Below are 72089 nucleotides of genomic sequence, written 5' to 3'. Positions count from 1 at the left end.
GTGTCTTAACTTGTTATCCCCTCACCTGCAGCAGAGCCTGTATAGCTGTAGTGCAGATCACTCTGATGACTTTGCACACTGTAGCTTGCATATCTGTCACCTGGGACCCTGCAGTCTCCTTGGAGTAGTTGTCCTCACCGACAAGCTGTATCTTAAGTCCGTGGGCCCTTGGAGAGGAAGCAGATGGACGTGCTCCATCACTCCAGGCCTGCTCAGTTAACTCTCTCCTAGAACTTTCTCCTAGAACTTTCATTCTAGAGCTCCCCTCCTTGTCAAGTAGGACCAGGCCAGTCCCACTAAAACATGAGGAATGGAATGGAAAATTCCATTCCTAATGCCAACCATACCTTATCATTTTCAAGAATATGGTCCCAAAAAACATAATATGACATTACATTACATTATATAATACAGAATTGCAAATACCCTATCTGGGGTAATGCACCCCTAATTGGCCTGGCCTAATCTTTACGTCCAGGTAGGCACTATACTCACCCTAAAAAGAGCAACCCCTCTGGACCGTGCCTACAGTCTAACTAAAATGCTCTAATCATTACCCTACGCAATTGGTACCAATCCCCCTATGTAAGTAAAAGAGAAGTACTAGAAGAAAATTGTAATGAATGTCTCTAGCATTTCAACTGAACTTTAACACCCAGTCTGTCTCCTCAGGGGACTACAATTACAGAATATGTAGGCAAAAAAGGTGTTGTCATGTCCATCAGGCAATGTATCTGGCAATGTAATACTACCACCATTTGCCTAATGAACAAGCAAACGCTCGATCGTCGAGCAATCCAAATCTTTTGACATGTTAAAACATTATTGTTTGCAGGCAGCAGGTCGTGGGGTCTAATAACAATCTGCCGCCGGCAAACCACTATGCAGAATGGGGACAAGAGATAGCATAACAATTGCTCTTCCCTATGATGCGGAGGAGATCACTGCATGTAATAGCAGCGGTCTCCTCCGCTAGTGAGCAGAGATTGTCCCTCCTGACAATCGTCTGCCACATCGGCCTGTGTAATACAGGCCTTAAATGGTAGATCAGTTGGATGCACATGCGGCAATTACAAACAAGGCGTCCCATGCGGATCTTTAAATAGCGGGATGACGCAAGTAACTCCGCCCACCAACATCAAGTTTCCAGAGCATTACACCATAATGCAAAAGTGGCGGTAACTGCTCCCACCAGGGCACGTCATCAGCACCATAATACCCTCTGTATTATGGTGCTGATGACGGGTAGTCAATAATGTGGGAAAACAAAGCCCCGCTATGGGCCTATAGTTATAGCAATATTGTGACATGGCCCAAATGATAATGTGCACCATAAATAGCAAACATCAGGCATTCTGGGCAAGGATGTATATGAATAATAAAAAATATTAAAATACTAGTCAGTTAATTAAAGAGGGAGAAAAATAATGATGATGCTGAGGATAGGTTTTAAGGAACCAATGTGAGAAAATGAAAAAAGAATGTCTCACATCAGCAAATGGCATTTATCATGTATTGTGATTTTCCACATTGCTTCCTTTGCTGGCTAATTTTTCCATCACATTATACACTGCTCATATTCTGGGGTTACAACAATCCTGCAATCCAGCAGCGGTGGACATGCTTACACACTGTAGGAAAAGGCACTGGCCTCTTTGGTGGCCAGGACCATGTGTGCGCACATAGGCCACTGGTGGCTGTGACCCCTGTAACTAAGTCTACATCAGGGTTTTTCAACTCCGGTCTTCGGGACCCACCTACCAGTCATGTTTTCAGGATTTCCTTAGTATTGAGCAGGTGATATAATTATTGTCCATGCATCAGGACTTACCACAGGTATTAATTCTATGGGATATTTTCAAATCCTGACTGGTAGGTGGGTCCCGAGGACCGGAGTTGAGAAACCCTGGTCTACATGATAAAAGCCATTTGCGGAAGTGAGACAACCCCTTTAAGGATGGGACGATAGAACAGGAGAAAAACAACCTAACATCTAAAATGGAAGGTTGTTCCGAAGAACAAAAATAATGTCCACCTCGAACAAAGGCAAAAAGAAGGGTAGGAAAGGAAATTGGGGTGAGGGGGGATTGAAATAGCTTATGAAGAGATAATACAAAGGTCTGGATGGAACATATTGCGGTATGCCAGACCAAACAGGGGAATTATACGTGAGGTCACGGTGTGAGCAATAGGTGGGCCGAGGTAAATACAGTTCTGGTTACTCACGGTTATGTCGTCCCTGGGCAGGCTCGCATAAGTGAAGAGGAGAACAGCACAAGGATTCTCTGGGGCACACTCTGGTGTAAAGGACACAGGCCATATGGTGGTTCAAGGTGCCCTTGATGATCTGTATTAATGTGCCTATGGCAAGGTCCCTTGTAGTCGTGACGCCAGTACCTTTTGTATGGAGGTACAACAATTTACTGTAGTGTTAATTGAGGAACTTGAAACTCAGACAAGCAGGATGAAATCCAGGGTGGAACTTTACTGAAGATAACTCCTGATAACAGTACATCCAAAGTATTAAACAGTCTCTTGGTACAGCCAGGCATTAAGCACAATCTCCCATGCATATGGGGAAAAAGGGAAATGCAAGTCCTCAGTGAAAAACAGTCTCTTTGTAATGAATAAGAAAGCTACTGCTTCAGACTCGGCTTATAAAATATGAAAGTCTTACACTGGTAAAAACTCCGGCCTTATTCTAACTTTGTGTCATGTCCTGCTCAGACTATGTACGGAGGTCTGCCAGATTAGCAGCACGTGTCTAGTCATTTGTTTTGGAGTCGTGCTAGATCCGCCTCCCTTCAGGTGCACTGGGTGGGGTCGTTGGTTTAAATTACTCCCCTCGCAGTGTTCCGTGCAGGTTATAGCTTCTGTCAGGCTGTGGAAGCAAGGAGTGAAGGATTGGCTTTTCCTGCTCAGATAAGATAAGTTGGTTTCTGATTTCTTTGGTTTGCTGTCTAGGCTGTTTGTGTGTCGTCTGTCCCCTCCTGGTTCTGAGGGAGCAGGCTGCACCTTTTCCCCTTTCACCATCTCAGGGATTCTAGGGTATTCTCAGCCCAGGCAAGAGGACACATTATTCCCACCTTTAGGGTCTGAATGTGGGCAAAGCAGAAAAAGGAGAGCAGTAGGGATTTGCTAGGAGGTGACCTTATCCCCAGCTTCTCGACTAGAAAACTTGTTTGTTTTGTTATCTGTGTATCTTATATCCTGTCCGCCGTGACATTATAACCCGCCATACTTTGACTGCCATTACTCAGCGGTTTTGTGATGGCATCAATTGATGCGCTAGTTGACCGCATGCAGGGATTATTTCTAGAGGTTGCGGATCTGCGTAGTTCAGTCACACGGTGTCAGAATGCTCTGGCATCAGGTGCAGGTCAAATTTGTGGGGAGGTTCGTGGTAGTTTACTTGGATGACATTTTAATTTACTCTCCTGATCTGAAGACCCATCAGGATCATGTGAGACAGGTTTTGACGATCCTTCGGGAGAATAAATTATATGCCAAATTGGAGAAATGTGTGTTTTCTGTGCAGGAGCTTCCGTTTTTGGGATATCTGCTTTCTGACTCTGGTTTTCGTATGGACCCCGAAAAGGTCCGAGCGGTTCTGGAATGGGACCGACCAGAGAATCAGAAAGCTTTGATGCGGTTTTTGGGGCTTACTAATTATTATAGAAAATGTATTTTGAAGTATTCTACCATTGTAAGACCTCTGACTGATATGACTAAGAAGGGCGCCGACGTCTCTGTCTGGTCGGATGAGGCATTGCAGGCCTTTTCGACTATTAAGGAGTGTTTTGCGTCTGCTCCCATTCTGGTGCAGCCCAATGTGTCTCAGCCATTCGTGGTGGAGGTTGATGCATCAGAAGTGGGGGTTGGAGCGGTGCTGTCGCAGGGTTCATCTCCTGGCAAGTGGGTCCCGTGTGCTTTTTTTCCCAAGAAGCTCTCGGTCGCCGAGAAGAATTATGATGTGGGAGATAGAGAGTTGCTGGCCATCAAGTTGGCCTTTGAGGAATGGGGTCACTGGTTGGAGGGGGCGTCTCACCCCGTTACAGTATATACGGATCATAAAAATTTGGCTTACCTGCAATCTGCCAAGCGTCTGAACCCTAGACAGGCCAGATGGTCACTGTTTTTTACCAGGTTCAATTTTGTGGTTACTTTTAGCCCGGGGGTTATAAACGTCAAGGCAGATGCGTTGTCTCGCAGTTTTCCTGGGGGATGTGATTTAGAGGATCCTGCTCCGATTTTGGCTGATGGGGTGGTGGTCTCCGCTCTGTACCCCGAATTGGAGATGGAGGTGTTGGGAGCCCAGGAGTGGGCTCCTGGTTCTTGTCCCCCAGGTAGGTTCTTTGTTCCTGAAGAACTGCGATACAAGGTATTCAAGGAACATCACGATACTGTCCTTGCTGGACATCCTGGTGGTAAGTCCACCTGTGACCTTGTGTCCCGGAGAACTGGGGGCCCGGGTTACGTAAGAGCATTGAGGATTACGTGGCAGCTTGTGAAACCTGTGCACGGTCAAAGGTTGCTCATACTCGACCGGCTGGTTCACCTCTTCCTTTGTCGATTCCGTCTCGTCCTTGGAAGCACTTGTCGATGGACTTTATTACGGATCTGCCGAGTTCCTCCGGGAAAACAGTAATTTTGGTGGTAGTTGATCGTTTTAGTAAAATGGCTCACTTTATATCGTTAACTAGTCTGCCTAATGCCAAGACTCTTGCGCAGATTTTTGTTGATAATATCGTGAAATTGCATGGTATTCCTTCGGATGTGGTTTCGGATAGGGGCACGCAGTTTGTCTCCAAGTTTTGGAGGGAGTTCTGCTCTCGGCTTGGCATTCAACTTTCGTTCTCTTCAGCTTTTCATCCACAGTCGAATGGACAGACAGAGCGTACTAATCAAAACCTGGAGACCTACTTGAGGTGCTTTGTGGCTGAGAATCAGGAGGACTGGTCCTCATTCTTGTCCCTAGCAGAGTTTGCTTTGAATAACCATAGGCAGGAGTCCACGGGTAAGTCGCCATTTTTTGGCGCATACGGTTTTCATCCTCAGTTTGGTACCTTTTCTGGGACTAGTTCCTCTGGGATGCCAGAGGAGGAGAGATTTTCTTCTGCCTTGTCTTCTATCTGGCGGAGGATCCAAGTGAATTTGGAGAAGATGGGTGAGAGGTATAAGCGAATGGCTGACAAGAGACGTGTGACTGGTCCGGACCTGTGTGTGGGTGATCTGGTGTTGTTGTCCACTAAAAATATTAAACTGAGAGTGCCATCTTGGAAACTGGGTCCAAGATTTATTGGTCCGTACAAAATATCTGCGGTGATCAATCCAGTAGCGTTTCGGCTGGATCTTCCGCAGACTTGGAGGATCCATGATGTGTTCCACAAGTCTTTACTGAAAAAATATGTGAAACCGGTGGAACCATCGACATTGCCTGCTCCCCCTGTTCTGGTTGATGGAAATTTAGAGTTCGAGATCTCCAGGGTTCTTGACTCTAGAGTTCTTCGGGGTTCCCTTCAGTACCTGGTACACTGGAGGGGATACGGCCCTGAGGAGAGGATGTGGGTTCCGGCGCTGGATGTCAGTGCCAGCCGACTGGTGAGGGCTTTTCACAGATCTCACCCGGATAAGGTTGGTCCAGGGTGTCCGGAGGTCACCCGTAGAAGGGGGGGTACTGTCATGTCCTGCTCATACTATGTACGGAGGTCTGCCAGATTAGCAGCACGTGTCTAGTCATTTGTTTTGTTTTGGAGTCGTGCTAGATCCGCCTCCCTTCAGGTGCACTGGGTGGGGTCGTTGGTTTAAATTACTCCCCTCCCAGTGTTCCGTGCGGGTTATAGCTTCTGTCAGGCTGTGGAAGCAAGGAGTGAAGGATTGGCTTTTCCTGCTCAGATAAGTTGGTTTCTGATTTCTTTGGTTTGCTGTCTAGGCTGTTTGTGTGTTGTCTGTCCCTTCCTGATTCTGAGGGAGCAGGCTGCCCCTTTTCCCCTTTCACCATCTCAAGGATTCTAGGCTATTCTCAGCCCAGGCACGAGGACACATTATTCCCACCTTTAGGGTCTGAATGTGGGCAAAGCAGAATAGGGAGAGCAGTTAGGGATTTGCTTCGAGGTGACCTTATCCCCAGCTTCTCGCCTAGAAAACTTGTTTGTTTTGTTATCTGTGTATCTTATATCCTGTCCGCCATGACACCTTAGTTGAAGGTGCTTTTCTAAATCCTGGAACTTCGATTCCAATGTTGTTCTGACAGTTCGCCTAACTGTCCTCAGAGTTTGAACTGGTCGTATGGATGCCTTACACTGTCTCCTACACCTGGTACAAAGGTGCCTAGTAAGCCCTTAAGTAATGACTGTCTTGCTAATCCTTTGTCTTGAATAAACTGTAGTATTCCCTTAGATACTCAGCTGAATGCAGCTTGGACATTGGTCACCCCGGAGGAGCGATCTATAGGAGTGGATTGCTCACCTCTAGGTAGAATAGTTTCAGGCTTTAACCCTGGACTGTGGAGCCGACAGGGACAGAGCAGAGAGGCTGTGAATATGCCTCCCTCCAGCTATACAGCTACATTGCTGCTGCTTTCTGATTAAGCTCATGAGAGAACTGGACTGAACTGAACTCTCAACTGGGTTGATCTGAACTGCCTAACTTAGGTTTGAGCTAAGCTATATATATACACTAACCCATCTTGTGGAGAAACAAGTGTAGTGCACCCTAACTAGGCCTGTGTAAAGGATCTTGCATGTAGAATCACATTGTGACATGGGAGAATATGACAGGAGATGAAGTACAAAATTCAGGCATATTACATGACATTAAAACATAATTAAAGCAAGTTTGTGGTGCCCACGGTCACGTAGTGGGACACTGCATACCCCCATTGTATAACATGTGTCGCCCCCCCCACATCCAGTAATATGAAGACAGTCACCTGAAAGACACCAAAACATACGCCATATACAATCACCTCCAAAAAGAGCAAATATAAATGTGGACTTTGCAATGTACAATATAAATACATTCTAGACAAATACGTCACATATAATATATATATCAGTAGTCTGGGTGAATGATGGGCGTTGACACTTTCGGTGCTTGACGGGGAAATATGGGCGACGATCATGAGTAAGGGCAATAAAGTCCATGGCAAGTAATGAGTCCCAATAATTATTGGCATATATCAAAGTGCAAATATATTATTTTAGCATATAAAACATTTAAGAAATAGTTTAGTGCAATGATCACAGAAGATGTCCTTCTGGGCATATGGCTTAAAACATTATGAAACATGGTCCATAGCAAAAATCCCAAATAAACCTGAAAAGGGGGTTAAAAGGGAAAAATGTGCAAAAACAGTCATAACGGTGATGAACAAAATACTGTTGTTCAGTAGGGAATCCTGAAACAGGCACAATGTGACATTGGATCAAAAGTGACTCTAGGAAACTGTCACTGGCCGTGGGGAACTGGCAGCAGCTAAACATTGTAGCAACAAAGGAAATTCCACACTGGAACAGTCATGGTAAATTGTATTAGCAGGCCTACTTACAAATAGTTGTCCATTTCACCCTGGTCATCATGGATGGTGAATCCAGGCTCTGCTTTCAACTGAGGCCGGTAGTTTGGGTCAAATAGAGGGTTAACCTTTGCAACCGTGCTTGCTGGCAGGTAAATGAGAAAAGGACCTACAGGTTGTGATGCAGGTACTCTCTGTGGACGGACCCGGCTGGTGGCATAGGAAAATTTCCTCATGGATGCTGCAATCATGGGATCATCACGGGTAGATTCTGAACTTAAAGGAACAGCAGCAACTGGCTCTGGTGTAGCAGAGTCCGTGGGGGTACAGCTTTTCTCAGATGACTGCTTCTGTTCACACTCACCGCGCTGGGACTGGACTGTTTGAAGTGCAGCAATATGGCGCAGATCCTCCAGGTGTATTTCTAATCTGGCGATCCTTTCTTGTATATCTTGGGTCCTGGCATCAGGCTTAACGGCAGCGGGCTTTGTCTTTTCCTGGAGCATCTGGTCCAGGTAAGCGCTGAACCGTTCCTGGTTCGCGATATCCTCAGGCGTTTGAAGTTTGCGCAGCAGCTCTGGGGACGGATATGGGCTGATAGGTCGCTCCAGCACAGTGGGCTGCCAGAAGACGTTGGGCCCAATGAAGGTAGCTTTTTCCTGGTAAGTGGTGTGGACCGGCTTACTGGGGACCTCTGGGTTAGTTTCAGGCAGTTCATCAGGGTCCTCCCAGTTTTCCGATTAAGGCCGCGGGCGCGTCACAGATGTGGCGTACGGACCCATCAGGCCCTCCGCAAGGGTAAATTCCATGGGCTCACCTTCCCGGAGGTTGGTTGTGCATATATTCTGGTAGCTAGCTCCGCTTCACAGATCTGCGGTTTACAAATAAATCGCGGCCAGTGGTGAGGTCTTTAATAAAGCCGAACCCACGATCCTTATCAAAGGCGATAACAGTGCCCGACCTCCGTTCCAGGCGGGGCTGACAGTCTCTGGGGTCTTCATGGATGGCTTTGGCGACTTCCTCAAAGTATATTTTAGCTTGGGTAGTCTTCCGTATCGCAGCGGCACGTATCTCCCGCATTAGCGTAGGCCACAAAGGATTTGGGCTAGGAAAATTTCTGTTCGGACTTAGGCAGGGGCAGGGCGGCCTCTCCGGTCCCGGAGAGTAAGCAGGTGGCTCATCCTTTTCAAGCGCTGCGGCTCCTGGCTGTGTATCGGCAGGTGCAGGAGTCTCGGTAACTGCTCCGGTGCCCGCCATTCTGGAGAGCGCAGTCTCCGGCATATTTTCAGGCAGCAGGACGTGCATCAGTCCTTCCCACTGCTCAGTCAGACTCCACCCTCTCTCGGGTACGCCCCCTAGGTAGTCCAGTATAGGGGAGGCGGTGCACATATTGTAATCCATGCAAATTAGGCTGGGTCTGTGGCGCAGCAGAAATATTTCTACCGCTTTTTCAAATACAGTGACGCCAAATTTTCCCGCTTTTAGAGGGGAGTGTCTTAGTTTTTACCGCCAAGCTGCTCAGTGATGGCGCAGCAAACAATTACAAGTCTCTTAGACGGCCATTTTAAATGCAAAACCGTCCATTTAAATACAGCAAGCAGCGCTACTGACTTTTCAAAAATCCACAATTTCGCAGTTTTAACAATGCGGTTTTGTAGTAGAAGGATAGCGCAATACATGCAGACAGTCTCTAAGCAATTTCAACAGTTCTTTGGCCCAGTAGAAGCAATAAACAATTGGGGCTTATTCACAATAGGCAGTCTACAATAAAGCAGGGTTTTGCAAGTCCTGTTCACACAGCGCCAACTTTAAATTATTGGATGCACACAAATGCAGTGATATACAAGTCCAGTTATCACTTAGGCGTAGAGGAATAATAAATCCTGTTCCCACAGTTCATTAAAGGCACAAAGGAATTTATCAGAAATTCTGTTCGTAGTGACGCCAATTTATTTTATGCGGTATGCCAGACCAAACAGGGGAATTATGTGTGCGGTCACGGTGTGAGCAATAGGTGGGCCGAAGTAAATACAGTTCTGGTTACTCACGGTTACGTCGTCCCTGGGCAGGCTCGCATATGTGAAGAGGAGAACGGCACAAGAATTCTCTGGGGCACACTCTGGTGTAAGGGACACTGGCCAGATGGTGGTTCAAGGTGCCCTTGATGATCTGTATTAATGTGCCTATGGCAAGGTCCCTTGTAGTCCTGACGCCAGTACCTTTTGTATGTTGGTACAACCATTTACTGTAGTGTTAATTGAGGAACTTGAAACTCAGACAAGCAGGATGAAATCCAGGGTGGAACTTTACTGAAGATAACTCCTGATAACAGTACATCCAAAGTATTAAACAGTCTCTTGGTACAGCCCAGCATTAAGCACAATCTCCCATGCATATGGGGAAAAAGGGAAATGCAAGTCCTCAGTGAAAAACAGGCTCTTTGTAATGAATAAGAAAGCTACTGCTTCAGACTAGGCTTATAAAATATGAAAGTCTTACACTGGTAAAAACTCCGGTCTTATTCTAACCTTGGCTGAAGGTGCTTTTCTAAATCCTGGAACTTCTATTCCAATGTTGTTTTGACAGTTGGCCTAACTGTCCTCAGAGTTTGAACTGGTGGTGTGGATGCCTTACGCTGTCTCCTACACCTGATACAAAGGTGCTGTCATGCCCCACTCTGACGATGTGCGGAGGTCGGCCAGGATAGCAGCACGAGTTTAGTATTTGTTTTGGTGCCGTGCTAGATCCGCCTCTCATCAGGTGCACTGGGTGGAGTCATTAGTTTAAATGGTCTCCAGCTAAGTGCTCTGAGCGGATTATACTTATCATTTTGGTCTGGGAAGTTTGGAGGGAAGGTTGGCTGTCAGTTCCTGCTCTCAGAAGATAAGTGTCATTTCTTGTTTGGTTGTTGGTGTCATCTATCCCATCCAGGTTCTGTGCGAGCAGGCTGCTTCTTTCTCCCCACTTCACCATCTCAGGGAGTTCAGGGTTTTGTCAGTTCAGGCTGGAGGACACAGCACACCTACCTTCAAGGTCTGCCTGTGGGCTGAGCAGTGCAGGGAAAGAGGTTAGGGATAAACTAGGAGGTGACCCTTCCCCTGTCTCTCGTCCAGAGCCTGGTTGGTGTGTTATCTTTTATACTGTGCACGTCCGCCGTGACATTATAATCCGCCATACTGTGACTGCCATTGCTCAGCGTTTATGTGATGGCGTCAATTGATGCACTGGTTGACCGCATGCAGGGTTTGTCCCTGGAGGTTGCGGATCTGCGTAGTACGGTCACACAGTGTCAGAGGGTGTTGGCTTCAGGTACTGGTCAATTTGTTGGGGAGCCTAAAGTCGCTCTTCCTGAGAAATTTGCAGGGGGTACTGATGATTTTTTCCATTTCAAGGAGTCATGTAATTTGTACTTTCAATTGTACCCATTTTCATCAGGTAATGAGGATCAGAGGGTGGGTATCATCATGTCTTTGCTTAAAGGGGACGCGCAATCCTGGGCTTTTTCCCTGCCGCCCGGTTCTCTGGCTCTCTGGTCGGTGGAGGAATTTTTTAAAGCCCTGGGATTGATTTAAGATGACCCAGATCGAGTTTCGATAGCAGAGTCAAAATTACGTAACTTACTACAGGGTAAACATACTGCTGAGGTTTACTGCACAGAGTTTAGGAGGTGAGCTACTGAGTCGGGGTGGAACGACCCCGCGTTACGTAGCCAGTTTTGTCAGGGGTTATCTGAAAGGTTGAAAGATGCTCTGGCTTTTCATGAATACCCAGATACTTTGGAGAACGCAATGTCTTTGGCTATACGTTTGGATAGACGTATCAGAGAGAGGTGTAAGGGTCCCTCCGTGCAGGGGATTCCTCCCGCGTGTGGTTTTGTTTCACCAGCTGCCCAGGGTGATATTGCTTGTTACTCTAGGGTAGGGGAGGAACCCATGCAGTTAGGTCAGATATCTTGCCATTCGGATAGTAGAGACTTTCGAAAAGTGCACAATCTATGTTTCTATTGTGGGAAGAGGGGTCTTTTTTTTTTTTTTGTCCGTATATTGAACCACAGGGGGAAGAGATAAAGAAAAAAGAGAAAAAAAAAAAACTCCCCTCACACTTGGTAGTATGAATGGTGTGGTGGAGCAGACTGGTATGCAAGTTCCCTGCAGTTCCCATTTTCTCCTTTCAGCTATGGTGGCGAAGAGTCTAGAAATGTGTTTGTTGATGTTTTTCTTGATTGTGGTGCTGGGGTAAATTTAATTGACTTTCTGTTTCTTGAGGGTTTGGGACTAAGTACTTGCACGTTAGAGAACGTGATTCGTGTTTTTGCTATTGATTCTTCCCCTCTTTCTCAAGGGAGCCTTACTCACGTTGTTCATGGTATTCATTTAAGGGTGGGTGATTCACATGCTGAGATTATTTCCTGTTTCGTCATGAAGGATTTGCCAGCACCAATAGTTTTGGGGTTGCCATGGTTGTCTAGACATAACCCAATTATAGACTGGCAAGCGAGACAAATCATTGGTTGGAGTTTTGTTTGGATAATTGTCTTGTCACATCTATTTCTGAAGTGTCCGTTACGGCCTTGCCTCAGTATCTCTCAGATTTTTCGGACGTCTTTTCGGAGGGTGGGGCTCAGGAATTGCCCCCTCATCGTGACTATGATTGTCCAGTGAATCTCATTCCGGGGGCTAAGTTGCCTAAGTCTCGGCTCTACAACCTCTCTCAACCCGAGAGAGAGGTCATGTGAAAGTATGTCGCCGAGAGTTTGGCAAAGGGTCATATTAGACCATCTAAGTTTCCAGTGGCTGTAGGTTTGTTCTTCGTGAAGAAGAAAGATGGATCACTGAGACCGTGTTTGGATTTCCGGGAGCTGAACCGTATTACAGTCCGGGATCCATATCCCCTGCCTTTGATCTCTGATCTTTTTGATCAGATTGTTGGAGCCAAGGTGTTCTCCAAGTTGGATTTGAGAGGAGCATACAATCTGATCAGGATCAAGGAGGGGGATGAGTGGAAAACGGCCTTCAATACGCACGAGGGTCATTTTGAGAACCTGGTAATGCCTTTTGGGTTGACGAATGCGCCAGCGGTATTTCAACGATTCGTCAATGATATTTTTCATCACTTGGTGGGGAGGTTCGTAGTAGTCTACCCAGATGACATTTTAATTTATTCTCCTGATCTGAAGACCAATCAGGATCATGTGAGACAGGTTTTGACGATCCTTCAGGAGAATAAGTTATACGCCAAATTGGAGAAATGTTTGTTTGCGGTGCAAGAGCTTCCATTCTTGGGATACATGCTTTCTGATTCCGGTTTTCGTATGGACCCCGAAAAGGTCCGGGCGGTTCTGGAGTGGGACCGACCGGACAATCAGAAAGCTTTGATGCGGTTTTTGGGGTTTACGAATTAATTTAGAAAATTTATTTAGAATTATTCCACGCTAGTCAAACCTCTTAATGATATGACCAAGAAGGGCGCTGATGTCTCTGTCTGGTCGGATGAGGCATTGCAGGCCTTTTCGGCTATTAAGGAGCGTTTTGCGTCTGCTCCCATTCTGGTGCAGCCGGATGTATCTCAGCCATTCGTGGTCGAGGTTGATGCATCAGAGGTGGGGGTTGGGGCGGTGCTTTCGCAGGGTCCTTCTCCTGGCAAGTGGGTCCCGTGTGCCTTCTTCTCCAGGAAGCTCTCGGTCGCCGAGAGGAATTATGATGTTGGAGATAGGGAGTTGTTGGCGATCAAGTTGGCCTTTGAAGAATGTCGTCACTGGTTAGAGGGGGCTTCTCACCCCGTTACTGTGTATACAGACCATAAGAATTTGGCTTACCTGCAATCTGCCAAGCGTCTGAACCCTAGACAGGCCAGATGGTCATTGTTTTTTACCAGGTTCAATTTCGTGGTTACCTTTCGCCCAGGGGTCAGGAACGTCAAGGCAGATGCCTTGTCTCGCAGCTTCCCTGGGGGAGGTGATTCAGAAGATCCAGCGCCGATTTTGGCGGATGGAGTGGTGGTCTCCACTCTGTACCCTGAATTAGAGATGGAGGTATTGGGAGCTCAGGAGGGGGCTCCTGGTTCGTGTCCCCCAGGGAGGTTACGATACAAGGTGTTCAAGGAACATCACGATACTGTTCTCGCTGGACATCCTGGTGGTAAGTCCACCTGTGATCTGGTGTCCCGGAGATTCTGGTGGCCAGGGTTGCGTAAGAGTATTGAGAATTACGTGACAGCTTGTGAAACCTGCGCTCGGTCAAAGGTTGCTCATACTCGACCGCCTGGTTCACTTCTTCCATTGTCTATTCCATCTCGTCCTTGGACGCATTTGTCCATGGACTTTATTACGGACCTACCGAGTTCCTCCGGGAGAACAGTGATTTTGGTGGTAGTCGATCGTTTCAGTAAAATGGCTCACTTTATACCACTAACAAGTCTGCCTAACGCTAAGACTCTTGCGCAGATTTTTGTGGATAATATTGTGAAATTGCACGGTATTCCTTCGGATGTGGTCTCTGATAGGGGCACGCAGTTTGTCTCCAGGTTTTGGAGGGCGTTCTGCTCTCGACTTGGCATTCAACTTTCTTTCTCGTCGGCTTTTCATCCACAGTCGAATGGTCAGACGGAGCGTACTAATCAAAACCTGGAGACCTACTTGAGGTGCTTTGTGGCTGAGAATCAGGAGGACTGGTCCTCATTCTTGTCCTTAGCAGAATTTGCATTGAATAACCGTAGGCAGGAGTCCACAGGTAAGTCGCCATTTTTTGGCGCATACGGTTTCCATCCTCAGTTTGGTACCTTTTCTGGGTCTGGTTCCTCCGGGATGCCAGAGGAGGAGAGATTCTCTTCTGCCTTATCCTCTATCTGGCGGAGGATTCAAGGGAATTTGGAGAGGATGGGTGAGAGGTATAAACGAATGGCTGACAGGAGATGTGTGACTGGTCCGGACCTGTGTGTGGGTGATCTGGTGTGGTTGTCCACTAAAAGTATCAAGTTGAGAGTGCCATCTTGGAAACTGGGTCCAAGATTTGTTGGTCCGTATAAAATTTCTGCGGTGATCAATCCTGTGGCATTTCGACTGGATCTGCCGCAGACTTGGAGGATCCATGATGTCTTCCACAAGTCTTTACTAAAAAAATATGTTAAAACGGTGGTACCATCGTCATTGCCTCCTCCTCCTGTTCTAGTCGAGGGAAACTTGGAGTTCGAGATCTCCAGGATTCTCGACTCGAGAGTTCTGCGGGGTTCCCTCCAGTACCTGGTGCACTGGAGGGGATACGGTCCTGAGGAGAGGATGTGGGTTCCGGCGTCAGATGTCAACGCCAGCCGACTGGTGAGGGCCTTTCATAGGTCCCATCCGGATAAGGTTGGTCCAGGGTGTCTGGAGGTCACCCGTAGAAGGGGCGGTGCTGTCATGCCCCACTCTGACGATGTGCGGAGGTCGGCCAGGATAGCAGCACGAGTTTAGTATTTGTTTTGGTGCCGTGCTGGATCCGCCTCTTATCAGGTGCACTGGGTGGAGTTATTAGTTTAAATGGTCTCCAGCTAAGTGCTCTGAGCGGATTATACTGATCATTTTGGTCTGGGAAGTTTGGAGGGAAGGTTGGCTGTCAGTTCCTGCTCTCAGAAGATAAGTGTCATTTTTTGTTTGGTTGTTGGTGTCATCTATCCCATCAAGGTTCTGTGCGAGCAGGCTGCTCCTTTCTCCCCACTTCACCATCTCAGGGAGTTCAGGGTTTTGTCAGTTCAGGCTGGAGGACACAGCACACCTACCTTCAAGGTCTGCCTGTGGGCTGAGCAGTGCAGGAAAAGAGGTCAGGGATAAACTAGGAGGTGACCCTTCCCCTGTCTCTCGTCCAGAGCCTGGTTGGTGTGTTATCTTTTATATTGTGCACGTCCGCCGTGACAGGTGCCTAGTAAAGCCTTCAGGTAATGACTGTCTTGCTAATCCTTTGTCTTGAATAAAACTTGATGGTAATCCCTTAGATACTCGGCTGAATGCAGCTTGGACATTAGTCACCCCGGAGGAGCGATCTATAGGAGTGGATCGCTCACCTCTAGGTAGAATAGTTGCAGGCTTTAACCCTGGACTGTGGAGCCGACAGGGACAGAGCAGAGAGGCTGTGAATATGCCTCCCTCCAGCTATACAGCTACATTGCTGCTGCTTTCTGACTAACCTCATGAGAGAACTGGACTGAACTGAACTCTCAACTGCGTTGATCTGAACTGCCTAACTTAGGTCTGAGCTAAACTATATATATATACACTGACACTGCCCCATCTTGTGGAGAAACAAGTGTAGTGCACCCTAACTAGGCCTGTGGAAATGATCTTGCATGTACAGTCGTGGTCAAAAGTTTTGAGAATGACACAAATATTAGTTTTCACAAAGTTTGCTGCTAAACTGCTTTTAGATCTTTGTTTCAGTTGTTTCTGTGATGTAGTGAAATATAATTACACGCACTTCATACGTTTCAAAGGCTTTTATCGACAATTACATGACATTTAGGCCTCCTGCACACGAACGTTGTGTGCACCCATGGCCGTTGTGCCGTTTTCCGTTTTTTTTCGCGGACCCATTGACTTTCAATGGGTCCGTGGAAAAAACGGAAAATGCACCGTTTTGCAGCCGCATCCGTGATCCGTGTTTCATGGCCGTGAAAAAAATATGACCTGTCCTATTTTTTTCACGGCCAACGGTTCACGGACCCATTCAAGTCAATGGGTCCGTGAAAGAACACGGATGCACACAAGATTGGCATCCGTGTCCGTGATCCGTGGCCGTAGGTTAGTTTTTATACAGACGGATCCGAAGATCCGTCTGCATAAAGCTTTTTCAAAGCTGAGTTTTCACTTCGTGAAAACTCAGAACCGACAGTATATTCTAACACAGAAGCGTTCCCATGGTGATGGGGACGCTTCTAGTTAGAATACACTGCAAACTGTGTACAAGACTGCCCCCTGCTGCCTGGCAGCACCCGATCTCTTACAGGGGGCCGTGATCAGCACAATTAACCCCTTCAGGTGCGGCACCTGAAAGGGTTAATTGTACTATCATATCCCCCTGTAAGAGATCAGGGCTGCCAGGCAGCAGGGGGCAGACCCCCCCCCCCCCCCCCCCCAGTTTGAATATCATTGGTGGCCAGTGCGGCCCCCCCCCCCCTCCCTCTATTGTAATTATTCGTTGGTGGCACAGTGTGCGCCCCCCCCCCCCTCCCTCCCTCTATTGTAATTATTCGTTGGTGGCACAGTGTGCGCCCCCCCCCCTCCCTCCCTCTATTGTAATAATTCGTTGGTGGCACAGTGTGCGCCCCCCCCCCCTCCCTTCCTCTATTGTAATAATTCATTGGTGGCACAGTATGCGCCCCCCATCGGCCCCCCATCCCTCTATAGCATTAACAACATTGGTGGCCAGTGTGCGGCCTCCCATCTCCCCCCCCCCCCCATCATTGGTGGCAGCGGAGTTCCGATCGGAGTCCCAGTTTAATCGCTGGGGCTCCGATCGGTAACCATGGCAACCAGGACGCTGGTTGCCATGGTTACTTAGCAATAGTACAATAGTAGAAGATTCATACTTACCAGCTGCTGCGATGTTCGTGTCCGGCCGGGAGCTCCACCTACTGGTAAGTGTCATTGCTAAATGAACTGTCACTTACCAGTAGGAGGAGCTCCCGGCCGGAAGCAGACATCGCAGCTCCCAGGTAAGTATGAATCTTTTACTATTGTACTATTGCTAGTAACCCGCTGCCACCAATGATGGGGGGGGGGGGGGTAGATGGGAGGCCGCACACTGGCCACCAATGTTGTTAATGCTATAGAGGGAGGGAGGCCAATGGGGGGCGCACACTGTGCCACCAACGATTACAATAGAGGGAGGAAGGGGGGGGCGCACACTGTGCCACCAACGAATTATTACAATAGAGGGAGGAAGGGGGGGGGGGGCGCACACTGTGCCATCAACGATTTATTACAATAGAGGGAGGAAGGGGGGGGGGGGGCCGCACTGGCCACCAATGATATTCAAACTGGGGAGGGGGGAGGGGGGGGGGGGTCTGCCCCCTGCTGCCTGGCAGCCCTGATCTCTTACAGGGGGATATGATAGCACAATTAACCCCTTCAGGTGCGGCACCTGAAGGGTTAATTGTGCTGATCACAGCCCCCTGTAAGAGATCGGATGCTGCTAGGCAGCAGGGGGCAGTCATGTACACAGTTTGTAGTATATTCTAACTAGAAGCGTCCCCATCACCATGGGAACGCCTCTGTGTTAGAATATACTGTCGGAAATGAGGTTTCACGATCTAACTCATATCCGACAGTATATTCTAACATAGAGGCGTTCCCATGGTGATGGGGACGCTTCAAGTTAAAATATACCATCGGATTGGAGAAAACTCCGATCCGATGGTATAAAAGGGACTCCAGACTTTACATTGAAAGTCAATGGGGACGGATCCGTTTGAAATGGCACCATATTGTGTCAACGTCAAACGGATCCGTCCCCATTGACTTGCATTGTAATTCAGGACGGATCCGTTTGGCTCCGCACGGCCAGGCGGACACCAAAACGACTTTTTTTTCATGTCCGTGGATCCTCCAAAAATCAAGGAAGACCCACGGACGAAAAAACGGTCACGGATCACGGAAAAACGGGACCCGTTTTTGCGGACCGCAAAAAAATACGTTCGTGTGCAGGAGGCCTTATGCAAAGAATCAGTATTTGCAGTGTTGGCCCTTCTTTTTCAGGACCTCTGCAATTCAACTGGGCATGCTCTCAATCAACTTCTGGGCCAATTCCTGATTGATAGCAACCCATTCTTTCATAATCACTTCTTGGAGTTTGTCAGAATTAGTGGGTTTTTGTTTGTCCACCCGACTCTTGAGAATTGACCACAAGTTCTCAATGGGATTAAGATCTGGGGAGTTTCCAGGCCATGGACCCAAAATGTCAACGTTTTGGTCCCCAAGCCACTTAGTTATCACTTTTGCCTTATGGCACGGTGCTCCATCGTGCTGGAAAATGCATTGTTCTTCACCAAACTGTTGTTGGATTGTTGGAAGAAGTTGCTGTTGGAGGGTGTTTTGGTACCATTCTTTATTCATGGCTGTGTTTTTGGTCAAAATTGTGAGTGAGCCCACTCCCTTGGATGAGAAGCAACCCACACATGAATGGTCTCAGGATGCTTTACTGTTGGCATGACACAGGACTGATGGTAGCGCTCACCTCTTCTTCTCCGGACAAGCCTTTTTCCAGATGCCCCAAACAATCGGAAAGAGGCTTCATCGGAGAATATGACTTTGCCCCAGTCCTCAGCAGTCCATTCACCATACTTTCTGCAGAAGATCAATCTGTCCCTGATGTTTTTTTTGGAGAGAAGTGGCTTCTTTGCTGCCCTTCTTGACACCAGGCCATCTTCCAAAATTCTTTGCCTCACTGTGCGTGCAGATGCGCTCACACCTGCCTGCTGCCATTCCTGAGCAAGCTCTGCACTGGTGGTACTCCGATCCCGCAGCTGAATCCTCTTTAGGAGACGATCCTGGCGCTTGCTGGACTTTCTTGGATGCCCTGAAGCCTTCTTAACAAGAATTGAACCTCTTTCCTTGAAGTTCTTGATGATCCTATAAATTGTTGATTGAGGTGCAATCTTAGTAGCCACAATATCCTTGCCTGTGAAGCCATTTTTATGCAACGCAATGATGGCTGCAGGCGTTTCTTTGCAGGTCACCATGGTTAACAATGGAAGAACAATGATTTCAAGCATCACCCTCCAGAAGAGCTGTTTTAACATGTCAAGTCTGCCATTTTAACCCAATCAGCCTGACATAATCATCTCCAGCCTTGTGCTCGTCAACATTCTCACCTGAGTTAACAAGACGATTACTGAAATGATCTCAGCAGGTCCTTTAATGACAGCAATGAAATGCAGTGGAAAGTTTTTTTGGGGATTAAGTTAATTTTCATGGCAAAGAAGGACTATGCAATTCATCTGATCACTCTTCATAACATTCTGGAGTATATGAAAATTGCTATTATAAAAACTTAAGCAGAAACTTTTCCAATTTCCAATATTTATGTAATTCTCAAAACTTTTAGCCACGACTGTAGAATCACATTGTGACATGGGAGAATATGACAGGAGATTAATTACAAAATGCAGGCATATTACATGACATTAAAACATAATTAAAGCAAGTTTGCAGTGCCCACGGTCACGTAGTGGGACACTGCAATATCCCTAGAACTCCACAAGGGGCTAGAGATAAAAATACAAGAAACAACTTAAGTGTAGTTGTTCATTTAAATCATGTGGATTAGTTCTCCAGAGATGGAAAGTCTACATTTGTAATGTTTTATTTTCCTTTTCCCGCCTCTGGCTGTTGGGAGCACTAACTCAGTGGCCATGAACTTTACACAATGTGGGTCACCCTCATGAAATGTCCTCACATGTTTAGCAAGTGGAGTGTCCTTGTTTTTACGTATACCACCTACCGTCCTGAGATGCGGAGCAAGACGGATCCACAATGCAAGTCAATGAGGACGGATCCGTTTTGTCTGACACAATAGAAAACAGATCCGTCCCCCATTGACTTTCAGTGGAGTTCATGACGGATCCGTCTTGGCTATGTTAAAGATAATATAATCGGATCCGTTCATAACAGATGCAGATGGTTGTATTATCAGCAGTGATGGCCAGTTCGCATTGTTCGCCCGCGAACATATGCGGGCTGCCATCTTTTTTCACAAGTCCGGCGAGGCACAGGTAAGCCCTTACCTGTGCCTGTACCGCGAGCCGGTCTGAAAACAAATGCGGTCACCGGGAGCAGGCAGTTCCGAGAACAGCCCAATGAAGGCCCCCGGTGGCTATTCTCGGAACTGCCTGCTCCCGCTGACCGCACTTGTTTTCAGACCGGCTCGCGCACAGTCACAGGTAAGAGCTTACCTGTGCCTCGCCGGACTTGTGAAAAAAGATGGCAGCCCGCATATATTCGCGGGCGAACAATGCGAACTGGCCATCACTGATTATCAGTAACAGAAGTGTTTTTGCTGAACCTTGCCGGATCCAGCAAAAACGCTAGTGTGAAAGTAGCCTTAATTTTGGGGAGATCTGTGCTTTTCATTGATACCATTCTGGGTATGACTTTTCGATAATTTTTTAATCATATTTTTGTGACAGATGAAGCGTCCAAAAAAACGGCGTATCGACCATTTTGACTTTTTTTCTGTTTCGCTGTTTCCTGTATGGGATAAATATTTTTTGTCTTTTAATAGTACAGGCATTTTCAAGCGCGGCGATACCCATGATGTTTTTTATATTAATTGTTTATGTACTTTTATTTTAACCCCTTCCCGACATATGACGTAATAGTATGTCATGGCGGCAGGTTCGTTCCCGCATTTTGACGTACTATTACGTCATGGTGATCGGGCGGGCATCGGAGCGGTGCGTGTCCGATCATTGCAGGGGTCCGGCAGTCCCTGATAGCCGGGCCTCTGCTGTATCCACTGGCATCGCTGTACAAGCCGATGCCAGCAGATTAACCCCTTCTATGCCGCGATCAGCGCTGACCGCGTCATAGAAGGGATTTGAGGCGGGTGAGGGAGCCCATCGAGTCCCCGCGCTTCTGTGGCGGGGACCCGATGGGTGAGAAGGCAGCCCGATGCCGTGCAGAGGCTGCCCAATGCCCTGCACGGCTTCGGGACCTGCCTTCTACGGGTGCCCAGGAAATCCAGCCTCGGGCTGGGTCTCCTAGCCAACCTGTTAGTGTATTACTCAGTGTAATACACTAGCAGGCAATGCATTACAATACAGATGTAGTGTAATGCATTGCAGAGGGGATCAGACCCCCAAAAGTAAAATCCCAGAGTGGGACAGAAATAAAGTTTAAAAAAAAAGTAAAAAAAAGAGTTTTTAATAAACAAAAATAAAGTTTCAAGTAAAAAAAGAAAAAAACGCCCCTTTCCCCTGATTTATATAAAAAAATAGAAAAAAAAACGCCAAGAAAAAGCAACACCAAGCGATCAAAAAGGCGTATGCCCCTCAAAATAGTACCAAACAGTCACCTCCTCCCGCAAAAAATGAGATTCTACCTAAGACAATCACCCAAAAAAAACAAAAAAAAACTATAGCTCTCAGAACATGGAGACACTAAAACATCATTTTTTTTGTTTAAAAAAATGCAATTATCGTGTTAAAGTGAAATAAATTAAAAAAAGTATACATATTAGGTATTGCCGCGTCCGTAACAACCAGCTCTATAAAAATATCACATGAATTAACCCCTGAGGTGAACACAGTAAAAAAAAATAAAAAATTGCCAAATAAAGCCATTTTTTGTCACCTGACACCACAAAAATTGCAAGACCAAGCGATCAAAAAGGCGTATGCCCCTCAAAATAGTACCAATCAAACAGTCACCTCCTCCCGCAAAAAATTAGATTCCAACTAAGACAATCACGCAAAAAAAATAAAACTATAGCTCTCAGAACATGGACACTAAAACATCATTTTATTTTTTTTTTAAATGCAATTATTGTGTTAAAGTGAAATAAATAAAAAAAGTATACATATTAGGTATTGCCGCGTCCGTAACAACCAGCTCTATAAAAATATCACATGAATTAACCCCTGAGGTGAACACAGTAAAAAAAAGAAAAATGTGCCAAATAAAGCCATTTTTTGTCAAGTACATCACAAAAGTTGCAAGACCAAGCGATCAAAAAGGCGTATGCCCCTCAAAATAGTACTAATCAAATGGTCACCTCCTCCCGCAAAAAATTAGATCCTACCTAAGACAATCGCCCAAAAAATAAAAAAAACTATGACTCTCAGACAATGGAGACACTAAAATATGATTTTTTTTTCCTTCAAAAATGCTATTATTGTGTTAATGTAAAATAACTAAAAAAAAAGTTGATATGTTAGATATCGCCGTGTCCGTAACAACCGGCTCTATAAAAATATCACATGACCTAACTCCTCATGTGAACACTGTAAAAAATAAAAATAAAAAAAAGCAGTGCCAAAAAAGCAATTTTTTTGTCACCTAACATCATTTAAAGTGCAACACCAAGCCCCCCAAAATAGAACCAATCAAACAGTCATCTCATCCCGCAAAAAATGATCCCCTACCTAATACAATCGGTCAAAAAATAAAAAGCTATGGCTCTCAGACTATGGAGACACTAAAACATCATTATTATTTTTTTTAAATGCTATTATTGTGTAAAACTTAAACAAATAAGAAAAAGTATACATATTAGGTATTGCCCGTCCATAAAGACCTGCTCTATAAAAATATCACATGACCTAACCCCTCAGGTGAACGCTGTAAAATTTAATAAATAAAAACTGTGCCAAAACAACCAATTTTTTTGGTCACCTTGCCTCATAAAGTGTAATAATGAATGATCAAAAAATCATATGTACCCAAAAACTGTACCGATAAAAACGTAAACTTTTCCTGCAAGAAATTAGCCCCTGCACAAGACGATTGGCAGAAAAATAAAAAAAATACGGCGTTCAGAAAATGGAGACAAAAACATTTTTTTTCAAAAATGCTTTATTATGTAAAACTGCAACAAAGAAAGTAGACATATTTGATATCACGGCATCCGTAACAACCTGCTCTATAAAAATAGCGCATGATCTAACCTGTTAGATGAACTTTGTAAAAAATATAAAATAAAAACTGTGCCAAAACAGCAATTTTTTGGTCACCTTGCCTCAGAAAAAACATAATATAGAGCAATTAAAAATCATATGTACCCCAAAATAGTACCAATAAAACTGTGATCTTATCCCCTAGTTTCCAAAATGGGGTCACTTTTGGGAGTTTATACTGTAGGGTGCATCAGGGGGGCATGGTGTCTAAAAACCAGTCCAGCAAAATCTGCCTTCCAAAAACCATGCGGAAGTCCTTTCCTTCTGCGCTCTTACATCAGTTTACGACCACATGTAGAGTGTTTCTGTAAACCTCAGAATCAGGGTAATAAATGTTGAGTTTTATTTGGCTGTCAACCCTCGATGTGTTAAAGAAAAAAATGGATTCAAATGGGAAATCTGCCCAAAAAAGTGAAATTTAGACATTTTATCTTTATTTTCCTAAAATTCTTGTGGAACACCTAAAGGGTTAACAAAGTTTGTAAAATCAGTTTTGAGTAACTTGAGGGGTGTAGTTTCTACAGTGGGGTCATTTATGGGGGGTTTCAATTATGTAGGCCTCACAAAGTGACTTCAGACCTGAACTAGTCCTTAAAAAGTGGGTTTTGGAAATGTTCTTAAATGTTTTTTAGAATTGCTTCCAAACTTCTAATCCTTATAACGTCCCCAAAAAATTAAATTACATTTACAAAATGATGCAAACATAAAGTAGACATATGGGGAATGTTAAGTAATAAATATTTTATGAGGTTTCAATTTCTATCTTAAAAGCAGAGAAATAGAAATTTAGAAAATTGCTAATTTTTCAAAATTTTTGGTAAATTTGGGATTTGTTCATAAATAAAGGTGAACTATATTGCCTCAAATGTATGACTGTCATGAAGTACAATGTGTCACGAGAAAACAATCTCAGAATGGCTTGGATAAGTAAAAGCGCTCCAAAGTTATTACCACATAAAGTGACACATGTCAGATTTGCAAAAAATGGCCTGGGCAGGAAGGTGAAAACTGGCCTGTGGTAGAAGGGTTTAATTTTGGGGAAAGGAGGGTGATTTGAATGTTTATATTTTTTAAAACCTTTTTTTTCTTATTTTTACACTTTTTATAGTCCCCCTAGGGAACTATAACAGGCAATCATTAGATTGCTTCTCTTGTAGACTTAAATGCATTAGCATTGGAGTCTATTAGAAATACAGGGGAGCCGGAGCATGGCCCGGGAGTGCGTGCTCCAGGTTTTTATCCTCCCAGATACAGTTGCATTTGACCACGGCATCTGAAAGGTTAAAAGACCGCTATCGGCATTACGGTCAGTTGCTGACATTAGCCCTGGGTGCCTTGCTGTTTAAACCTGCGAGCGGGCACCATATTTAACCTCTTCAGGACACAGGGCGTACCGGTACGCCCTGATGTCCTGGTACTTAAGGACACAGGGCGTACCGGTACGTCCTGAGAATTTCCGATCACCGCAGCGCCGCCTGCGGTGATCGGAAACAAATGCCTGCCGAAATCATTCGGCAGGCACTCTGTACCAATTCCCAGGGGGGTCTTGTGACCCCCCGATATCGACGATCGCAGAAAACCGCAGGTCAATTCAGACCTGCGGTTTTCTGCGTTTCCGGGTTATTCGGGTCTTTGATGACCCGATAACCCGGAAAGGACGGTGATCGGTGGTGTGATTATACACCACCAATCACCGTCCTGCGATCCTGTGAGGTGGCGATCACGTCACCTCTCAGGATCGCCTGCGATTGGTCCCCATGTGGCATGTGGGCGGAGCGCGGCAAGTTTAAATCTCCGCCGCTGCTCTCCTCCCTCATTCCGGTCCGTGGAGATGGGAGAGTAGCAGGAGATCGCACTGCCCACCGATATTGTGAGTTTTTGGTGCCATCAGGCACCTTAGGAGGCAGGGGCAGGCAGGTGGTGGGAGTTGTAGGCAGGGGTAGTTAGGGCAAGTTTAGGGTTAGATTAGGTAAAAAATAAAAATAAATCTTTTTTGGTCTGTGAGCCCCCTTATCGGGTGTCTGGGGTCCACAGCAGTTAGCTGTGTGACCCTAGACCCCCCCCTCCCAGGGGTGCTGCAGCTTGCCCCCCCCCCCCACCCCCACACTTTGTGGGGGTGCAAATTTTTTTTTTTTGCTTTTTTCTTTGCATGCGCTATCTGTGGCCTGCACTCTTTGCGTCCGGCCACTGTTAGCGCATCGTCCACCCCGCCCCACAGCGCATTTGTATTTTTTTTTGCTTTTTTACACATTTTTTTAAACTTTTTTTAGTTAGGGATTATTATTATTATTTTTATAGCTATAGGGTAAGTGCGTGAACACCCGTGCCCCACACACAAGCACACCTAATAAAGATTTACACACACGCACATACACACACAGACACACACTCCCCTATGGCCCGCCGGACGTTCTCGGCAGAGGAGGCATACGCCCTCCTTGCCTCCGAGTCCCAGTGAGGATGAGGATGACCCCACGTTCCTGTTGTCATCCACATCCTCCTCATCATCAAGCGATGATGAGCCCCCAAGGCGGTGGATCGAGGGGACCCCCATGCTAGGGACCCTGTGGCCCAGCCTAGTACGAGCAGCTCTGGGGCTCGTACTAGTTTTCCGGCCCACCAGGTCAGTCCACCAGAGCCCCCTGCAGGTGGACTTGTCTGGTGTACCCCAGAGAACTTTGAGGCCGCAATTCCGGATTTTGTTGGTGAATCAGGAATCCAGATTTACACAGTGGGCTTCACTGAATACGACTTTTTCTGTCTTTATTTCAGTGAGGAACTGGTAAATCTGATGGTGGAGCAGACAAACCTGTACGCCCAACAGTTCGTCGCTCAACACCCGGGCTCGTTTTTGGCTAGGCCCGGTGGCTAGGTCAGTGCAGCCGAGATGAGGACGTTTTGGGGCCTCGTGCTGCATATGGGCCTAGTCAAAAAGCTCAGTGTCAGGCTGTATTGGAGTGGGGACGTCCTCTACCAGACCCCACTCTACAGTATGGCGTATGGCCATGACACGTTCCCGATTTGAGGCCATCCGAAAAAAAAAGGACTCTTAGACAATAGAGATACAAAAAATTTATTTTTTTGTATCCAAAAAGAAAATAGTCTAAAACCTAAATAATTGTAAAAAAATAGACTTATTAGGTATCGCCGCGTCCGTAATAATCTCCTCTGTAAAAATACCCCATGTCCCAACCCCCCAGATTAACACGGTCCAAAAAAAAAAATAAATAAATGGTGCCAAAACAGCTATTTTTGCCACTTTTCCATTTCAATCCGTCGTTTCCGGTAAAAACTAAGGGTTAACAGCCAAACAAAACTTTATATTTATTACCCAGATACTGCAGTTTACAGAAACGCAACATTTGTGGTTATAAACTGCTGTATCAGTAAAAGGGAGGTGCAAAAGGAAAGGACCGACATGGTTTCTGAGGGGTGTAGTTTCTTAGATGGGGTCACTTTTATGGAGTTTCTACTCTAGGGGTGCATCAGGGGGCTTCAAATGGGACATGGTGTAAATAAACCAGTCCAGCAAAATCTGCCTTCCAAAAATCGTATAGCATTCCTTTCCCTCTACGCCCTACTGTGTGGCCGTACAGTAGTGTACGACCACATATGGGGTGTTTCTGTAAACGGCAGAGTCAGGGCAATAAAGATACAGTCTTGTTTGACTGTTAACCCTTGATTTGTTAGTGGAAAAAATGGGTTAAAATGGAAAAATTGGCAAAAAAATAAAATTCTGAAATGTCATCCCCATTTGCCAATAACTCTTGTGGAGCACCTAAAGGGTTAACATAGTTTGTGATTTTTGGGTGGTTTCTATTATGTAAGCCTCACAAAGTGACTTCAAACCTGAACTGGTCCCTAAAAAAAATGGGTTTTTGAAAATTTCTGAAAATTTCCAAGATTTGCTTCTAAACTTCTAAGCCTTGTAACGTCCCCCAAAAATAAAATAGCATTCCCCAAATGATCCAAACATGAAGTAGACATATGGGGAATGTAAAATAATAACTTTTATTAGTATGTATTATAGAAGTAGAGAAATTGAAAGTTAGAAATTTGCGAATGTTTCCAAAATTTTGGTAAATTTGGTATTTTTTTATAAATAAAAATGATTTATTTTTTTTACTCCATTTTACCAGTGTCATGAAGTACAATATGTGACGAAAAAACTGTCTCAGAATGGCCTGGATAAGTCAAAGCGTTTTAAAGTTATCACCACATAAAGTGACACTGGTCAGATTTTCAAAAAATGGCGTGGTCCTTAAGGTGAAATAAGGCTGTGTCCTGAAGGGGTTAAAGTCCCGACAGCCGACGTATATATACGTAATGTGGTCGGGAATGGGTTAAAGAGCATTTATCACCAGGATCAAAACAGTTAGGACATAAGTACTCGGTAAATGCCTTAAAATCTCACCTAGGAGGCTCTGCGATTGTGGACCTACTGTCATGTCATCACCACTGTGCATGCTGCTCTTCCACTTCTGAGCCATTATGTTCATGAGAATCAGCTAAAGGGGAGCCCCTCTAACAGTAACACATGACTATGGGGTGCAGTGGGAGCCCTCAGGCTGTGATAGTGGGGGGCAGGACTCCATGTCCATTGACTTTATAAGTCATTGCACTAGATCAGCCTTAAGGAGGGGGGTGAGTGCAGGGCAGTGCGTACTACAAGTCCCAGCAGCTCCCGGACCGTCCTGGTGAACTGGCGATATGTTCTGCGTCTTTAAGGGAGAGTGCGATGACGCAGCGTCTCCTCCCCCCTCCCCGGTGTCCCCCGGCCCACACCTCTCTCTCTCCCGCACTCCTCCTCCGCCGGCCGGAGCTGCGGCAGCATCATGCAGAGCCCCGCAGGTGACAGCGCCCGGCCCGGGCTGCACGCTGGGGGTGGAAGGGGTGCATGCAGCTGACATGAGGGGGTGCGGTGTACTGACATACAGCTGGGAGGGGGGCAAAGTGTGGGTGCTGCTCTACAGGGCTGGGTTTGCACTGTAGATAATGTAGTGGGTGCACGGAGTGCGGTTGCACTGTGGAGGAATGGGGGGCATTTATTTTCACCGGAGGATCAGATGGTGCAGTGTTATACTGGAAGAGGAGGCAGGAGGGGGTGTTGTGTCTGCACTCTGGAGGATTAGGGTGTGCAGGTTGTTGCACTCTGGAGGATTAGGGGGTGCAGGTTGTTACACTCTGGAGGATTAGGGGGTGCAGGTTGTTACACTCTGGAGGATTAGGGGGTGCAGATTGTTACTCTGGAGGATTAGGGGGTGCAGATTGTTGCACTCTGGAGGATTAGGGGGTGCAGATTGTTGCACTCTGGAGGATTAGGGGGTGCAGATTGTTGCACTCTGGAGGATTAGGGGGTGCAGATTGTTGCACTCTGGAGGATTAGGGGGTGCAGATTGTTGCACTCTGGAGGATCAGGGGGTGCAGACTGTTACTTTGGAGGATTAGGGGCTGCAGACTTACTTTGGAGGATTGGGGGCTGCAGATTGTTGCACTCTGGAGGATCAGGGGGTGCAGGTTGTTGCACTCTGGAGGATCAGGGGGTGCAGGTTGTTGCACTCTGGAGGATCAGGGGGTGCAGATTGTTGCACTCTGGAGGATCAGGGGTTGCAGGTTGTTGCACTCTGGAGGATTAGGGGGTGCAGGTTGTTGCACTCTGGAGGATTAGGGGGTGCAGATTGTTGCACTCTGGAGGATTAGGGGGTGCAGATTGTTGCACTCTGGAGGATTAGGGGGTGCAGATTGTTGCACTCTGGAGGATTAGGGGGTGCAGATTGTTACTTTGGAGGATTAGGGGATGCAGATTGTTGCACTCTGGAGGATTAGGGGGTGCAGATTGTTACTTTGGAGGATTAGGGGGTGCAGATTGTTGCACATTGGAGGATTAGGGGGTGCAGGTTGTTGCACATTGGAGGATTAGGGGGTGCAGGTTGTTGCACATTGGAGGATTAGGGGGTGCAGGTTGTTGCACTCTGGAGGATTAGGGGGTGCAGATTGTTGCACATTGGAGGATTAGGGGGTGCAGGTTGTTGCACTCTGGAGGATCAGGGGGTGCAGATTGTTGCACTCTGGAGGATCAGGGGGTGCAGATTGTTGCACTCTGGAGGATCAGGGGGTGCAGGTTGTTGCACTCTGGAGGATCAGGGGGTGCAGGTTGTTGCACTCTGGAGGATTAGGGGGTGCAGGTTGTTGCACTCTGGAGGATTAGGGGGTGCAGATTGTTGCACTCTGGAGGATTAGGGGGTGCAGAGCAGATTGTTGCATTTTGGAATTTTGGGGGATGCATACTGTTTCTCTAGAGGATTGGGGGGTGCAGACTTTCACTGGGGAGGATTGGGGCTGTTGTGTTAGGTAGTCAGTAGTTGATAATTTTTAGTAAACTGGACTGTGTTTGGGGTCATTCAGATGAGTGCGCTGCAATTCTTCCTTGTACTGGTGTGCTAAAAAATTATTATGGCGTCCGTGTGTTGCCTGTTGTTTTTTTGGACCCATCCCCTAGAATAGACAAGTCCTGCGGGAAAATCAGACCTAACAGCGCATGGTACAATTTTCTCTGCGCCGTCTGCCGTTCTGTTTGGAAAATTGGACATGTGAATTGGCCTATTGACTAGAGCAGGTTGATGTTCAGTCCGTGTGCTGTCGGATTGTCATGAATAGCGGACTGTCAGCATTAACCCACTTTGCCCTCCTGCACACGACCGTTTTTTCCCTGTTTACTGGCCGTTTTTTGCGTTCCGTATACGGAACCATTCATTTCAATGGTTCCGCAGAAAAAACGGAATGTACTCTGTATGCATTCCGTTTCCGTTTTTCCGTTCAAAGATAGAACATGTCCTATTATTGCCCGCAAATCACTTTCCGTGGCTCCATTCAAGTCAATGGGTCCGCAAAAAAACAGAACACATACGGAAATGCATCCGTATGTCTTCCGTTTCCATTCCGATTTTTGCTGAACCATCTATTGAAAATGTTATGCCCAGCCCAATTTTATCTATGTAATTACTGTATACTGTATATGCCATACGGAAAAACGGAACAGAAACGGAAACAAAAAAACAGAACAACGTATCCGTGAAAAACGGACCGCAAAACACTGAAAAAGCCATACGGTCGAAGCCATACGGTCGTGTGCAGGAGGCCTTAAAGGGGAACTCCAAGTTCCATCCACATACTTGTTATTGCATTGGCCGTATATATAGAATTCAGTACAGATATATACATAGATCAAAAGTTAATCGACCTCAAGACAAGTGTATGTGACAGTGGAAACATTTTCATTTAGGCCCTTTTCAGACGGACAGCACCCTGACTGAACACGGACAAGGCAATGTGCCAGTTCACATGAGATTTTCTGCATAGACCACCGGTCCGTGCCAAGAAAGCCGCTGCATGGACCATCCTGCTCTGATTTTTCCCACAAGACTCAGTCATTCAGGTGAATGGGTCTGTGAGATAGCAGACGCCATCTTTATGCGGTCCATTTAGAAACTCGTTCGGATTCACAGAGTTTCCAGCCTTGCTTGGTGTATACAGCAGTTCTGTATAATTGGGGGGGCTTTAGAAATGACCCCAGCTGTCTTGGAAGTCCTTAGTGACTGATCTTGCTTTGCATTGTTACGGAGCTGACAACTAGTGTGGCCTGATGTATGATATATTGAAAAATCCAATTATCCAGCATTAAAGTTGAGTTTGATATTGGGGGGCAGCTATTACTGCCGCAACGACCGCAGCTTTCCTGCCACTGCTTGTTTTGTAGACCCTTTGGGGCTTGCTTGGTTGTTGCATTGCTCTCCCATACCCGGTTGTGATTGTAGCCACCATTATGACGGGGGGGGGGGGGTCACTGTGCATTTAATAATGGGAAAGGGGGGGCTGCTTTGGAGACCATTATGCTTCAAGGACAAACTGCACCTTGAATTGTCCCAAAGAACTTGCACTCCTGTCCCCGAGTGTGTACATGGTCCAGCAGTCACGTACCCGCGCCGTTCATTAATACGACCTTTGGATTTGTCATAAAGGTGACTTAGGGCTGTTTATCTCTGATCTATCCGTCCACATATATCCCTCTGCCTTTGCCACTATTCCCTCCGGATGACTGCACTGGCTCTTCCGTGCATTTGCTGTTATTGTGAAGGTCACACCGAGCTGTAGCATTAACACTCTCATGATCCACTGTGACGGCCGCAGGGTTGGGGCATCTGTTCTGTTTGTAAGCCTCCCATCAGACTTGGTTTAATGTGTGGGTGGATCTCCTGGGCCCAGAACACTGCAATTCTGCTGTGTAGTATGAGGGTGTGATCGCTGGATGGGAGAACGCAGGATTTCTGCACAGTCAATTATAGATGCTGTGGGGCTCTGGGTCTGCTGAGTCTCATTGTTATTCCCGGACACAGTTTTAGGGATGTATGGGGAGGGGGGACCGCCTTTTGGGTGGCTCATATCACTAAGGCCCACTGCCTTGTTGCCATCATTTTCCATCATTTCAGTCCTTGAGCCGGGGGTCCTCATCTCTGTCAGCCTCTGAGAACCTGTTGAGGTGATCTCTGTGATGCTGTTGTACGCCGTATTGGGCTCAGAAAGCACCTTCTGCATATAAATGCTCCACAAATCTCAACAAGGGCCCACCTTGAGCGTGAGGGCTTGACATCTTCATACTTCTTTTTTACCCCTTGTAGGAAATTAGACTGGCATGACCCTCAGTTTTGGAGAGCGCACCAGACTATGGGGAAGATAGTTGGGGCCCAACTGGAGCTCACCCCTTTTTACATGAACCCCCCCAAAACATGAGTCTTGTTTTTATGCCAGTTCCGATAAACATGCAAATGGTGTTGCTTAACTTTTTATGGTGTCTTCTTTTGATGTCTATGGATCCCTCAAACCCTACTCCATCTCTGGCCTTGTATTTGGTATTGGACTATTTCGAGCTAGGCCTGTACTTCTACAAAGGAGAAACAACCCTATGGAGGGATTCTGGACTTTGAAGGTCCTTTGCCATCACTTGTAGGGGAGAAGGTTTGCATGATCTCAGGTTTGGTGCCCACAAGGAGGGGGAGCTCGTTCTAGGTTTACTTCATAGGGTACTGGGGCAGAGTTCAGCTGGTGTCCCCTCTATTCTGGCCCCATTGCATCTGCATAGGCAACTCCTAATGGTAGATGTACTCTGTAATGTGTCAGGAAGCTGCCAGTCAGGGTACGTTATGGCATGTGCCATAAGACATTACTGGGTATCTGTGAATGTGTGCCAGGGAGGATGACTGGTTATTGCTGAGCATCTGATGATAGTGGAGCTGCTGCAGCTTGTGCTCTAGATGCTGTGGGTGGAGGAACAGGAAAAGGCTGTATCTGACAGCCTGGGATCCTAATCGAGCATCATCCCTGTTACTGTGGCAACCCTGTGGGATGGAAGAGTGATGGGCTGGATGCCATGTCAGCGTGTGACATCATCCGCCTCCTCCTCCATAGCTCTTGTGTGTGGGGACGGGGTGGTTGGGGTCTTCCCTGCAGGTTTGTGTGAGACTCTTTGTCACAGAGGGAGTGTTGTGTGTGTCGTTTGTGCTGGTTTTATATCCCTCGTCGGTTACTTCCATAGGAAATACACATAATACAGCTGAACGTCTGGCTGCAGAGCACATTGGCATCTTTGTATTACCCAAACTGTGGGGTATATGATAGCAATGTTGTCAGTTTCGGCAGTTCTGCGGGCACAGGTCAGTGCTTAACATTTTTTGCTGTAATTGTGCTAATTTTTTAGATATATTTTTCAATTTATTATACATATTTATATGATTATTTGCAAAAATTCAGTAAATATTGGATTGTTCTCTGTTGCCAGGCTTATGTGACATGGTTCTGATAAGAATAACTGCACTTATATGGAGTAGGCATAGAAGAATACCTGTGTATATGGTTGTAGTTGGGGACCTTGCATGGTGGTGGTAATATTTTTGTCAGGGGGTCAAGGAGGCATTCTGGCCCCAAAGCCTTGTGTTGTGTGGGCTTCTGGCATGAGGATAGTTGTCTGATGCCAGCACTTCAAGTACAGAGGCTGGTGCTAGAACCTCAAAGATCGATTGGGGTTTTGATGCCCAAACCTCAGGTTGGAGGAAGGCTGCTTCTAGGGAGTCAAGAGGGGTGTTTGATGCCAGGACTTTGGGCTAGGGTTCCTGGCAGCATGGCCTACTACAGAACATTAATATTGCCCCTGGCCTCTGAAGTTCTGCTACTGCCTACATTGAGGAATGTGTATCATTTGCTTATGTCACGTATGGATTAAACTTGAGGTCAAAACCTGGTTCAAGACAAAAATTCACATTAAAGAGGCTCTGTCACCAGGACCAACCCTATTAAACGAGACACATAGTCTGGTAGGGTTCATCCAGCTGGGTAAAACGATACTTGTCGTTTTCTTTTTTTTAGGTGCCTGTATTTTGCACTTTCAACTTTATGCAAATGAGACATTGGAGCACCAGGAGGCTGGCTTATACGGTCTGAGCACCTTTCCAGCAACTCCTCCGGTGCTCAATACAGACACATCCATTGTTAAAAACATGCCCCCCTCCCCTTAGATTGGGGACATGAGTCTAGTGGTCATTTCTCGCACCTGCGCCCTGGTTCACTTGCACCGCCCGTGCGTACCACGCCTTTTGCTGCTTGCCGAGCGGAACTCAAACCGTGTAAGCCCACCTCCTGGTGCTCCAATGCCTAATTTGCATAAAAATAAAAGTGTACATCGTGTACAAAAAAAAAAAGGTATAGTTTTACTCAGCTGGATGAACCTTACCAGGCTATATGCCTGGTTTAATATGGTTGATCCTGGTGACGGAACCTCTTTAAAAAACAGAGTTCATGCAGCTCCACCAATTCTGGGGCTCCTTTTTTGCCCTCCAAGGTGGCCGTACTGCTTCTCAGACTGTCTGGTGCACACTGTGCTTCGTTCTTGTCCAGCCCTGCTCTTGGATTGGCCAGCAGGAACTGTTTTGGGCTACCAAATGCACAGTCTGCGCCGGGTAATCTCAGAAGCAGTGTGGCAATCATGGATGACTGAACAGGAGCCCAGGAATTGATGGATCTGCCACTAAAAAGATAAAAAGGAAGTCACCATGTGAGTGAGCTATTCATTTCCCAGTTAAAGTGAATATTTTTTTTTCTTTAACTGGAGGGTCGCTTTAATTCTAGTGTAATAAAATTATATCCTTTATAGCAGGTGCCCTGTGCCGCCCTCTAGTGCCCCCCTGCTGCAGTGCACCTATGTCTGTGCCAGGAGTCAGAAGGTCATCAGTTGGCTCACGCAGGTAATCAATCCTCTCCTGATCAGACCCGTCTTGCCTTCTCCTCTTTAGTATACTTTGTTAAATTCCTCTTTTTGCCCTGTTTTCCCTTCCCAGACGAACCTCGCCTCCAGTGTCCATGAGGGATCCATATGGGACGTCCTCCGTCAGCACTAGCACGTCTGGGTCATATAAAGGAAGTGACAGCAGTCCTGTATCCAGGTCAGTACAGAGGGGCATCTAGAAACCTCAGCCGTCACTTTGAGGTTATGTTGTCCTAAATATCTGATTGAAGGGTTATTCTCATCTCAGACAATGGGGTATGCCCCATATCTGATAGGTGTGGGTCCGACCGCTGGGACCCACACCTACATCGAAAATGGAGCCCTAAAACTGGTGGAGGGCTCACTGCGCATGCGCAGCTGCCTTCCATTCATTTTCTATGGAACGCTGGCTCGGCTATTTCCGTCGGTCCCATAGAAATGAATGGGAGCGGTGGACGATCATGCGCAGTGCGCTCCCATTCACTTCTATGGGGAGCGCGCTTGGTAGTGGTCGGACCTGAGTCCTCCAGCTACGATTTTGCGGGGCTCTGTTCCCGATATTGGTGTGGGTCCCAGCGTATATCCTAGCGATATGCCTCCATTGTCTGAGATGAGACAACCCCTCAACCTGAGAAATAGAATTGGGGCAGATGCTGTAGGGGAAAACTAATTTTTTGTAACTGTATGCAGCATAGCTGTCTTATACTCTAGTTGCATCTAAAGCTGCATTCAGAATTCAGCTGGTTACCTTTTGGATTGGCACTGCTCAGACACACCCCAAACAGCATAGCTGTCTCTCGCCCTCCAGGATCCCCACCGATCACACAATATGAGTCCATGGCACACGCTTAAAAGGGAGTGAGCTTTAGTTGCAGCCACTGCCATTTGTACAGATAAGCCAGTGTGCATGTTTAAAGGGTTTGTGCGACCATTAAATGTTATTTGAATATAATTCAGCATGAAAAAGAGTTTTTTTTGCAAGTTGCTTTCTGTTAAAAACACTCCAGTTGTGAGAGATTCTCTTTACTTCATTATCATAGTGCCACCTGGTGTTTAATCTGTATATTAATGTTCATGTCCTGCTGAGGTGGTCACCAGTCATATCTACTGTGTGAAGCTGTGATAGTTACAGGGAAAAAGCTCCAGCAGAAAGGACGCGCCCCTAAGCTTCCAGCAGAAAAGACGCGCCCCTAAGCTTCCAGCAGAAAAGACGCGCCCCCTAAGCTTCCAGCAGAAAGGACGCGCCCCCTAAGCTTCCAGCAGAAAAGACGCGCCCCCTAAGCTTCCAGCAGAAAAGACGCGCCCCCTAAGCTTCCAGCAGAAAGGACGCGCCCCCTAAGCTTCCAGCAGAAAGGACAGGCCCCCTAAGCTTCCAGCAGAAAGGACAGGCCCCCTAAGCTTCCAGCAGAAAGGACAGGCCCCCTAAGCTTCCAGCAGAAAGGACAGGCCCCCTAAGCTTCCAGCAGAAAGGACAGGCCCCCTAAGCTTCCAGCAGAAAGGACAGGCCCCCTAAGCTTCCAGCAGAAAGGACAGGCCCCCTAAGCTTCCAGCAGAAAGGACAGGCCCCCTAAGCTTCCAGCAGAAAGGACAGGCCCCCTAAGCTTCCAGCAGAAAGGACAGGCCCCCTAAGCTTCCAGCAGAAAGGACAGGCCCCCTAAGCTTCCAGCAGAAAGGACAGGCCCCCTAAGCTTCCAGCAGAAAGGACAGGCCCCCTAAGCTTCCAGCAGAAAGGACAGGCCCCCTAAGCTTCCAGCAGAAAGGACAGGCCCCCTAAGCTTCCAGCAGAAAGGACAGGCCCCCTAAGCTTCCAGCAGAAAGGACAGGCCCCCTAAGCTTCCAGCAGAAAGGACAGGCCCCCTAAGCTTCCAGCAGAAAGGACAGGCCCCCTAAGCTTCCAGCTAAAAGTAAATCTAGCCGAGCAATGAATGCAGAGATTTCTGGATCCATGTGAGGTACAGGGTTTGTTCTAGCTTTGTTACAAAGAGATTATCAGGAACTCTATGATGATTGATTTTCATTTTTTACATCAACCATGACATAACCCCTTTTAATCTGTTCCTGACATAGGGCGTGTCAGTACGCCCTGATTTCCCGATCGTTAAGGACACAGGGCGTACCGGTACGTCCTATGTATTTCCGATCACCGCCGCTCGGTGGGCGGTGATCGGAACCCGGTGCCTGCTCAAATCATTGAACAGGCACCTTGGCTAAATGCGAGGGGGGGTCCTGTGACCCCCCCCCCCCCCACCCGTGTAGGCGATCGCAGCAAACCGCAGGTCAATTCAGACCTGCGGTTTGATGCGTTTCCGGGTTATTCGGACTTGTCGAACTTGTCTGGTGTACCCCAGAGCGTTATGAGCCCGTGATTCCTGATATTGAAGGCCAACCAGGAATCCAGATTTCCACACTGGGCTTCACTAAATATGACTTTTTTAGTCTTTTTTTCAGTGACCACTTTGAAAATCTAATGGTGGAGCAAACAAATCTGTACGCCCAACAGTTCGTTGCTCAACACCCGTGCTCCTTTTTGGCTAGGCCCGGTGGCTGGACGCCGGTCAGTGCAGACGAGATGAGGACATTTTGGGGCCTCGTGCTGCATATGGGCCTAGTCAAGAAACCTAGTGTGAGGCATTACTGGAGTGGGGACATCCTCTACCAGACCCCACTTTACAGTACGGCCATGACACGCTCCCCCCGGTTTGAGGCCATACGGAAATGCCTGCATTATTCAGATAATGCAGCATGTCCCCCCCCCTCAAGGTGATCCTGCCTATGACCGCCTGTACAAAATGGCCGGTCATCGATCACTTTGGGGCCAAATTTGTACAGGCCTATGTACCTGGAAGGGAGGTCGCGGTTAATGAGTCTATCATTGCGTTCAAGGGGAGACTCCTTTTCAGTATGTTCCCTCTAAGCGGGCGAGGTATGGTGTGAAGCTGTACAAACTTTGTGAGAGTACCTCAGGGTACACTTACAAGTTTTGTGTGTACGAGGGGTGAGATTCCCATATTCAACCCCAGAATGTCCCCCCCACTCTGGGTGTTAGCGGGAAACTTGTGTGGGACCTTATGTACCCACTGCTAGATAAGGGTTACCACCTGTACGTGGATAACTTTTATACTAGTATCCCCTTGTTCCAGTCCCTTGCCGCCAGATCCACGTCCGCTTGTGGGACCGTGCGGTAAAAATCAACGCGGCCTCCCTGCCCTCCCCCTCCAGGTACCTATTCCCAGGGGTGAGACCCGTGCCCTTACCACTGGAAACCTGTTGCTGGTCAGATATAAGGACAAGAGGGATGTCCTCCTTACTGTCCACAATTCATGGTAACAGCATCACCCCTGTCCCTGTTTGAGGTTCCGCGGCAACGGTCCTCAAGCCCGATTGTATCGTTGACTACAATCGGTATATGGGAGGAGTTGATCTCTCAGATCAAGTCCTCAAGCCATATAACGCCATGCGCAAAACCCGGGCATGGTACAAAAAAGTTGCGGTCTACTTGGTACAGGTTGCCTTTTACAACTCTTTTGTGCTGACAACAAAGGGACATTCCTTCAGTTCTATGAGGCAGTCCTCAAGGCCCTGATCTTTTCTGACCGGGAAAGAGCAGGCCGGAGTACCTCGGGAACTGAGGCTCCCGGATCGTCCCTGGCCAACACTTTCCAGGTGTGGTCCCCCATACTTGACAGAAGGGGCGTACCAAAAAAGTGCAGAGTGTGTCACAGGAGGGGGATACAGAAGGACACCACCACTCAATGTGACACGTGCCCCGATCATCCGGGCCTCTGCATTATTGGTTGCTTCAGGGAGTACCACACTTCCATGGAGTACTAAATTTATATTCCAATTTAGCCACTGACAATCGGATAAAAAAACTGGTTCTCCGACTTGAGCCACTAAAACAAAAAAAAAAGTTTTTTCAAAAATATTATTTAGTAAAACTAAAATAAAGAAAAAAAACATATTAGGTATTGCCGCGTCAGTAATAATCTGCTCTATAAAAATACCCCTCCCCCTCTAACCCCTCAGATGAACACGGTCCAAAAAATAAAAACGGTGCAAAAAAAAGTTTTTTTTTGTCACCTTACATCACAGAAATTGTAATAGCAAGCGATCAAAAAGTCATATGCCCCCCAAAATAGAGCCAATAAAACTGTCTTCTCATCCTGCAAACAATGAGCCCCTACCTAAGATAATTGGCAAAAAAATAAAAGATTTTTAGACTATGGAGATACTAAAATGTTTTTTTTTTTGTTTATAAAAAGATAATATAGTGTAAAATATATATATATATATATATATATATATATATATATATATATATATTTTTTTTTTTTAAAGTAGACATATTAGGTATCGCCGTGTCCGTAAGAATCTGCTCTATAAAAATACCCCCCCCCCCCCAACCCCTCAGATGAACACGGTAAAAAATAAAAACCAGCCAAAAAAGCCATTTTTGGGCAAATCTTCCATTTAAATTAGTTTTTTTCCAATAACAAAGTAAGGGTTAACAGCCAAACAAAGCTTGATCTTTATTACCCTCATACAGCAGTTTACAGAAACACCCCATATGTGGTCGTAAACTGCTGTATGACCAAACTTCAGGGCGCAGAAGGAAAGGAACGCCGTATGGTTTCTGGAAAGCAGATTTTGATGGCCTTTTTTTGGGGGGGCACCATGTCCCATTTGAAGCCCCCCTGATGCACCCCTAGAGTAAAAACTCCATAAAAGAGACCCCATCTAAGAAACTACACCCCTAAAGGTATCCAAAACTGATTTTACAAACGTCGTTAACCCTTTAGGTGTTCCACAAGAGTTATTGGCAAATGGAGATGAAATTTCAGAATTTTTATTTCTGGTAACCTTGCCTCACAAAAATGTAATATAGATAAACCAAAAATCATATGTACCCTAAAAATAGTCCCAACATAACTGCCACCTTATCCCGTACTTTCCAAAATGGGGTCACTTTTATGGAGTTTCTACTCTAGGGGTGCATCAGGGGGGCTTCAAATGGGACATGGTGTAAATAAACCAGTCCAGCAAAATCTGCCTTCCAAAAACCATACGGCGCACCTTTCCCTCTACGCCCTACTGAGTGCCCGTACAGTAATTTACGGCCACATATGGGGTGTTTCTGAAAACTACAGAATCGGGGCAATAAATATAGCATTTTGTTTGGCTGTTAACCCTTGCTTTGTTACTGGAAAAAATTGATTAAAATTGAAAATTTGCCCAAAAATTGAAATTCTAAAATTTTATCACCATTTGCCAATAACTCTTGTGCAACACCTAAAGGGTCAACAAAGTTTGTAAAATCAGTTTTGAATACCTTGAGGGTGTAGTTTCTAGAATGGGGTAATTTTTGGGTGCTTTCTATTATATAAGCCTCACAAAGTGAGTTCAGACCTGAACTGGTCCCTAAAAAGTGGGTTTTTGAAAATTTCTGAAAAATTTCAAGATTTGCTTCTAAACTGCTAAGCCTTGTAACATCCCCAAAAAATAAAATATCATTCCCAAAGTGATCCAAACATGAAGTAGACCTATTGGGAATGTAAAGTAATAACTATTTTTGTAGGCATTACCATGTATTATAGAAGTAGAGAAATTGAAACTTAGAAATTTGCAATTTTTTACAAATGTTTGGTAAATTTTGGTATTTTTTTATAAATAAAAATACATTTTTTTGACTTCATTTTACCAGTGTCATGAAGTACAATATGTGATGAAAAAACAGTCTCAGAATGGCCTGGATAAGTCAAAGCGTTTTAAAGTTATCACCACTTAAAGTGACACTGGTCAGATTTGCAAAAAATGGCCTGGTCCTTAAGGTGAAATAAGGCTGTGGTACAAAAAGGGGGACACCGCACCGACAGAAGTAACGCGGCTGCTTCACTGTGGGGATCAGTAAGGATCCAGAAGCTCAGAATATGTCATTGATGGTCTAACTATAGGTCTATACCCCCTTGACCATCCTTTTGTACAGACAATGAAATGGTCGGATCTGCGTGATATGTGAACTAACGGGAACATAACAGAAGTGGAAATGTAGCTCTGGATGTGACTAGAGTATAAAACATGTCGCTCAGGATTAGTAAAGCAAACTTGCCTAGCATTGCATGTAGAGTTATAACGATGGTCAAAAGCGACATTTTTTTTCATAATTCTGGCAGGATTTTTGCTCCCATATAACATTTACTCTTTAACATTTTTATTTCACAGGGGTTACTTTGTGGCTTTTTTAAGTCAATAAAATAGTTTTTGTGATACATAATTGACATTTGCTTCTCTTTTAGGCGCTCAAATAAATATAGTCTGTGTAGTGAAAATCATGGGATCAAGCCACCCACCCCTGAACAATACCTCACCCCCCTGCAGCAGAAAGAGGTCTGCATCCGGCACCTGAGAGCAAGGCTAAAAGACATGCAGGACGCTCTGCACGAGAGGTGAGGCCGGATATTTGCTCCCATGCAACATTTACTCCCTAAATGGACCTATGGCCCAAAATCTGTGATCCTTACCACCCTCCAGTTTACAGCAATGTGCTATAATGTCATTTATCCTGCCCTATGATTGCTGAGGTGAGATCACTATGGATCGTCTACTTTGGATACAATTGTAACAAACCTTAGGCATTAAATAATAGGTGAGGATGGTTTCTGCCTCTAAATGTAAATAAGAATGTTCCCATCCACGGACAGAGATCTTGAAAATGGATCTAAGTTGAAGTATATTACAATCATGCAGAACGTTTTATTGTACAGTGATTACCTTTTCTACTCGAGCATTTCTTCTGCACTGATCCTGGGTTCCTATGTGCCAGTTCCATCCAGAGCTGTATTCATAATTCTGTTGGCTTTTTGTATTTAACAGACAATATCTGTTAACACCTTTTATGACTTTTCAGATGAGCTTGTCAGAGATGCAGTGTTGCCATCGGGCAGCAGTAGGTAGAGATGTGCTGCAACCTGAGAGCTAACAGGAAACCAGCACGAGTATGGGTCTAACTTTGGGAATGACTGGAGTGTAAGAAGAAGCTTAAAGGGGGGAAAAGGACTCCAATAGAATTGAATGGACCAGTGGCACACTTTTCCCACCAGCCGCTCCACGGGATACAGGGCCCCGTTCTTTTTCAAATGGGGGTCCCAGCGATAGGACCCCCAATGATCTGATAGTTATTTCCTATATATTCCTATATGTGGATAGGGGATAACTTTCTATAACTGGAATGCCCCTTTAAGGCAGTACTGTATAACTGAAGAAAATATGAAAGGGGTTTTTCAGGAGTACAATATTGATGACCTATCCCCCACTGATCAGGTGTTTGAAAGGGTCTCCTAACCGTGTAACAAGCGCAATGCCATACATTGTATAGTGGCTGTGCTTAGTATTGCAGCACTTGAGTGGGAATGAGCTGCACAAGGGTCATGTGACCAATGAATGTGACATCACTGGCTTAGGAAGAATCCACATCGCTCAATGGAGCGTAGAGGCCTCTTTAAATGGCTGATCAATGTGGTGGTGGTGGGGGGGCAGGGACCAGCCCCCCACCAATCTGATAAAGATGCCCTATCCTGAGAATAGGTCATCATTATTGTAGTCCTGGAAACCCCTTTAAGTTAACATTCTCTGTAGTATAAATTGATCTCGCTGTGTTCTTCCTCTGTAATTTAGAGACACGGAGGTTGATGAGCTGAAGTCTCAGCTGAGCCGGATGCAGGAAGACTGGATAGAAGAGGAGTGTCACCGAGTGGAGGCACAGTTGGCTTTGAAAGCTGCACAACGAGAGATTCAAGAGCTTCGTGAGGTCATGGAAGGCGTGCATGGTCGCCTGGGGGAAGGCGATATGGGGATGCAGAAATACTTTGCGGACATCACTGTTCAAAACCGAAAGCTAGAGACTCTTCTGCAGAACATGGAGCTGGCACATGATGGCACCATACGTGGAACAGAAGGTGGAGGTTCCGCCGGGGATTCACCTGCTCGCTCCCTCACTCGTAGCTCAACATACACAAAACTGAGTGAGCCTCCTGTCGGAGATCGCCACTCTCAGGACACTGGAGATAGCGGGTATGCTGCCCCAGATGACAGCAGTGCCGTGTCCTCTGGCCCAGAGTTCTACCTGGGGGAAGGCCCTTTGTGTCTTACAGTGCAGCCCCCGCCATTGTGTGCAGAAGCGGCTGTCCAGGCCAGCAGCGTCAATGATTGTGGGGTACAGACAGATGAATCAGCGGGCACCCCAGAACCCAACGCAATATTAGACAAACTGCTCAAGTCACAAGCTGCGGCCACCCCCACCACCATGGACCCCAAAGAGCTAGACTGTGCAAACACTGACCCCAGCTGTGTAGTGCTGGTAACAGACAACACTGCCAACACGGAAAATGCAGACGGCGAGAATCCCGATGCTCCTCTTAGTTACTGGAGTCGACATTTTGTTGTGGACCTATTGGCTGTACTGATCCCTGTGGTACCTACCGTAGCCTGGTTATGCCGCGCACAGAGGCGTCAAGGACAGCCTGTATATAACATCAGCTCCTTGATGCGTGGTTGCTGCTCTGTGGCCCTGCACTCAATCCGCAGGATCAGTTGTCGCCCAGTCAGTGCCTCCACCAGCCAGCCCTAAGCCTGGCGGCTTCCAATGGACGCATTACTTAGCACTTTGTAGGACTTTGGGGTGGGGCGTAGTCTTGGAAAGGGTATCATGGAGGTCTGTGGATGGACTGTATGCCAATATATCACTGACTTGTGTCAAACGTCACATACTGTATGCTACGGTAAACTTCCCTGAGAATTGGGTGGGGATGTCTGCTCTTCCAGAGACTGGAGGGGGTGTATTATCCAAGTTGGACTCTGGCATGCATGGTGCACTGTGTGTTGCCGGCGCGGTCTGCTGCAGTCAGTTCTAGAATTGATATGTAAATACGCGGATGCTGCTGATCCAAGTACACAGGTTACCTGTTCATCTACCCCTCCCCATTAACAGATCTCGTCTACCTGCACCAGGTCCTCTAGTGTCTGTATCACCACATGTATATGTACAGGATCCCTCGCCGCTCTAATGTAAACCGTATAGCTGCTTGTGATGATGTGTATGCTAGCAATCCGTATGACCTGGCAGAACGTGTAGGAGCAGTGCGTGGCCACGGAATGTACTGTGTACATATATGTTGTATGTGTGATCTAGTGCTGTGTATACACGTCCTGGGCCGGTCCTGACATTTCTTATTCTAGTGTCTTCACCTTGGTTGGTTCTGACCCCACAATCCATTATCCTTTCCTCGCTGCCTCCATGCCCTGGCTTTGCTGCTTCCGCCCTACTTCTTGTCTTTGCTCATATGATCTTGCAACATGGCTTGGAGCATTGTGCTTAGGAACCAGAGCTATAAACCCCAGAGCATGACCCCATTCAGGAGCATGCTCGACTTCCATCCCTATACCCATAAGGGCGTGCCCTGGGCCAATCTCTGGTGTCCCCTGTCCAGTACCTGCAGCTACCTCCCTTGTGGTTGCACAAGCCCCACACTGTCGAATGAATGCTGAGATTTGTCACTGGACCTCACAACAATCGTGCTGTTACATTGTGGTCTTCAGAACATAAGCTTTTGGTTGGGCAGGAGCTGGCAAGTTGCAGGAACCACTCTGCTCAGCACTGCCGCCACCCTATTTAAGAGTTCTGCTATAGCTAACTTGGTCCTCTGCACTTGAGGGGTACGCTTCCCCTTTATTTAGGTTCCCTCCTCTGTAGGAGCTGTAGTGTGTGTGCTGGTCACTCATTCTGCAGTGTGCTGAATGCCCACTAGGAGGCTCTGAATAGCATTAGTACAGACTCCACAGGGAACGACCTAATATATACAGCACTTAGAAACCTTTTTCTTTGCACTTACCTGATCCCTGGGAGTGAACGACCAATGGCACCCCACCACGTGGTCAAGTTACTCCCACCCTCTAAGCTTTGCGGACAGGAAATTGTTGCTGGTGTTGGATTGAAGTCATAGACGCTATAAATCTATATATACATAGAGAGATCTATATTTTTTGATGTTGCTTGTTTGTTGTCCGTCCTGCTGAATGTATTAAACTGGCCTGAGCCACATCAACAGCCAAGTCCGTCTTACTGGTCGTCTGTCTGTGCTGGCATGTACTGTGGGTCATACCGGCAGTGGGTGGGGTCACAGGAAGACGTTTCACTGGTAAATTATTTTCTCTTTTTTTATTCTTATTAAAGTATCAAGATTCAGTTGAACATATCAGGTTAAAAAAATCTCGGAGAAAAATTTGATATATAGCAATAATATAAGTGTCCGTGAAGTGAATATTAGCCTAGAGATTTGGACCCTTATCAGGTTAGCAGCACAGCGGCATCTTGATTATATGGAGGTATACAGGTAACCGAAAAGCTTAAAGGGGTTCTCCACTGTATGACACCATACACGCTATGTGTGGTAAATCTCAGGTCTACCCACAATCCCATCAAATACCATGCATCACCAAGAAATACTGAGATTTTCTTGGTACCTGCTATTACATAGTGTAGACACGGTTGCAGCCATGTGGCTACCATAATGATAGTTATAGGAAGAGGAAATGGAACGATCCAATTATATATGAGGGGGGATTTAGCTAAGTAATATGATTGATAGATCACACCATAACGTATTCTGTCTTATCTCAGTGATGAGGTTACTTGTAACATACAGTTCCTTGGTGTGCCCCCACAACTGGATTGTCCGGTCGATCCTTCTCAATAAATAAAGTCTGCATATAATATGATTGTTGCTGGACAAGTCTTGCTCTCTGTAGAAGATCGAGCCGGATACGAAAGGAACAGGCCATAGGTTGGTGGTGGTGATGGGGTCCTCGTGTAGAATGAGGTTGGACATATATATATATAAAGTGCATATTAGGACTTGACGCACCTTCAGGCTATTGACCATGTTACTTCAGGTGCTTACATACATCGTTTTCCAGCCAGGTGTCTTTACACCTCTGGGATGGAATGATCCATGGCGTTCTTAATGAGTCCAGATGACATTCTGAAAGAAATAGAAGCTCAATGTTTAGCGAACTGCAGCCTGTAGCCCCATGTATCCTTGCACATTTCTGGGTTATGATGGTTTCAACCCTCTCCCTCATTGTCATGTCTCCCTTTTTCCCATAGAGCAGAGATCCCCCCCCCAACCTGCGGCCCTCCAGCTGTTGCAAAACTACAACTCCCAGCATGCCCATATAGCTGTAGGCTGTTCGGGCATGATGGATGTTGTAGTTTTGCAACAGCTGGAGGGCCACAGGTTGGGCATCCCTGCCATAGAGGACAAGGACATATATTTCTTAACACTGACTCTTTTAACCTCTGAAATGCCAGTAACACATTATGTCTTCACTTAGACTCTGCTCTGGAGACCACAGAAATGGCTGCTTCTGTACATGTGAAGCTTCCGCTTTAAAACAAGCCTTCAGCTTCAGGCAAGGTTTAAAATCATGTCTTCTTATTATACTTTATTAATCTTGGATGCTTTGTTCTTTAGTTAAATGTGGCAGGCGGTCCTGCTCCCCAGCTACAGGCTGTGAAGATCCCCTTATAGCATCGGGCGGCATCCTAGATTCTGTGTGAAACCCCTCTCATGCCGAGCAGTCATACAAGAGATGCATACTTGCCGCTGGCCCCGGTTCCTTCACTCTATGGCCTACGCTGGGCTCTCTGGATGTAAACTTCGGGGTATTCTTCAACCCACCTCTTCCTCCCAAAGTTGCACAACCCCTTTAATGACCCAGATGGTGCAGAAGATTTCCTTGGATGTGAACAGGAGCCATTATTTATCCAGCCTGTTCCCTTTCAAGAAAAGCTGGGCACTTGAAGTGGCTCTCCACTATGACTTATGTGAACCCATGTCTCCTTGTGCAGGAAGAGAGCCGGACATCTCTCCTCCAGACAGACCGGCACAGGACGTGTCCTCTAGAGACACCATGGTCACAGAAGTAGCAGAGATCTACTAACTTGCCACCAACCCTCCCCCCAATTGTACTCCTGTAATTGAAGTCTTACTTTTTTACAATGTGCTGGTAGATGATGGTAGGGATCACGGTGATGGTGACACTGCGGCCGGATGATGCCAAAATGTTTTCTACCTGGCTATCCTGAGAGAAGGAATTGACATGTTAGAACGCTTTAAATGAATCTGCTCACGTAACACTTACGGCACATATACACTGCGAGACCCCCTTCCTCAATATACACTTACTTGCACTATATCTATCACTTGTACACTGAATGATGCTCCAACCCCCCATTCTCCTGTACTCCACCACATCATCCGTCACACACTGCCATCACTTCTGCACTGCGCTAAGCTATATATCGGGGAACTGCTAGTTATGCAATTCTCTAATACTGAAATATATTACACATAATGCATAATGTCCCCTATAGATGTCGGTTCACCTTGAGTCCAATGACGTTCTGCCCGTTGACCTCACACAGGTAGTGGTTGGTGAGCAGCCCATTTCTGGCAGCCGAGCTGTCCTTTACCAGTGATGTGATCTTTCCCTTCTTGTAGATGAAGCCTACATGTCCTGAGCTGTCCTTCTGTAGAGTAACGGTACGCTGGAATGGGCTAAGAAAAGCGAGTAACTGTTAGTAACGCCCTCTATAGGTCACTGTAAACCCTACAATCATTTAAGACCAGCATAGCTCCCTTTTTGATCATTATTTCCAGGTTACATCTATATATAATCATCTACTGGGCTACATCGGGCCTTTTAATCAGCTCTGCAGAGCTGCATTCACAATCTCTTCTCTAAGGCTTTAGGAACTCAAATATTATTCAGTACCCCTGCTGGTTCAGTGTCTGCACAAAGCATGCTCTGAGGTGCATTGTGGGAAATGAGGCATTTACACTATGCACTGATAGAGGAAAATTCTACAGGGATCCTGACTTTGATTTGACCAAGGAAGCAGCTGTCCAAACCCACCCCATGACCTCAAGTCTAGATGGTGTATGGATTTTGCTTTTGGTGTTTTTACCAGAATCAATACTGGACTATTTGTAAATCACGTGATGTTCGGAAAGAAATGATGGATTGAACATGCTCTGTAAGGGGAGGAATTTTCCAATGAAAGTTACTGTAAAACTTGTATTATGCCGAACTAATATATTCCAATGGCCTTTTAATACTGCATAAAACAAAGTTCGGAAAAGCTACCAAATAAAATAACCACTAGAGGGCAGTGTCCAAAATAGACCTACTAAACTGATGCCTTGACAGATAGAGGGCACTGTTCAATTTATACTTACTACACAGATTAGATGCCTTGGCCACTAGAGGGCACTGCTCCAATTTCTCTCTACACTGCTATAATCAAGTCACCACTAGAGGGAACACTGCTTTAATTGTAGCTATTTAAAGGGAGTCTGTCACCACAGTATGCCATTATACACTGCTTACCTATTACTGTAGCATAACTATAGATGAGTCAAATGGTACCTGTCTCTTTTTGTTTTGATGTTCACCAAAGGATAAAAACGCTGTTTTATTCATATGTAAATGAGGGCTCGCAAGTGCCCAGGGGCGGCGTTCGGGCTGTAAGTGCCCAGGCCGCTCTTTCCTTGTTCTCACATAACCCCTCCCCAGCCTGTTGCTTGGCCCGCCCTGTAAGCCTCTTGCGTCATCCAGTGTACTGGACGAGATCCTGCCGGCGCATGCGCACTGCATGGAGCGATGCTGCTGCCCACAATGGTCATCACAGTGCGCATGCGCAGGCAGGATCTCATACAGTACACTGGATGATGTAAGAGGCTTACAGGGCGGGCCAAGCAACAGGCTGGGGAGGGGTTATGTGAGAAGAAGGCAGAGCGGCCTGGGCACTTACAGCCCGAACGCCGCCCCTGGGCACTTGTGAGCCCTCATTTACATATGAATAAAACATCGTTTTTATCCTTTGGTGAACATCAAAACAAAAGGAGACAGGAACCATTTGACTCATCTATAGTTATGCTACAGTAATAGGTAAGCAGTGTATAATGGCATACTGTGGTGACAGACTCCCTTTAAATAAATGAGATTGTCCACCAGGGGCACTGTTCTAGGCATAGGGAAGCCTTAGTCCCTCCAGCTGTGGTAAAACTACAACTCCCAAGATGCACACTTGCTTAGCTGTTTTCAGAACTCCATAGAAATGAATGGAGCATGCTGGGAGTTGTAGTATCACCACAGCTGGAGTGCCAGAGGTTAGCCATCAGTCCGTCTCTGTTTTTCCATAGTGGTTACATTGGCAGCTGTTACCAAATTGATAGTAAATAGCTGATGTGTATATGATGGTTTGTGCCTGTTTTCTAAATATTTATAGATAAATAAAGGACTTATAACTAATTGTAGATTGGAAGCTCCAGAAATGTTCTCTATTGTGATATTTAGCCTGTGATGACTATAGGAATATCTCCTATATAATAAGTCGTGCTCCAAACTTTATAGAGCAACTCCCTCCTTCTGAAAAGAAAGGTTAAAGCTTATGGAAAAGATGGGTGACCGTTAAGGCTACTTTCACACTTGCGTTCAGAGCGGGTCCGTCTGGTATCTGCACAGACGGATCCGCTCCTATAATGCAAACGCTTAGATCCGTTCAGAACGGATCCGTTTGCATTACCATGAACAAAAAAAATAATAATTTTTTATTTTTTTTTTGTTCATGATAATGCAAACGGATCCGTTTTGAATTTACATTGAAAGTCAATAGGGGACGGATCCGTTTGAAAATTGAGCCATACTGTGTCAACTTCAAACGGATCCGTCCCCATTGACTTACATTGTAAGTCTGGACGGATCCGTTTGCCTCCGCACGGCCAGGCGGACACCTGAACGCTGCAAGCTGCGTTCAGGTGTCCGCTCACTGAGCGGAGCGGAGGCTGAACGCTGCCAGACTGATACATTCTGAGCGGATCCGCCTCCACTCAGAATGCATTAGGATGGATCCGTTCGGGGCTGCTTGTGAGAGCCTTCAAACGGAGCTCACAAGCGGACACCCGAACGCTAGTGTGAAAGTAGCCTAATATGGCCGTCCTTGTAGCCCACACTTCACTTTCCCAGGAACGCATTCGTTGAACACTCGTGTGAAGTTATCAGTTTCCAGGAAAGCCGGGTGATAACCCTTTAAGAGCTATAATGGCAGCCATATTGCACCTCACCCATCTGCTCTAGATGCTGACAGCTATGTCTACCTTCAATCATTTTTTTTTTAAACTAAAAATTAAAGGGTTTATGCCATGACTGATGTAACAAATGTAAATCAGACATCATATAGTATATGACAATCTCCAAGAAAGCCTAAACCAGCCCTGTGCCTCACATGGGACCAGTTCCTCTGATAGATTTTAATAAGGGTGGCAGCTCAGGGGACTTGTCCTTTCTGCTGCAGCTTTCTCCCTGTCAAAGCTCGGGGAAGGGGGGGGGGGGATTCTTTCTGCTGCAGCTTTCTCCCTGTCAAAGCTCGGGGAAGGGGGGGGGGGTTCTTTCTGCTGCAGCTTTCTCCCTGTCAAAGCTCGGGGAAGGGGGGGGGGGGGGGTTCTTTCTGCTGCAACTTTCTCCCTGTCACAGCCAAGGGACGTGTGCTTTCGGCTGGAGCTCTCCCTATAACAAGTAATGGGGCATGCCCTTTCTGCTGCTGCTCTCTCCCTGTAACTGCCTCAGCTTCTAACAGTAGATATGACTGGTGGCAGTTATGGGATGACACTGAGCATGTGTGACCACCTTAGTAAATGGAAGTGGACATTACTATACAGATTAAACATCAAGGGGCGCCATTATAATGAAGTAAAGAAGATCTCTCACAACTGGAGCATTTTTATAACAGAAAATAAATTACTGGTGACCAAAACCTCTACTACTACTACTGTCTTGTGTTTACACCTCCTATGCTGTCGTATGTGTCTTCATGGCTACAGACCACATATAAACCCTGTGTAGTTGGACCTTGCAATTATACTCTTTCATCTGTCCTTTTACTGTTTGCTAAGTGACCGTCTATAGAGGACGGATGGAAGGGAATATGCCTGCAGGATCAAACCACACAGTTTGTAACCACGAAGACACATCCGTCTGCATAGATGTTGTATACACAAAACTGTTTTATTCAATTGTTTAATAGTTTTTCGGGTGAATGCCTTAATTAAGAGCAATTTTTTAAAAAAAAATATGGAGTCTGTGCTTGTGCATAGGGGTTAACTCACCGGTCCCGGACTATTACGCTGATTCTGTCCTGTCCTGCTTTCTTCAGTGCCTTGTAAGCCCGTTCGCTGCTCCACCCAGCACAGTCCTGGTTATCAATCTGTAATAGCTGATCCCCGAATCTCAGGCCCACCAGGGAGGCTGGAGAATTGGCTTGGACGAGCTGCACAAACACCCCCTGGAACAAGATGCCATTACAGAGTGTCAGTCCTACTGCCTTATCCCAGTCCTTCCAGCATGTGGCCCCCCAGTGTGTCTCCTCACCTTATCCACAGCCCGCAGCCTCAGGCCCACCTTGCCATTCTCGTCCTTACATAGGATAACTTCCCGGATCCCATTCCTAATTTCTGCCCGTCTCAGACCGATGTCATTACCAGTGACTGGAGCCACTAGACCACCATGGAGGGTTTGAGGGACTGCCACCTCCTGCAGGGCAAAGAGAGGGAGCAATGAAATGCGTGTCTGCCAACGGAGTGTAACAAGAAATGTAAGACTTCAGAAATGTCTGCGACTGTGTCATTCAATTAAATGGGGCTTGTAGAAATCCTAAAACAGTCCTATTCAGATGAATTGAACTGGTTTTCAATCTCCGACCATTTCTGTTGCATATCTTTACCCTTAGGTCGGCACAGCCTCAGGATGTATACAGCAATGTTCTCATTCACTGACAGCAAGCGGATATTGTGACAATGATGACAAATTGTTGGTTGCACTAGTTAGTGCTGCTTGTGTGTGATTGGGCAGATTTACTCTCTTAACATAAAGCCTCATGCACACGACCGTTGTTCTGGTCCGCATCCGAGCTGCAGTTTTTGCGGCTCGGATGCGGACCCATTCACTTCAACGGGGCCGCAAAAGATGCGGACAGCACTCCGTGTGCTGTCCACATCCGTTGCTCCGTTCCGTGGCCCCGCAAAAAAAATATAACATGTCCTATTCTTGTCCATTTTGCGGACAAGAATAGGCATTTCTACAATGGGCCGCTTCCGTGTTTTGCAGATCCGCAATTTGAGGACTGCAAAAAACGGAACAGTCGTGTGCATGAGGCCTATAATTAATAATGAGTAGAGCAGAACAACACTCACATTTCCTCCAGATGGAACCAGTGACATATTGAGCTGTAACTCCTCATCCGTCAGTGACAGTCCCATGTAATTGTTGAGTTGGGCCAGGTTTGGGTATAGACCTAAGAGAATGGAAACTTAATTAAGCGGATTGCGACTTTTTAAACACCAATTTTCCTGCTATGGGGGGTGATAAATATCCCCCTGTCTGTCTAAGCTTACACTTACTTTTAGACAATATTATTAATTGTGGCACATACCCTAAACGTTCCACAATGTGGGTGCCAGGTTTAGTAACAGAAAAAGCGCACAGATTTCCGTGAGGTTTTCTGTGCGTTTCCACATCAGACCCGTCCGAAAAATACAATTGAAAAGGGTGAAATCTGCACCAAAATAAATCGCACAAACAATTGACATGCTGCAGATTTCAAAATTTTGTATGGCGGATCAGTTTCTGCACAGAAGAAAAAAAAAATATGTACGTGAGATTTGTCTAATCTCATACGCTATGCAGGTACTGTATTATGCTGCGGTTTTCCAGCAGAAAAATCCGCTTGGAAAAGCCGCGCGTAATGTGCACCGTGTTAAGATTTTGTTGACTGTATAACAGATCCAGTCTTTGAATGAAACTTGCAGAAGTCCATGCGTTTCCCTCCAAAACAACAGTAGGAACAGTGTCAGAATGATGCATGGAACAGATTTTTAGAAGTTTTTAAAAGTTTGTGCCATGTGTGAAGGCTCCCTAAGAGGACAGGCCGGTGCCTGCAGTCTGCGCCGTTTCCTAGAACCAATCAGGCTCACGTGGTATTGGCAGGAGGACTACCCAACTTGCTATCTGAAGAACGCTGCACGTACTGGAGATGACAAAATACATTGAGTACAAAGGGAGATCAATTTTCTTCCTAAAAAAAAACATTAGACATTGTAGGTGTCCCATTATTGGCGGCCAAACATCCCTGTTTACACGCCGTGATTCTCTGCCAACAACCGATCGTTTTAATGGGCGCATAAAAGATCCAGCATTTAGTAGTTCGACCGGCTGTAATTATATGGGGTGCAGTCATAACCTGGTCCTGAGGGGGGCCACAAACAGACATCAGCACTATAAAGAGTATGTGACGCTGACACCAGGCCGTGAAGTTGTTTATTCAATGACACCCAGTGTAGTTAATGACTGACAACAGAGAACAATAGATTACACCCAGTCACCCAGCAAACGAACCGGGGACACACATGACGTGCCAGAACGCAGATATGGTTGCTAGTGTCAGAGCACTGTTTGTGCTATAGAGTGTCCACCTTCCTAGATGTAGGTGAAATGTGGCATCTTATCTTCAAGATTTGGCAGCTTTGTTGTGATATATTTAACATATAAAAATAATCTTAAGCAAACACAGTCTATGAATTTTTTTTTGGCACAAGGTACAGGTAGGACTCTTTACTTGCAATGTTCTTTGAACAAACAGGAGGCTGCAGTAACCACATACTTCCAGCAGAGGGCAATGTAGAGCCCATCCAGTATAGGCCAGGTTCTATAGATAAACATGTCGTAGTATCTTTAGGTACTGTCACACCCTGATCTGCCATCCTTCAGGTCACAGCATCCTGGTATTCCACTCATATCACTATGGCCCCCTCCTGCAGTCTGATGTGCGGCAGCTTCCGCGTATATGATGCAGTTATAGTTTGATATCCTCTACACCAGGGATGCCCAACCTGGGGCCCTCCAGCTGTTGCAAAACTACAACTCCCAGCATGCCTGGGCAGCCTACAGCTATTAGCGCATGCTGGGAGTTGTCGTTTTGCAACAGCTGGAGGGCCGCAGGTTGAGCATCCCTGCTCTACACCAGCGATGGCCAACCTGAGGCTCTCTAGCTGTTGCAAAACTACAACTCCCAGCATGCCCACACTGCCTACAGCTATCAAACTACAGCAGGGCATGGTGGGAGTTGTAGTTTTACAGCAGCTGGAGAGCCGCAGGTTGGCCATCCTTGTTCTACACTGAATCCTACAGCGATTCCCTTAGGGTAGGCATGCTCAACCTGCGACCCTCCAGCTGTTGCAAAACGACAACTCCTATCATTCCCGGACACCCTACAGCTATCAGCCTACAGAAGGGCATGGTGGGAGTTGTAGTTTTACAACAGCTGGAGGGACGCAGGTTGAGCATCCCTGCCTTAGGGTATGACCACACAGAGTAGCTACACGGCATTTGGGATGTAGCCACCTCAGGTGAAGTAGCGCTCAGCCGTACGAGCAGGAGCTGCATCCTATCAACTAATTACAAGCACATTGTGTCTTCCGTCTTAATTGTTAATGTCTGTGCAGTAAATTGGTAAACCATGTGGCCATTAACAATGAAGACAGAATAAACAATGTGGTTGGAATTAGTTAAAGGGATTGTACTTATATCCTATTCAAAGTCTAGAGGGATAAGGGCTGTATTACACCTAACGATAGTTGGGTAGATCATCGCTAACAAGCATTCGTAGGAACGCTCATTAGCGATGATCTGCCTGTGTAATACTGCCGCCGATTACCCGATCAAGCAGGCTTAAAAATCGTTTGCTGGCGGCAAATAATGATTGTGTATGAAGACAAGCGATGGCATAGTGATCCCTCCTCCCGATACTGTGGAGGAGATCGCTGCAGCCGTCTTCTGCATTCACAAGCAGGAGATTGCCACATCTGCTGGTGTAATACCAGCCTAAGGGCTCATGCACACGAACGTCTGCCGGCCATGCCTGTTCTGCGGCCCACAATATATGGGCACTGGCCGTGTGCGCACCGTTTCACAGAATGGATCAGCAATCCGTAAGATACAGGGCCGAGGCACGGAGAGGAAGGCCATGGGAGCACTACGGAGCACTTCCATGGCATTTCGGTCCATGCCTCCACACCACAAAAAAATAGAACATGCTCTATTTGCGGTGCAGACGGATTGCGGACCCATTCAAGGTGAATGGGTCTGCATCCATCAGCGCTGGCCACACAGATGGTGCAGGTGCATTGGGGGCTGCAATTTGCAGTCCCCAGTGCACTGCACGGGCGACCCAAGTACGTTCGTGTGCATGAGCCCTAAGTGTGCAATCGGTGGTGATCAGCCTGCTGGGGCCCCCGTGGATCATGAGAATGGGGGCCCATGCTCCTAGTTTGAATGGAGCTGGAGATACACATGCCTGTCCGCCACTCCATTTAACACTATGGGACTGCCAGAAATGGGCAGCCCTACAGAGATGAATGAAGCGGCAGCACGCATGTGTGACCACTGCTCCGTTCAGATTCTCGTGATCGGTGGGGTCGAAGTGGTCAGACCCTCATCAATCAGACACTTATCCCCTATGCCTGTGATGGCTAACCTCCGGCACTCCAGCTGAGGTAAAACTACAACTCCCAAGATGTACACTTGCTTGGGTGTTCTCAGAACTCCATAGAAATGAATGGAGCATGCTGGGAGTCGTAGTTTCATCACAGCTGGAGTACCAGAGGTTAGCCATCACTGGGGCCTATGCTGTAAATAGGGCATGGGACAGCCACTTTATCAGGTTACTATGACTATCAGAGAGACAGAAGGGTAGTTTTAGTACTGTTAGGCCTTTTTGCCCCTTTACCTTTGTGCCAATTTGACTCTAAACTGAAGTCCTAAGTAAGCTGAGACTGGTTGCTAGGGATGTGCTGCCTGACAACGGCAGTGCTCCTAGAGCTCACTCATGGTATGACAGACTGTCCTGCAACTTTCTAATATACTTTGGGGCAGAGTTATAAAAACTGTCCCAACTTTTTGGACTGTCAAAGAGAGACACTTATGGTTCATTGTGTGAAAGTCCATTTTCTGACATATTTATACACTTTAATAGTTTTCTTAGCTCACAATATCGCAAAAATTATCTGAATAGAGAAATTTCTAAAATCCAAATTGCATCAAGTAATGAAGTAAATTGCAGATCTACACCGAAGATCAAAAAGAGGGGCATTTAAGGAGAAAAGGGGGAAAGAGGGACTTGGGTCAAAAATAGGGACTGCCCCTCCAAAAGAGAGACACTTGGGAGGTCTGGTCTAAGAGGTCGTTTACACAGCGTTTTTTTCCGGTGGAATTTTTACACGGACACTGAGCCAAAATTCCGCCAGTGACACATCGTTTATGCCTCACATGCTTTTCAATAGGAGGCGGCGCTGAAGATTGCAGACATGTCCCTTCTTGTCGTGGTCGTGGCTTTAAACCGCCACTCCGCGATCTTCAGCGCTTCCTCCCAGTGAAAGGAATGGGAGCTGTAAATGACGCGGTTGCTGTTGGAATTTTACAGTAGTGTCCACGCTAAAAAAAAATGCAGTGGGAGGACGGTCCCTAAAAGAAGAATAGTTTTTTTGGTCTTTGTTTTTTATCCATAGCAACTAATCGCAGTGCAGGTTTCATTTTCAAGAACAGAATTAGAGAGCCATTAAGAAAACACTAAGTAAAAGGTTTCCTATGGGCCACCTACCATGGGTGAAGGGCACAGGTGGCATTATGGCTGCAGGCTGTGATTGGGCGATCACTTGGATGGACTGAGCCTGGAAGAGACAAAGGAAAATAAATAGGTTACTCTCCCTTAAAGCCATGAGTCACCGACTCACCTGTGAGGAAGCCATATGTGTTATCATATCACGTGAGGTGACACAATATGACGTGTGTCATTACGAGGAATGTCACATGGCCGAGAGTCAACCATAATCCCAGTACCTACTAATAGCCTGTGACTCAATACTTCTGTATGTTGTGATGCCTGTATACAGACCGTTGTGTCTGCCGCACCTTCTTCTGGACTTTCCTTCACAACGCTTACGACATTTGAGAGGAAGAGATCACATATCTCTCACCAGGGTGCGCCATCCCCTATTCTCAGGTTTCTTATTTGCATAAAATGCCACAGGGCTGAAAAGGGACTTCTTGAAGAAGCTATGGCCATGTGTAGCTATAGGGGGTGCAGAGGTAGCAGTTACTACCCGGCCCAGGAGCCTGATGGGGCCCAAAGACCCTTGTGCCGCATAAGAAAACACCAGCATTATAGAAAGTGCATGCTGGTCAAGTTACACCTCTGGCTGGAGGGAAGGGGTTAGGTCAATAATTTGGCAATGGGAGGGGGTGAGATTCAGTTTCAATTTTTCCCTCAGGTACCCCGAATGCTATGCGCTTCCCGGCCCCTGGCCACAAAGCACTGAGGGAAGGGGGGCCCAAGCTGAACTCTTGCACCAGGGCCCATGAGCCTTTAGCTACGCCCTGGCCTCCATGCACATTAGATATCTGTCAGCAGTCTCCACATCTCCCAATATGTGACAAGATTGGATTTTGTTCTGTTTCCCTCATATATAAACAGCACCGGAAGTACTGGCAGCCACTTATCTCCATCTCTAGGGAAACATGTCAGGTGTACATTACATTTCTCACAAAACATAGACAGAAGGGAGACAGGGGCTCTTTAATGAAAGGGCTACTAGAATACAGCCAGTGATTATGAACTCACCTGTAAGGTCCGGTCCACCTTCAGATCCTCTAGAGATGGGTACAGAGACATGACTGAAGTACCTAAAACGAGGGGAACGTATTTAGTGTTGCAGTTGTGGGTGATCTCATGTTCTCTGGGGTATAAAAAAAATATAAAACAGATGGTGCCTACAGAAAAATGGACGATTGTCTGAAATCAATGGTCAGGGGTGCACCACCAATGAGGCCAAGTGAGGTTATTGCATTAGGCAGCACCAGGTAGGGGCAAGAGTGGGGCAGCGGAAGGGCCATGGGCGCATTCATTGTGAAAACGCTCATCTCTACATAGTCAACGGCATCGCTGTACTGAGGACAGCAATACAGTTGAATGCTGCGACGGGGCACAGTAGCAACGTAAGTATTTAAGTTTATTATTTTTATTTGGCAACATGGTGTTCGGCCACAATGGGGTGGGGGTCATTATTTTGTAATTGCAGAAAGCACTATGGGGACATTACAGCTGTAAAAAGGAACATTTTTGTACTGGCACACACAAGGGGGCCACTATGGGGACATTCGTTGTACTGCACATAAGGGAGCATTTTTTGTACTGGCACACATTCTAAGGTGGCCACTATGGGGACATTTCTTCTACATGGGGCACTAAAAGTTTTTTTTTTGTACTGTCACACGTCATAAGGGAGCATATTTTTTTTATTAGCACACATTAGAGGGCATTTTTGTACTGCCACACATTGCAAGGGGGAATTATTTTACTGGCACACATTATAAGGGGCATTTTTTGTACAGGCACACATTATAGGGGAAATTATTACTACGGGGGCAAAATGAGAGACATTATTACTATTGGGGGCACTGTTACCACAGTGCATTCTGGCAGAGAATTATTACTATTGGTGGGACTTTTGGGATGACTGTTAGGCCTCTTTCACGGGGCGGATTAGGTCCGGATGCTTTCAGCGTGTGTTCAGTGAAACTCGCACCATTTTGCAAGCAAGTTCAGTCAGTTTTGCCTGCAATTGCGTTCAGTTGATCAGTTTTTTCCATGCGGGTGCAATACGTTTTGATGTGTTTTTCACACGCGTGATAAAAAACTGAAGGTTTATAAAAAACATCTTGCTTCCGGATTCAATGTGTTTTTCACTAAAGCCCCATTCACTTCTATAGGGCCATGGCTGCGTGAAAAACGCAAAATATAGAACATGCTGTGTTTTTCACGCAACGCAGAACTGATGCGTGAAAAAAGCGCTCATGTACACAGATCCTTTGAAATTAATGGATCAGGATTCAGTGCAGGTGCTATGCGTTCACGTCACGCATTGCACCCGCGCGGAAAACTCGCTCGCGTGAAAGGGGCCTTACATTGGGAGGCACCTTGGCACAGTTTCAGCTTAGGACAATTATTTTTGGAGGATACTATGTTTACGGCACTATAAGTTTCAGGGACACTGTTTCCTGGGCACAGTTATTTTCAGGATACTGTGTGCCAATGATTATTGAAGGGGAACTATCTGTGTGGTAATAGTATTTTCAGGGGGACTGTTTCTGCAGTATAGTATTGGGACGCACAGTGGCAAAGTATTAGAGGTGGCAGGATGGGGTATTCAGAAGGTGGGGAGGAGGATGGAAAAGTAGTTATCAAACTGCAGAGACAAGAGATGGCTAAAAGAAATCATCATGGTGGTCTGATCTGAATGGAGAAAATAAAGAAAGAGAACATCTACATCCCGTCAGTGGATGTAAGAGGTATGTGGCGGTGTATTACCCTGTATGTAATGTTTTCCAAGTATGTCTTTAATAGTAGGGCTAGAGGGAAGGGGTTAGGTTAAGAAATTGGGGGGGGGGGGGGGTGCGTTTCAGTTTTCGCCTCAGGCAGCAGAAAGGCTAGGTGTACCCCTGTCAATGGTATATACTGTACATACATTAGAGACAGGAGACCATTTCAAGTGCAGAACTCTGCTGATTTGTAGGAATGGCAAGAATCTAATAGTCTGCATAATAAATTACTAGGATACAGTGATGAGCAATGCTCTGGAGGTACATAGAGAAACTAATAATTTGTAGAATATAGATTAGACCAAGCAGAGTAATGTTCTGCAGATCAATAAAGAACTTATTCATATATGACTATAGTCTAGAAAGAAACGGATCATGCACTGCAGAGAGCTCCGCAATCTGCAGAACAGATACATACTCATCTAGGTTTATAGCTCTATGAAGAGGTCACTGATAATCTGCAGAATATGCCAGTACGTACTTGTAGGAAACAGACGCAATGCTCTGCAGATCTAGCTGAGGCAATTGCAAACAGTAGAATGTCCTGCAGTCACCCTATATTGCTACAGTAAAAAGTACTGAATGTTCTGCAGAAGAGGAAGTTACATCTGAAGGCGAAAGAAAAAAAATGTGTCTGCCATGTCAGCTTCCACAAGGGCTGCCACCCAGCTTTCCCATACTCCTGAATGTGAAATCCTATATACAGTGATATAGGAGCTGGGTGATGTATTGGCAGATCTGCACTCAGGATATTAAGAAAGCTGGGTAGTGATAACCCTAAGGCCTCCTGCACACGAACGGAATGCACGAACACCGACCGTGGGGCAGCCGCAGCGGATCGCGGACCCATTTACTTTAATGGGTCTGCGATCCGCCCGTTCCGCAAAAAGATAGGACATGTTCTATCTTTTTGCAGAACGGAAGTACGGGACGAAACCCCACGGAAGCACTCCATAGTGCTTCCGTGGGTTTCCGTTCCGTGCTTCTGTTCCGCACCGTTCCGCATCTCCGGATTTGCAGACCCATTGAAGTGAATGGGTCTCCATCCGTGATGCGGAATTCCCACGAAACGGGGCACGTGTATTGCCGATCCGCAAATGTGGTCCGCAATACGGCAACGGGCAGCACACGTTCATGTGCAGGAGGCCTAATAGGAACTGAAATGGTGGCCACATTGGTTGTCACCCAGCTTTCCCAAATGACATTACATACAGAAACATAGGATTTTTAGCAGAAGAAGACATTGTTATATTCTGTTCAGCTGTATCTGACTCTGGTAAAGCTGGATGACAGCTGATGACGCTCCCACTGGGGTTCATCCGAAGCTTTTCCAGGCTCCTGAATGGCAAATCTTTCTATTTATGAGGGGATATTTAGGCTCGGCATGAGACAAACCCAACCCTGAGCACCACAGGTGAGGGATCTCCACACACACCGCTGGTTTTCTATTTCAGGCAGTGAGTGTATGAATCATTCACTGTATCTTCTCCAACATGGATCCTGTTCTGAATCACAAAGCGATCAGGTCAAGAAATTCAATGATTAAGCAACACCTCATGCAATAAATGAGCGTCACCTCATGGTTGGGTGGAAACGTCAATAATGTGTGGCCACAATTACCTGGTCAATTACTACAGAATACCTGTGGCACCATCGAAATGAATGACGAATGCTGAGTGCAATAGCAGACACAACCTACGGACAGGTGTGGTGCTGTTTTTAGAAGAAAGTTTTCCTGAATAAAAACTCCTTCAAGCTTTGGCCTTCCAGCCGTTGGAAAACCACATCTCCCAGCATTTATCAGGACCTGCTGGGGTTTGTAGTTTGCAACAAATGGACCACTGGTCTACAGCGAGTATTGTATTCCTTTCCTGAGGTGTCAGGGAGTTAACAATTCTATTCAGTCATTTAGTACTGATATCTGTTTCTGAGAAAGCTGGGTGGCTAACCCCCATTCCCACAGGGTTTAATCACCCAGCTTTCCTCGACAACCTAGAGTGGTATAGAAGTGGAGGATGGCACTTATGCATAACTAAGGGTACTTTCACACTTGCGGCAGAGTGATCCGGCAAGCAGTTCCGTCGCTGCCGGATCCGACAAAACGTATGTCAACTGATGGCATTTGTAAGACGGATCAGGATCCTGATCCGTCTTACAAATGCATTGAAATGCCGGATCCGTCTTTCCGGTGTCATCCGGAAAAACGTATCCGGCATTTATTTTTTTCACCTATTTTTTGGTCTGAGCATGGGCAGACCGGAAGGACGGATCCGGCATTCCGGTATTTTGAATGCCATATCCGGCACTAATACATTCCTATGGAAAAAAATGCCGGATCAGTTTTTTGGCCGGAGATAAAACCGTAGCATGCTGCGGTATTATCTCCGTCCTGATCAGTCAAAAAGACTGAACTGAAGACATCCTGATGCATCCTGAACGGATTACTCTCCATTCAGAATGCATGGGGATAAAACTGCAGTTCTTTTCCGGTATTGAGCCCCTAGGATGGAACTCTATGCCAGAAAAGAAAAACGCTAGTGTGAAAGTACCCTAAGGAGGTTTGCCATTCTGGAATCTGGGCAAATATTATAACCACCATTAAAGCTCCCACAGGGGTTGTCACCCAGTTATTATTTTTAGACAACCTACAGTAATATAGAAGTGGAGGGTGGTATTGTTGAATAACTAAGGAGGTTTGCTATTCTGGGATCTGGGAAAGCTGGGTGACAAACCCATGTGGGAGCCGTGATGATCACATGTAGAAATTAGAAGACTTGCAGTCTGAGACTTCAAGGTTAAAAATACACCTTTTGGCCCCCAGGGCCACATGCGAAATGTGAACGCACAGAACTAGAATGACTGGTGTTGGAGAAAACAGATGAAAGTCAAGAAACAAAGGCCACGGAGCCATGGATGTTCTCAGCAGTTTCACTGTATAAGGGCTCATGCACACGACCGTATGTATTTTGTGATCCGTAAAAAAAAACCTGAATGGACACAGAAAAAAATACGTTTGTGTGCATGAGCCCCAAAAGTGCTGGACCCCATAACCCACTTATCTCATCTCACCCCGATGTGTATACTGATGTAGCAGAACAGAGTTAGTCATTTATCTATTTCTTTTCTTAAGCTGTCATAAGTTACCACAGTAGGTTCACCTGCAGTCCTATGTAAGATTACACTACATCTGACCATTATACAGGGATCTATCGCTCATATACATATCACAGGATACTGACAGATGCTCACCTGGTGAGTGCGGTGTCCCTCTTCTCGGTTCTAGCTCACCTGTCTTCCTGGTTGCTATCTATATGGTTCTTCCAGCAGGGAGGGGCGGTCACAAGACTTTGAGGTCACAGCCGGAAAGTAGGAGAACAGGTTACAGTTAATAACAGGAGAGCTGTCTATTGATAATTACCTGTCACCAGGTGTTACTGAATGCTATCTCTTAAAGGGAACCTGACCTATTAAATGCCCTGAAACCTGTGTGTAGGAGAGGGGTTTAGTACAACCCCATTCTCGTGCATTGTGGTGGACTTTGCAGCTGATGTCATAATAGTGCCATATAGTGTCTAAATAATATCATGTCATCTCCAAATAATATTTCCAAACATTGTGGATTTTGCGGTGTCATTATTTAGACAAACAATGTCCAAATAATACCAGTACGCACCTTGTCCCCCTCTTTCCAAATATCTAACGGAACGAGACAGGGTTGCCCCCTCTCCCCACTCCTCTTTCTGCTCACAATGGAAACCCTCATCCAAGCAATTAGACAACATCCAGAGATAAAGGGGTTCAAAGCAGGAGGCACTGAGCATTACACTGCAGCATATGCAGATGACTTACTGGTTATCACCTCAAACCCAGAATCCTCCTTCCCCGCTTTGTCCCGTCTTTTCGACCAATTCCACCTACTGTCCAACTTTAAAATAAATCCATCAAAATCTAAGGCATTGAACATCACTTGCCCACCCTCCACAATCTCAGCAGTCAAAAAGGTTACATCCTTCCCATGGTCCTCCTCATCCATCAAGTACCTAGGTCTACAGATATCCTTAATACCTGAAAAATAGTTCTCACTAAACTATGCACCCTTATTGCAGACGATAAAATCCACTCTCAATTCTTGGAAGATCCCGTTCATCTCATGGATGGGACGCTCCAATTTGCTTAAAATGATAATTACCCCCAAAATATCATACCTGATGCAGACACTGCCCATCTATCTTCCTCCCTTCTTCTTCCTTAAACTTCGCAGATTATTTCTGAAATACATCTGGGACTCATCCCATCACAGAGTAGCATATAGCACCCTGATCAGGAGAAAGAAAGAGGAAGGGATTGAATTCCCAGATATGCAGGCAATATATAAATCCATACAGATCACGAGAATTCTCGATTGGTACAAAAGACCTAGCCCAGAACTATATGTCCCCATCGAAGAAGAAGCAAACAATTTTTCCCTAATCCAAGCACTAATATCTATTGCGACTCAGACGTGCCCCATCCCAAAACATAACTTATTAACATCAGTGGAAAAAGCTATCTAAGGATCACACTTTTTGGCCCACCCCCTCCCCGCTAACGAGCTTGGGAGATCTGCTAGGTCTTCAAGATCCATACTCCTCACACTGGCTCCCGCTACAAAAGAAGTTGCGGTGCCATCTCTTAGGTGACATTCTACAAGAAGGTGCATGACGAAAGTCAATGCAGGCCTGCGCTCGGACGCCACAGGAGATTATGTACTGCCATACATTTCAGCGTGGGAGAAAGAACTATCTCTCGATCTCACAGAGGCAGATATTAAACAGATTCTACACGGGACCATCTAATTGCGTTCTGTTACAAGAATCCACATACAAACTAGTAAGTAGGTGGTACAGGACTCCGGTGGCGCTGAATCGCATGAATCCCACAATCCCAGCCAATTGCTAGAGATGCACTAAAAATGCTGGGACATACATCCACCTATGGTGGGAATGTCACGCACTCAAATACTTCTGGACTGGTGTTAAGGAAGTTATTTCCAAAACATGTCCGAACGCCTATCATCTGACCCCCGAGGTAGTATTTCTCAACTTGATTCCACCCTCAACGCAAAATTATAATAGAACACTATGGTCCCAACTGGTACTATTAGCTAAAGCCATGATCCCATTATACTGGAAACAACCAACCGCACCCACGACATCTCACTGGATCAACAAGATTGGCCAAATTGCAAGGTTAGAGGAATTATGCTCATATGCAAATGGAAAACACGACAAATACAAGCTTACTTGGTCTTCCTGGAGGTCCTTCACACAGAGTCCAGATATTCTTCCATATATGGAATATGTGGGCTAGAAAATGGGTCTACACATGCAAAACTTCAAAAAAAATTGAATGAGGACTATATGTACTTAGTCCTTGCACATTCCACTGTTATACGCCACTAATTTTCTCTTAACTATGCGAAAGACGATTTGTTTTAATGGTTTTATTCATATTGTTAGCTTAACCATGCCAGCCTCACACAAGATATACGAATCCTTGGGCGAGCCGAGAAGACCATCTTTGACGCATAATTAGGTCAATAAACTTAAGCCCATACCACAGCAGTGAAGCAGCAAGGGATAGTTAGTGAACCACATTTGCGAATATTGTTCACAGCAAACTTTATTATTATCTGTTACTTGATATGTCAACACCCAATCAAATGTTATGTACATTTATTTACTATGCCAAAAAATTAATAAAAAAGAGAGTTGACACAAATAATACCAGTACTACATAGTCATCCAATAATAGTGGCAAACAATGTCCAGTGCCGAAATATACACATTATAAACTATTCAAAATATAGTGCTATACACTGCCCATATAATAAGGCCTCATGCACACTACCGTATTTCTAATCTATGTCCGATCCGCATTTTTTGCGGATTGCACGCAGACCCATTCTTTTCTATCAGTCCAGCGAAAAAAAAAAAATGGACAGCACTGCGATTTCATAGGTGTACTGTGCGCATCTGTGCAGCTGGGCTGCAAATAATAGAATCTGTCCTATTCTTGGCCATTTTGTGGACAAGAATATATTTTTTTTCATAGTTGGTCCTGTGAAAATGCAGGATGCACACAGACCACGTTTGTATTTTGCGGATCCGCGATTTGCTGACCGTATAACGGATACTGTCGTGTGCAGGAAGTCTAAGGGGGCTCTCACACATTGTGGAATTTACTGCAAAATTAAGAAATCCCCTATGTTAGCCTATGGGGATGAGATACCTGCGTTCTGTTCCATTGCAGAGTATTAATTCCCGAGAGGAGCGGAACGCAAATAATGTTTTGTTGCAGATTTCCTGATGCTGGATAGATATCAATCATCCATTCATTTCAATGGAGATGTATTTGGTACAGAAATCCACAACATCATTCACAAATACCCATCCCATTCATCCCATCGCATCAAAAACGCAACTTTGTCAAATTAGCACCTGCATCTCTTGTTGCAGAAAATTCCACTAAATCATTCAAATATCTCTGCTATACAGTGCCCAAATAACCATACAGTGAGTAAATAACTGCACAACAAAGTCTTCAAATAATAATTTGGTGCCAATATACCATTCCATAAAATATACCATATTCCAAAAAAAAAAAAGTCGCCACCAAAAAAAAAGGTCACGCACTCTAATATTTAGTTGGACCACTTTTAGCTTTGATTACAGCACGCATTCGCTGTGGAACTGTTTCGATAAGCTTCTGCAATGTCACAAGATTTATTTCCATCCAGTGTTGCATTAATTTTTCACCAAGATCTTGCATTGATGATGGTGGAGTCTGACTGCTGCGCAAAGCCTTTTCCAGCACATCCTAAAGATTCTCAATGGGGTTAAGGTCTGGACTCTGTGGTGGCCAATCCATGTGTGAAAATGATGTCTCATGCTCCCTGAACCACTCTTTTACAGTTTGAGCCCGATGAATCCTGGCATTGTCATCTTGGAATATGCCCGTGCCATCAGGGAAGAAAAAATCCATTAATGGAATAACCTGGTCATTCAGTATGTTCAGGTAGTCAGCTGACCTCATTCTTGGAGCACATACTGTTGCTGAACCTAGACCTGACCAACTGCAGCAACCCCAGATCATAGCACTGCCTCCACAGGCTTGTACAGTAGGCACTAGGCATGATGGGTGCATCACTTCATCTCCCTCTCTTCTCACCCTGATGCGCCCATCACTCTGAAACAGGGTAAATCTTGACTGATCAGACCACTGTCACGTCTGAGGATGGGAAAAACCCTCAGCCATGCGATGCCAGAAGATGTTTGGTCGCTGCTCGGCCAGGACCACAGGATCAGGGAGCAGGTCACCTCCTATCGCGTCCCTAATACTGACCCTGACTCCTAGCTGTATGAGCCGACCCTGATGGTAGGAGGGCTCATACTCCGGAACCTTGGGGTCCCTACTAGCCCTCAGGGTGGCCCTGAGCTAGGAGCAGGGTAAGACGACCTGTTCCTCCTAGGCACGGACGAACAGGAGTCTTACTGACCAAGCTGCAAGGAGATGGGGAACATAAACAGACATATGGATATGACAGGTGAACCAAGCAGTTCCACACTAACCTGCCACAGCCTTGCTGACTGGAACCCGTGCTCAAATACGCTGTCCACACAAACACAAGGGAGACAGCACACACATCAAAACACACAGGTAACCAGGACATCCATAGCTGCAATAAATATCAAGAGCATAAAAACATCGACTTAACATCAGACATTCTTTTTATGACCGCAAGGGTGGCCCTTACTGGAAGGATGGAATATGAACCAAGAGGATGACTCCAGCAAAACGCATGGCTGAAGTACCCCTCAGCAACTGCCTTCCAGCAGGAAGCTAAATAACCCAAGCGGCCACACCCACACACACACTAGGAAAGGGGTTAACCCTTCCATCACCAAACAAGGTAAGTGTCACTTAAAGGGGAAGTGTACAATAAACAATTACACTGCAGCTGTTACCGCAGGCAATGACATGCGTGGCAACCATGTCCTAGGAGTTAGCCCGAAGGCCGAGACACTGCCACACATGTACACAATACCCCACGTTGCCACGGGCAGCCACAAGTGAAGGGAAGTGTCACAGTGCACACCTACATAAACCTCGTGCACACCAGACATAGAAAGTGAACACTAAAACCACACATTACCAGAGGCAACCGCATGCCGTGACAGCGAGCGCCTAGCAACCGCTCAGGCCGCTCCACTGCCAACAACTTAATGTTGCCAACGGAAACCACACGTGAGGCAAGATACAGAGCCCACACCTGTGGTTGACAACATAAAACAAACCGCTGACAACTGCATGCGAACCAAGGAGTCACGACCACAACCATGGTCGTGACACCCACATGACCTTCTTCCATTGCTCCAGAGTCCAATCTTTATGCTCCCTAGCAAATTGAAGCCTCTTTTTCTGGTTTGCCTCACTGATTAGTGGTTTTCTTACGGCTACACAGCTGTTCAGTCCCAATCCCTTGAGTTCCCTTCGCATTGTGTGTGTGGAAATGCTCTTACTTTCACTATTAAACATAGCCCTGAGTTCTACTGTTGTTTTTCTTCGATTTGATTTCACCAAACGTTTAAGTGATCGCCGATCACGATCATTCAGGATTTTTTTTCCCTCCACATTTCTTCCTCGAATACGATGGGTCCCCACTATCCTTCCAGTTTTTAATAATGCGTTGGACAGTTCTTAACCAAATTTTAATAGTTTCTGCAATCTCCTTAGATGTTTTCTCTGCTTGATGCATGCCAATGATTTGACCCTTCTCAAACAGACTAGCATCTTTTCCACGACCACTAGATGTGTCTTCCGACATGGTTGTTTAAGAAATGAGAAGCAACTCATTGCACCAGTTGGGGTTAAATAACTTATTGCCAGCTGAAAGATAATCGCCCATGCAGTAATTATGCAATAGGAGATTCAGAACTATTTGCTTAGTTAAATCCAGGTGGCGACTTTTTTTTTGGACAGTTAGTGTATCAACCATATAGTCACCAAATAATCGCACCATACAGTCTCTTAATAATAGTTCCACACAGTGTCAATATATCAGCACCATACTATACCATACCCCAAATTATGCCATACACTGCCCAAATGACACCGCTAAATAATAACTTGTGGTTCTCATATAGTGGAAGCCACAGCAAAATCCACAGCAGAAAAATGTAGTAGCAGCTTTGTAGCTGAAAACAGTTTGGTTTTGATGGCAGATTTCCAATTTTGTGGTGGATTTCCAAGTGTTTTAGAAGAGTATTTTCAATTAGGGATTTTTTAAAAGCTGTTTTAAAAGTTTTTTTATTCAGTCCTTGGATGGGATAATTCTGAAGCGTTTTTGGCGGTGGAATGGCTGCTAAAAATGCTTTCACAGCCACTTCTAAAACCGCTAGGGTTATTTTCTGCTTCCCCATTGAGTTCAAAATCCACTACCAATCCGCTTCTAAGAAGTAACATGCCACTTCAGAAGCGGACCTCAATTTAGCAGCAGGAAAAAAAACACCACCATTTGCACATGGTGAGCTTTATTTTCACTGAAGTCAGTGGAAAGCTATTGTTGCCATTTTGATTGCGGATTTCGCAACGGAAAATGTGACGGAATCTGCAACAGGTTTTAATTGTGTGAACATACCCCAAGAGAACCTCTCAGACTTTTTTCTTCAGTGTGAGGATACTGGAAACAAGTCTACATATTTCAGCTTCCTTGACGCTGTCATTGGGGGATGATCTTCCCCTTTTAAACCCTGGACAAGCACTAATGATGAGATTTCCGTAGAATGAATAAGTTGGTAATGCTCTACAATCATTATAACTGAGAATTATATGCGCAGTATGCATATCAATAATACTGCTATAAATAGTGTAAGCCGTCATGTGGTCTCACACCCACAGATAACAAACTGATAACATCACCATCCGTGTCACATGCTGCCAGGTTCATGTACTCTTCTGGACTGTCATACTCTGATAATATGCTTCCACACTGTATCTAGGACACCACAGTGCAGATTTATCAGTACTGCAGTCAGGGACATATGGGGCAGTATTATAGTAATTGCCTTCTTTTACATAAGAAGCAGTATTATAGTAGTTATAGTCGTATTTATAGGAATCACTGAATAAAGTGGCCTAAATGGGAGGAAATGCTCAACCCCAAGCACTGTAGCATGTTTATAATAGGGGGAGAAATTCCTCCGCAAGTGAGCCGTTGCTAACGGCAATCCCCAGCAAAAATGCATGCAATGATGGTGCACCTTTTATCAGTGATTTATGTATTCTTATATTTTCATCCACACATTATTTCATCTTATGTAGGATGTTTTTGTGAGGCATGTGGTCCGCTCCAGGCATCCTCCATTGTATATGTAAATTCTTGTACATAGGGAGCAGTATTATAAGTGAAAATGTATCCACCTGAAATTTTCGTTTCCTGTAGTCCTTAGGCAGCACAAATACATATGGGTTTTATTCCCGTAGGTACAACCAGAAGAGACAGGTTAACTAGCTTAATTAAAAGACTAAATTAATCAACCAATCACACGCCAGGTCCACCCATGAAACCCTGACACCAGAGAAGCCTCCTTGTATTATAAAGAAGGAAAAAAAATAAACATTTATTGAGGGAGGTAAAGTTGTTCTGCCTAAGGACTACAGGAAACGAAAATTTCATGTGGGTAAATTTTCACTTTTGCTGGACGTCCTACAGCAGCACAAATACATATGGGATTTGAAAAGCAAAAATTAATGGGAAGGGGGGGGGTGTAGAATATGCTAACTCCAATACTCTTTTGCCAAAATTAGAGCCCTCTGCCTGCACCAGCTCCAGTTGATAATGTTTCATGAAGGTGGAATTCGAGGACCAGATGTGGTGAAGGGACACCTGCGCAAGCTCTGCCCATGAAGTTGCCGTTGATCTGGTTGAGTGACCTTAATGTTAAGGCGATACTGAACTTCCTTCAGAGAATACCATCTTTCTATTGTACTGTGTACCATCTGGCTCGCTCTGTTATCCTTATATGGACCATGATGCTGTATGAACAGATTCTCCGCTGATCTAAACTGTTCTGTCTTCTCTAGATAACACAGGATAGCTCTTCTTATATCTAACAGATGAAGTGATGCCTGTTCTTCTCCAACAGGATTTGGACATAGCACAGGTAAGATGATTTCTTGATTTATAATATTATTGCTGGAAGCCACCTTTGGAAGGGATCCAGGCATTGTTTGAAGAACCAGACAGTGACCCAGATCTCTGACATATGGGTCCCGGATAGACAGAGCTTGGAGCTGACTTATTCTACTGGCTGATGTTATGGCCATAAGAAAGAATGTCTTTAAGATCATCAAGTGCAGAGATGCTTGCTGTAAAGGCTCAAATGGCGAGGCAGAGGACGAACCGCTGGATTAGCGATCTTCAGGGCTCTGAAAAACGACTTTACCAGGCAGTTATTGGAAAGTAATCCCTGAAGCTGTGTGTTTATGGCTGTAAACAGTAATTTCAGAGTGTTGAGTTTAAGATCTTTAATGACACCCTCTTGCAAGAACTGAAGAATGCTGGTTATAGCTTTAGGAACCCAAGATTGCCTGGTACACCATGACTTGAAGATCTTCCAGACTCTATTATAGGTTTTAATAGTAGCAGTTCTTCTGGAGGCTTGAATTGTGCATAACTCTAATAAGGTTTGCCGCTTAGCCTCTAGGCAGTTAGATGGAGCATTTTAAAATTGGGATAAAGGATTCCTCTCTAGGATAGAAGATTAGACCCCAGTGGAAGCTTCCAGAAGATCCCTCTCGACATCATCAATGTCAGACAAAACCACGCTCTGCATTGCTATTGCTTCTGTCCAATATTTTCCTCAGGACCTTGGATATTAGAGAAAACGGAGGGAATGCATATATCAGTTTTCCCATCCAGGTAATAGATAGACCATCTGCAGTCAAAGCTTGCTTCTCCCGATGGAGAGAGCAGAACTATCCTAGCTTTTCATACTCCTTTGATGCCATGGCATCCAAGTCTGGCATTTCCATCTTCTGGACAAATAAAGGTATCCTTGGTGAGGAGATGAGGAAACAGACAATGACCTCTCTGGAGATGAGTTGGAATCAGCCACCACAGAAAGTCTTAACAGATCGAGAGATGAATGGACACCATCTTGTCCAGGTCTTTGTGAGCACCATTCCATGATGCCAAGATGTTGCTCAGGTGAGCATTATCTTTTGCATATAAATCTTCTTTGTCTGTCGGAAAATCAAAAAATAATTTTAAATCTGGAAATGTAGTTCCTTTCTTCTCAGTTAGGGCTTCCAATATAAGGAGGCTTCTCTGGTGTCAGGGTTTTATGGGTGGACCTGGCGTGTGATTGGTTGATTAATTTAGTTTTTTAATTAGGCTTATTAACCTGTCTCTTCTGGTTGTACCTAGGGGAATAAAACCCATATGTATTTGCGCTGCGGTAGGACGTCCAGGAAAGTAGTTATATTCTTGTACATAAGGGGTAGTATTATAGTAGTCATTTTCCTGTACATTGGGTTATGATTATTCTATCAGTTATATTTTTGTACTATTTTGTACTATAGTAGTTGCACTCATGTACATTAGGGGCAGTATTATATCACATTCCTGATCAAAAGAACTTTTGCTTGTGCTTTGGTATTCTTCCTTAGTTTACATAGCATGTCTGTATCAGTCTGCTGGCACACCCTTATTTCTCATCTTTAGAAATATCTCTGGCAATTTAGGAACAGCTTTTGGTATGATTAGTAAGCAATTAGCATTCTTTACAACATGGATGTTAACTGAGCATTGAGATGCGATCAAATCAACAATTCTCCATTATGAAGTCACCCAATTAAAATATATTAAAGAGGTTTTAGCATTACAAGGTCCTTATTCGTTACTATACTGTCTGCTGAACTAGCGTATCTAAGCTAATTATGTGTGATACTGTCCGCCAAGTTAGTGTATCTAAGTATCTCATGTGATACACTCTTCTGAGCCAGAGTACCTAAAAGCCTAACATGTGTGATGCTCTCTGC

General features: G+C 45.7%; 2 protein-coding genes across 2 annotated transcripts; one reads left to right on the top strand and one right to left on the bottom strand.

Moving 5' to 3' along the window:
• The first annotated feature begins 27976 nt into the window (after nucleotides 1–27976).
• Nucleotides 27977–44521, top strand: SNPH (syntaphilin). Its single transcript, XM_040435596.1, has 5 exons — nucleotides 27977–28006; nucleotides 34356–34446; nucleotides 34540–34644; nucleotides 40760–40909; nucleotides 42138–44521. Exons 1-5 carry the CDS (start codon nucleotides 27991–27993, stop codon nucleotides 43087–43089), a joined length of 1314 nt encoding a protein of 437 aa, XP_040291530.1. The 5' UTR covers nucleotides 27977–27990; the 3' UTR covers nucleotides 43090–44521.
• Nucleotides 44522–44661: 140 nt separating this feature from the next.
• Nucleotides 44662–62343, bottom strand: SDCBP2 (syndecan binding protein 2). Its single transcript, XM_040437545.1, has 9 exons — nucleotides 62256–62343; nucleotides 57250–57311; nucleotides 56230–56299; nucleotides 51770–51870; nucleotides 50949–51110; nucleotides 50687–50862; nucleotides 46906–47077; nucleotides 46510–46601; nucleotides 44662–45499 (listed from the first exon to the last, which is right to left on the bottom strand). Exons 2-9 carry the CDS (start codon nucleotides 57298–57300, stop codon nucleotides 45445–45447), a joined length of 879 nt encoding a protein of 292 aa, XP_040293479.1. The 5' UTR covers nucleotides 57301–57311; nucleotides 62256–62343; the 3' UTR covers nucleotides 44662–45444.
• Nucleotides 62344–72089: the final 9746 nt, after the last annotated feature.

This window comes from Bufo bufo, chromosome 6 (assembly GCF_905171765.1).
Source record: "Bufo bufo chromosome 6, aBufBuf1.1, whole genome shotgun sequence".
Lineage (NCBI taxonomy): Eukaryota > Metazoa > Chordata > Amphibia > Anura > Bufonidae > Bufo > Bufo bufo.
The sequence above is the reverse complement of the archived record's forward strand: the minus strand, read 5'-3'. Positions and strand labels throughout refer to the sequence as shown.

Coding starts and splice junctions, on each gene's coding strand:
- SNPH (XM_040435596.1), top strand. Junction 34,447..34,539: donor TCATCAGTTGGCTCACGCAG/GTAATCAATCCT, acceptor TTCCCTTCCCAG/ACGAACCTCGCCTCCAGTGT. Junction 40,910..42,137: donor CAGGACGCTCTGCACGAGAG/GTGAGGCCGGAT, acceptor TCTGTAATTTAG/AGACACGGAGGTTGATGAGC.
- SDCBP2 (XM_040437545.1), bottom strand. CDS start 57,300: ATGTCTCTGTACCCATCTCTAGAGGATCTGAAGGTGGACCGGACCTTA. Junction 50,863..50,948: donor GGCTGCGGGCTGTGGATAAG/GTGAGGAGACAC, acceptor ATCTTGTTCCAG/GGGGTGTTTGTGCAGCTCGT. Junction 45,500..46,509: donor TACCAGCACATTGTAAAAAA/GTAAGACTTCAA, acceptor TATTTCTTTCAG/AATGTCATCTGGACTCATTA.